Source organism: Neoarius graeffei, chromosome 20, assembly GCF_027579695.1.
Source record: "Neoarius graeffei isolate fNeoGra1 chromosome 20, fNeoGra1.pri, whole genome shotgun sequence".
In the NCBI taxonomy this organism is placed as follows: Eukaryota; Metazoa; Chordata; class Actinopteri; order Siluriformes; family Ariidae; genus Neoarius; species Neoarius graeffei.
Window position 1 is genome coordinate 15,880,952 of NC_083588.1, and position 72,089 is coordinate 15,953,040.

At 43.4% G+C, this 72,089-nt stretch overlaps 2 protein-coding genes across 3 annotated transcripts; one reads left to right on the forward strand and one right to left on the reverse strand.

The window, feature by feature from the left end:
- The first annotated feature begins 1,272 nt into the window (after positions 1-1,272).
- Positions 1,273-21,983, forward strand: aldh3b1 (aldehyde dehydrogenase 3 family, member B1). 2 transcript variants are annotated; one of them, XM_060901324.1, is made up of 10 exons: positions 1,273-1,379; positions 7,415-7,587; positions 7,661-7,771; positions 7,986-8,106; positions 8,390-8,475; positions 12,630-12,711; positions 12,816-13,208; positions 15,221-15,387; positions 21,126-21,225; positions 21,507-21,983. In XM_060901324.1, exons 2-10 carry the CDS (start codon positions 7,426-7,428, stop codon positions 21,704-21,706), a joined length of 1,422 nt encoding a protein of 473 aa, XP_060757307.1. In that variant the 5' UTR covers positions 1,273-1,379; positions 7,415-7,425; the 3' UTR covers positions 21,707-21,983. The 2 variants fall into 2 exon arrangements, with proteins under 2 accessions (XP_060757307.1, XP_060757308.1); XM_060901325.1 differs by having other exon boundaries at positions 1,308-1,408.
- clpp (caseinolytic mitochondrial matrix peptidase proteolytic subunit) lies at positions 21,980-48,386 on the reverse strand. Its single transcript, XM_060901326.1, has 7 exons — positions 48,278-48,386; positions 42,692-42,793; positions 30,270-30,341; positions 30,067-30,163; positions 27,956-28,143; positions 27,774-27,879; positions 21,980-22,453 (listed from the first exon to the last, which is right to left on the reverse strand). The coding sequence occupies exons 1-7, from the start codon at positions 48,287-48,289 to the stop codon at positions 22,233-22,235; spliced, it is 798 nt and encodes a 265-aa protein (XP_060757309.1). The 5' UTR covers positions 48,290-48,386; the 3' UTR covers positions 21,980-22,232.
- Between the last annotated feature and the right edge of the window lie 23,703 nt (positions 48,387-72,089).

Sequence of the window (72,089 nt, forward strand, 5' to 3'; positions counted from 1 at the left end):
GCTCCAGCTTGCCTGCGACCCTGTAGAACAGGATAAAGCGGCTAGATGAGATGAGATGTTCAAAATTTCAGCGACAAAGGAGTGACATTTTGTGACTCATGCGAGGAAATTGAGAAGCCCCGCGAATGTTTCAAGACACTTTTGAAACTGTCGCGAACGATGTTTGCAAGCTGTTGCAGCCCAGTGAGATACTAGCTTTAGGCTAATTGGTGGCTCTAAATTGACCGTAGGTGCGAATGTGAGTGTGAATGTGTCAGCCCTGCGATGACTTGGCGACTTGTCCAGGGTGTACCCCGGCTCTCACCTGTAGTCAGCTGGGATAGGCTCCAGCTTGCCTGCGACCCTGTAGAACAGGATAAAGCGGCTAGAGATGATGAGATGAAATGTTCAAAATTTCAGCGACGAAGGACTGACACTTTGCGACTCATCTCATCTGATTATCTCTAGCCGCTTTATCCTGTTCTACAGGGTCGCAGGCAAGCTGGAGCCTATCCCAGCTGACTACGGGTGAAAGGCGGGGTACACCCTGGACAAGTCGCCAGGTCATCACAGGGCTGACACACAGACACAGACAACCATTCACACTCACATTCACGGTCAATTTAGAGTCACCACTTAACCTAACCTGCATGTCTTTGGACTGTGGGGGAAACCGGAGCACCCGGAGGAAACCCACGGGGAGAACATTCAAACTCCGCACAGAAAGGCCCTCGCCGGCCACGGGGCTCGAACCCGGACCTTCTCGCTGTGAGGCGACAGCACTAACCACTACACCACCGTACTTTGCGACTCATCGCCCATAGTCAGCTGGGATAGGCTCCAGCTTGCCCGTGACCCTGTAGAACAGGATAAAGCAGCTACAGATAATGAGATGGATGGATGTATGATTTATTTGGTTTATTGATAATTTTTTCCACAGAAAACTGCTATTTTAACAGGGGTTCAATGTGTCGACTTTTTAATATTCATTTTACCTCACAACTTTACAAACAAACCAAAAATTTTGTAAAAAAAAAAAAAAATCCAAAATGCTACTGAATCCTGAAACAATTTTCCAGATGCTGCTGGAACTGCAAGGCTGGTACATACATAAAAATATCTTGACTTCCGGTTTATTATCATGACTCTGCACCTTTTTTCCTGTTTGTTTTTATGGGAGAAAGGAAATGTTTTGACTTTTTTTTTTTTTTTATGCTGTGGGCGGAAAAAAAGCAGCCTTTACTCAGTACTTGGAGAACAAACTCGAACAACTTGTTCTGCTTCTCTTTTCTTCTTCTTCTCCCCTCATGCACCGACACCCGGAAACGACTCAGCACCGAACCCGGAGGCTTCACACTGACACACCACTGATTTCACGAAGGCTTCGGATCCGAGACTCGGTGAGATTTTAGATTAAATGTCATTAAATGTAAGTACGAAGACTTTTTAAACCTTATTACGTCTGTTTCCGGTTGATGTTTGACGTGAAACGTTAAGTTTTTACAGTGTAACTCCAGTGAGCTGTGAGAAGAGGGTTTGATGAAGATGGTTACAAACTAGAAATATACACTGTAGAGTGTGAGCCTCTACTCAGATCCATATCAACATCAACATCACTTGAACCTGGGATAATACTAAAGCTGTATACCAAATTTCATCCAAATCTCTTCACTACTTTTTGAGTTGGATTGGGGGAAAAAAAAAATCCTGGTTCCACATACATCCTGGATTTACATACATATCCAGATTTGCATCAATATCTAATCAATTGTTCCTTGGCCCAGCTTTCCTCCTAATTTCATCAAGATCCGTTCACTACTTTTTGAGTTACGTTGGGCGGCACTATCCTGGGTTCGAGCCCAGCGGCCGGCGAAGGCCTTTCTGTGTGGAGTTTGCATGTTCTCTCCGTGTCTGCGTGGGTTTCCTTTACAGTCCAAAGGCATGCAGGTTAGGCTAATTGGTGACTCTAAATTGACCGTGAGTGTGAACGGTTGTCTGTGTTAGCCCTGTGATGACCTGGCGACTTGTCCAGCTTGCCTGCGACCCTGTAGAACAGGATAAAGCGGCTAGAGATAATGGATGGATGGATGTGAACAACCAAGGCGGCATGGTGGTGTAGTGGTTAGCACTGTTGCCTCACAGCAAGAAGGTCCTGGGTTCCCGGCGAAGGCCTTTCTGTGTGGAGTTTGCATGTGTTTCCTCCGGGTGATCCGGTTTCCCCCACAGTCCAAAGACATGCAGGTTAGGCTAATTGGTGACTCTTAATTGACCGTGAGTGTGAATGGTTGTCTGTGACAGCCCTGCGATGACCTGGCGACTTGTCCAGGGTGTACCCTGCCTCTCGCCCATAGTCAGCTGGGATAGGCTCCAGCTTGCCTGCGACCCTGTAGAACAGGATAAAGCGGCTAGAGATAATGGATGGATGGATGTGAACCACCAAGGCGGCATGGTGGTGTAGTGGTTAGTGCTGTTGCCTCACAGCAAGAAGGTCCTGGGTTCCCGGCAAAGGCCTTTCTGTGTGGAGTTTGCATGTTCTTTCCGTGTCTGCATGGGTTTCCTCCGGGTGATCCGGTTTCCCCCACAGTCCGAAGACATGCAGGTTAGGCTAATTGGTGACTCTTAATTGACCGTGAGTGTGAATGGTTGTCTGTGTCAGCCCTGCGATGACCTGGTGACTTGTCCAGGGTGTACCCTGCCTCTCGCCCATAGTCAGCTGGGATAGGCTCCAGTTTGCCTGCGACCCTGTAGGACAGGTAAGCGGCTACAGATAATGGATGGATGGATGCAAACAACCAAGGCGGCATGGTGGTGTAGTGGTTAGCGCTGTCGCCTCACAGCAAGAAGGTCCTGGGTTCCCGGCGAAGGCCTTTCTGTGTGGAGTTTGCATGTTCTTTCCGTGTTTGCATGGGTTTTCTCCGGGTGCTCCGGTTTCCCCTACAGTCCAAAGACATGCAGGTGGCTCTAAATTGACCGTAGGTGTGAATGGTTTATTTGTCTCTGTGTCAGCCCTGCGACGATCTGGCGACTTGTCCAGGGTGTATTCCGCCTCTCGCCCATAGTCAGCTGGGATAGGCTCCAGCTTGCCTGCGACCCTGTAGAACAGGATAAGTGGCTACAGATAATGCATGGATGGATGGGAACAACCACACAAACAAACAGAAATGACAGAGTTGGTGGAGGTAATGAAAATGGTTGGCTCCGAATGGGATGATGATAATGATGATGATGATGGCGTCAACTGTCAAATGCAAGCCTTGATACATGCCTCCCTCCCTCCCTCCCTGGCTGGCTAAGTCTTAATTTCAGAGGTGGACAGTAATGAAGTACATTTACTTGAGTTTTTTTTGTTTTTTTTTTAAACTTATGACTTTTAATTCACTACATTTGAAAGGCAAATAATGTACTTTTTGCTCCACTCCACTCCATTTCTGTCAAGGTCTTCGTTACTACGAAGCAGCTTTGAAAGTAGATGTTTTTTTTCTTTTCTTTTCAAAAACGTGATTTTTTTTTTTTTGCAGGCGACACTGAGACAGCCTGTCAGTAATCACTGGGGTCACGTCACATCCATAGACTGTATAAAATCAAGTTCAATGATTTCTCAACAGCATCATTTGAACACGATCAGTTGATGGCAGAACGAAAGGAGGCGGTCCTTCTGGGGAGTGCACGCACACCCATGGCCCATGAACCCATGTTTCAGTTTTCAGAAAGGATTAAAGATGCATTTCGTTTTAAGTGTTCGCTTTGTCTGCTGCAAACGAACCCCATCACGGCCTACAAAAACTCGCCGTCCGACCTGCGGAAGCATATTGAGGTGTATATACTGTATATGTTTTATTCCAAAAGAAAGCTTGCAACGAAGTTGTCTGTGCTTTTAGAGCTAGCAATAACGTTGCAAACGTAGCTATGCAGTCTGGTTAGTCAAATGACTTTCTATGGATTTGCCCGCCAAGTTGCCGTAGCCTTGTCCACGGCTAACGTTAACACATAGCTAGTTAACGTGGACGCTGTTAGTTAGCATGCAAAAATGGAGTTACGCTAACATGAATAACGTTAACTTATCTGAAGTCCTTTCAGAAATATGTTTTAGCATAATCTTGCCAAATAAACATTATGTAGAAATGTTTATTTATGATTTCGAGTTTGAAGAGTTCGCTAGCATGTCAGGTGGAGTTTCACTGACTAGCTAGCTTAACGTTAAACCACCATGATGGCACAGCATGCGTTCATTTTGTGAATTCACATTTCTGTCCTTGGTAGCGGCATTAGGTTTTGTAATCGTTGTGGCAATAATACAACGATGCGTTGACAGAAAATGTCCTTAAGTATTTTTAAAAGCAAGTACTTCGGTATGTAAGTAAAAATTTGACTGGACAACTTTCACTTGTATCGGAGTAACATTTGACCAGTGGGATCTGTACTTTGACTGAAGTAATGAAGTTGGGTACTCTGTCCACCTCTGCTTAATTTCTCTAAAAATGGGGAAAACATTATAGCACTGTGTTTGTGAAGGCTTTCTTGAACTTGCTGGTCAGACACGTCAACAGGTTAGTGCATGAAAGTTGCAGCCACAATCGGGTAATGCTTGACCAGCTGATATTTTCTTTAATTACAAAAGGAATTACAAATAATTTCTGAAGTCATGTTTCCAGTTCACTTTCTGAAAAGGTCTCCCTGGACCTGAATATCTGTGGCCAAACATCCCCAAAGGTCATGCAGTGTGTTAGGTTGGACAGTACAGGTAGTCGTCGACTTACAACTGCGTTTGGTTACGACTGACCGGTCGTAAACCGATCTGGTCGTAAGTCAGCCTCTGTTAAATGAACGTAAGTATATTGTGATGTGTAATGATATTGTAATCATCTTAAAGTCTTATTTTATCAACATTTTCTTATTTCATTACCTTGGCTCATTATTTGGTTTAAGTCAAACACTGCATACTACACTGCGTACAGTACAATTCATTTAATATGTGCAAAACAGGGCGGCACGGTGGTGTAGTGGTTAGCGCTGTCGCCTCACAGCAAGAAGGTCCTGGGTTCGAGCCCCGGGGTCGGCGAGGGCCTTTCTGTGTGGAGTTTGCATGTTCTCCCTGTGTCCGCGTGGGTTTCCTCTGGGTGCTCCGGTTTCCCCCACAGTCCAAAGACATGCAGGTTAGGTTAACTGGTGACTCTAAATTGACCGTAGGTGTGAATGTGAGTGTGAATGGTTGTCTGTGTCTATGTGTCAGCCCTGTGATGACCTGGCGACTTGTCCAGGGTGTACCCCGCCTTTCGCCCGTAGTCAGCTGGGATAGGCTCCAGCTTGCCTGCAACCCTGTAGAAGGATAAAGCGGCATGAGATGAGATGAGATGTGCAAAACAAAAAAATACAGGTGTGAAAAATAGAAAACATTTTAGTTTGAAACATACCAAAATACAAATGTAAAACATAGCAAAATACAAAATTTAGTGACCGCTGGCATCACTGGCGCTTGGCTGCGGGTCGTCTACGTCATCATTAGCTGTTGCAGCGCTCGGGCTGGCGGGAGCATTTGCTCGTTTCATAAACCAGGAACTGGGGCAGAAACTGTATGACGGAGAGCCCGAGAGAGACTGCGCATGTGCCTGGAGCTGGGGCGGAAACTGTTGTACGCGGTGAGAGGTGCTGCCGGGAGCTGGGGCGGAAACTGTCGTACGCTCAGCTAGCTCAGCTGGGAAACACTTACCAGTCATAACCAGACGGTCGTAAAGTCGATCGGTCGTAAGTCGCATAGGTCGTAAGTCGACGACTACCTGTATATTGTTACCAGTCTTGTAGTACTCGAGTCCAGGATTTGGACTCAAATCCGACTCGTGGCTTGACTTGGACTTGAGCACTGATGACTCGGACTTGGACCAGTGTTCAAGTCTAAGTCATTAAAGAAAATTTTGAGTCGAGTCCGAGAACAAGACCCCAATCGCACCATTTGACGGAGGCTGTTGCTGCCTTTGTGAAAGCGTCTCTGCTGCTGTGTTGGACTAACGTTCCTGCTCGACTGCCCCATTTTAGTTAGTAGGCTCCAGATAAAAAGCTTGTTCATCGCTCAGCAAGCCCCGCCCACTATCAACAGGGCAAATAACATGAGAGAGGGTTAACACTAGCTAGTTCATCGCTCAGCAAGCAAGCCCTGCTATCAACAGAGCAATGAACATCGCGTGTCACTTCCTTCTCTGGGTGGAGTCTCGCCAAATGATGACTGAAGTTCGAGGTCGTCCCTGTTGTCTCCTCGACAGTTCTTCTACATATGGAACACATAGCGGTGCGTTTTTTTCCCACTGCACGAGAAGTCCGTATAAGCAAAGCGGACAGTCCTAGGGGCGTTCTCTCCAGGCATTTTAGCGCCATTAATGTTAGTTTGTTCCTGAACATGACGTATGAACAGGTGAATGTGCATTCTCTTTGTCAGGGACTGCGAAGTATTCTGTCGGAGATGGTTAGAAGACGGATGTAAGCGCAGAAGGTGAAGACGGGTAAATGATGCAGAACGGCAGGCAAAATCGTGAAAGCGAGGCACAAACAGGCTATCATAGACTCGGCAGAATCAAAGATGAGAAACAGGAAACCGATAAGGCTTGGTAATGTGTCAGCAACGCAACTCAATACTTTACAAAGTAAGTGGGTTTTCACAGTTGTTATGTAGGCGTGCTGATTGCGCCTTAATCCTGTGCAGGTGTGAGTTGTTTGCGGCCAAGGCGCGCAGGTGCGACACTTGCACGAAATTGGTATAAAAATTAATGTAGATGTAAATATCTTATGCCAAATTATGGCATTTAGGAAAAAATAAAGAAAAAATTCGAGTCCTCGTCAGTGCTCAAGTCCAAGTCAAGTCACGAGTCGGACTCGAGTACTACAAGCCTGTCTGGGACGTTTAAAATAAAAGAATGACCTTACTTGAAAATTTGACATGTTCATGCTCGTGTCGGCAGTGTTGACTGTCTCTAGCTGTAAGCTATACATTACTGTACATCATGGTATGGATAACAAGTGGATAATAGTTCAGGGCTTTGTTCTTCCACTCCAACCTTCACAAAACATGTTTTCTTTGTTTGCTTTATGCACAGGGGCATTGTAATTCTGGAACATGTTAGGGCCCCTTGGTTCCAGTGAAGTGAAACTGGAATGCTACACTTGTTTCAATTGTTTTAAACTTTGTGGCAAAAATTTGGGGAAGAACCACATATGGGTAGGATGGTCAGGTGTCGACAGCCTTTTGGCCATATGCTGGAGGTAGTGCGAGCTAACATCGACGTAATCAAGGCTGAAGTGTCGTGGTGTAGCAGTAAGTTCTTGGTGTTATATTAAAAAAAGATGGAGCATTCACATTTCACAGATTCTGAGATCTGGTCATAACATAAGTTTGTTTGTTGAGAAAGTTCGACCTCACTTTGTCTTTCACCGGTTTTCTTTTTCCAAGGTGCGCTTGAAATGGAAAGTCAGAAGCAGGTGATCGAGAGACTTCGGGCCGCGTTCCGGTCCAACATGACACTTCCGCTCCATTTTCGTGCCGCTCAGCTGGAGGCTCTGCTGTCTTTACTCGAGGATAACGAGGCACAGATCTTAGAGGCACTGCATAAAGACCTCATGAAGGTACACGCACACCATGCCTGCGCTTTCTAATGGCTGCCCTGGTCTACCGTAATCACCTCTGTTGTTTCTGCAGCCCAAGTTCGAGGCAGTGTTATCAGAAATCGACATGGTGGGCAATGAGCTTCGTTATGCCATCTCTAACTTGGAATCCTGGTTGCAGCCGAGCTACGTGGCCAAAAACTTGGTAATTTATGTGCAGGGTGTAACTTTTTTTTTTTAAATAGACAGATTTTGCTTCTCTTTTTTTTTTTTTGCATTCAAACAAGTACCAAAACCACAGAATCAAGGAAATTGTGACATGCTTCCCTCATGACCAAGTTGGATATATTCCAAGTGCTATTACACAGCATTAGCGACACTTATGTTTCTCTGTCATATTTTCTTTACTTGTATTTTAGGCAACAAAACTAGATGATTGCTTTGTACGCAGAGAACCTTTAGGGGTTGTTTTGATAATCGGAGCATGGAACTATCCTCTCCAGCTCATTTTCGCACCGCTGATCGGTGCTATCGCTGCAGGTAGATGCACACAGACATTAATGACCCCTTTCTCAGGATAACAAATGACAAAAATTGTGTTTCTGTTTTCTAGAAGTTGTCTAGATTTTCAATTTTTTTTTAATTTTTTTCCCAGGGGTAATTTACATGTATTAATTTGTACAGAAAGTGATCAAGGATTAAAATCCTTGCGAAAAGCCTCGAGTGATTTTTTTTTTTTTTTTTGGTCTCGAGCTCAGAACCTTAACTACTGAGTCACCAAGGCTTTTCTTCTGCGTTTAATAATTTGTATGTTATTGTGTAGGAAACTGTGCCGTTCTGAAGCCCTCAGAAATCAGTCAAGCGACCGAGCGACTCCTTTCAGAGCTAATACCGAAGTACCTGTCTCAGGTAACGTTGTTTTCTGTTTAATTGTCTTACACTAAAGTGCTATCAAAATTTACTGAGTCGTTCCCACAGATGCAGTTTACTCCCAGAGATGACGGAGTCAACGCACAGAATGTTAGATTAGCCAGGACACGTTTATTTATGCAATAAAACCTGTATTAACCTCATTTAATTCAGGGGTTCTCAACCTTTTCTGCTCTAAGGCCCACCTATTCATACTTGTAACGGGTCAAATCCCATTAAAAAAAAAAGATCCCCAATTATTTTGGCTCGTCTATTCTGTGAGAATCTAATAATCTACTGTAAAGTGTATTAATGGTATGCGACATCACTCTGTGGCAGCGGGGGCGTGGTCAAGCGCCGGTCTGTGACAGGAGGGCGGAGTCAGGGAAGGTAAGTGGCAGAATCACTACACCTGACGGCAATTAACCTGTGTTTGTGTGTCTTCCCAGTGGCCGCGCCCTACTTAAGGAGGGAGAGCGAGAGCAGAGGAGCTCATCTCCGGACTAGACGCTGACTGTGTGTGTGTGTGTCTAGCCCATATAGACTTGTTCGAATAACGTGATGAACGCCTCGGGGTCGTCCTGCGGACCCATCTTGGTAACGGTGAGGGGAGACGGGCCCGCGGCCGGAGCGCTGGTGGACCCCGCCGACGCGAGGAGGTGCCGGAACGCCTCGCGGTCTTCCTGCTGGGCCAGCACCAGGGCTTCGAAGCGTCGCTCCTGTTCCTTCCGGAGGGTGACGAGCGCCTGGTGCTGGCTTTGCTGGGCCGTGGCGAGGGCGTGGACCAGGTCGGCGAACGGGGAGGACTCCATGGGGCTGATCTGCTGGTGCTCCACTCTGGTCCCGGGTTTCGGCACCACTGTAACGGTTCACGACGTGTGGGTGGAGCACAGAGGACGGCAGGACAGAGATCAGGTTTTCAAAAGGCTTTATTGCCACACTTTTCAGTGAACAAGTCTATATGGGCTAGACACACACAGTCAGCGTCTAGCCCGGAGATGAGCTCCTCTGCTCTCGCTCTCCCTCCTTAAGTAGGGCACGGTCACTGGGAAGACACACAAACACAGGTTAATTGCCGTCAGGTGTAGTGATTCTGCCACTTACCTTCCCTGACTCCGCCCTCCTGTCACAGACCGCCGCTTGACCACGCCCCCGCTGCCACACACTCCCTATTACAGATGGGAGGCCGGGAATTAAGTACGTGTAAATGCAATAAAAACAAACTGCAGGTATTGTATTTAAAACTGTACGGACGTGCCAGAAGACAAACCACGCATGCAGGGCATTCTCAGTCAAAAGGGATTAATGATCCAAAAGTGGAGTCTGGTTGACGAACACAAGAACTTATTGCCACGTTTGTGTACAGCAAACAAGCAAGTTATTAAAACCAAGAAGTGGATATAGAAACCAGTCAATGGGATTAGATCCTTACACGCTAACAAAGAAGGATTTTTCCTACGAGTTGGAAAATTCTCCATCCATCGAGTTCCCCGACATCTCAAACTACCTGGTGCTGCAGACATCGTTCTACACGGACACACAGATGAAAACCTGGAAGAGCACGGAGGAGAACAACTTATTATTTTATATGTGGCTGGGTTAAAGATCTGGCGATCAGGACGTGACAAGGTAGACGGATCTAAGTGCAGGAAGTGTGTTTTTATTAGCAGGCGTGATATTTCCGGAAGCAAAACGGGTTTTCCAGGTTTTCGCTGTTTTTCACTGTTTTGTCACTGCTATAGCAAGTTATGAGTGTTTCTGAAATACGCTCTGTAATATATCAGTCTGTATGTCAAAGCAATGGCCGTAAACGAGATTCGTCGAGACCTCTGCGAGACGTTGTAGGACGGAAGTAAAACGTACAGCGGAAATCAAAGTGACCGATATCTGCCAACCTGGGTTTTCCCAGGTTTTCGTCTGTGTGTCCGTGTAGAACGATGTCTGCAGCACCAGGTAGTTTGAGATATCGGGGAACTCAATGGATGGAGAATTTTCCAACTCGTAGGAAAAATCTTTCTTTGTTAGCGTGTAAGGCTCTAATCCCATTGACTGGTTTCTATATCCACTTCTTGGTTTTAATAACTTGCTTGTTTGCATAAAGCAGAGTATTTAAACAGAATTTAAACGTGACCGTGATGACGATGATGCTTCGCAAAGCCGCTCGTGTGTATAGCTGCCAAAATGACTCCTTTTCATCGATAACCCATCGCAAAGCACCGCAAGCTGTAGTGTGACCGTAGCTTAAAGGAGAACTGAAGGCAATTTTTTAAATGATCAAAATTCTGTTTCTCATTTTATTAAATATAGGAACGCATTTTTGATCACTGTTTTGTCACTGCTATAGCAAGTTATGAGTGTTTCTGAAATACGCTATGTAATATATCAGTCCGTATGTCAAAGCAATGGCCGTAAACGAGATTCGTCGAGACCTCTGCGAGACGTTGTAGGACGGAAGTAAAACGTACAGCGGAAATCAAAGTGACCGACGTCTGCCAACGTTGTCAAAAGACGTGCGCGGCCTCTTTCGAATGCTGACGTGATCAAGCCGGAAGTTTTGTTTGTTTTGATAGCGATCAGGAAAGTTTGAAGAAAGTAGGCAGTAATCGTCATTTAAACTCGTTTTGGTGTGATATTTCGTTTAGAAAACAGTTTTCAAAATGGTGGCACTGACGCGTCACGTTTTGAAGTCTTGCACAAGTCTCATGAAGATTGTGCAGATAAGATTGCACGACGCCTGCCGTGGACCAAACGCACTACGTTCAACATGGCTAAAAACCGAATAGGCCGATAAGTATAACATTTAGGGCGTATTCACACCTACGTTGTTTGGTCCGGACCAAACGAACCAAATTTCCCTTGGGCCGGACCTTTTGGGTTGGTCTGAATACAAACCACCGAACTCTGGTCCGGACCAAACAAGCGGACCGAGACCGAGCTGCAAGGTCAGACTCGGTCTGGACCAAAGGAACCCTGGTGCGGATCTTTTGGAGGTGTGAAAACAGACCGGACCTAATCCGACAGTTTTGCTTTTTAGTACCTCGGGAGCTTCCGTCGTTTGTCGAGCATTATGGAAAACAGAGTCTTGACACTCCACCGCAAAGTGCAAACACTGTTTCGGTTGTCAAGGGTCGTTCAGTCACCAGTGGTAGGCGAGTACAAAAAATGAGTAGGGGGCAAACGTGGGCCGAGGAAGAAACGCGTACCCTTGTGGATATATGGGCAGATGTCCACATATCTGAGCTTTTGGAGAGAACACACAAAAATGCCGACGTGTTTGCTGTATTCAGTGAGAAAATGAAGGAGAAGGGGTTCACGCGCTCCCCAGAACAATGTCGGCTAAAACTCCGTCAGACCTACATTAAAATCAGGGACATTCTTTCAAAAAGTGGCGGTACTAGCGACGCAAAAAAGAAATTCATCTATTGCGTGAAGAGCCAGAACTGTCACAACAATGATGTGCGCTCATCAGCGCTATCCTCCGTAGCCGCCTTGCCCTTTGTCGTCGTCGTTGATAAATTACTTGTACAACAGCATAGTAATCGCACAATCGTGAAAACAGTAAAAACTGGAAAAAACATATAGCTTTGATGACATTAAAAAGAATAACAGCACGGAAAGCCTCCATGACTACTTTTGAACTTGACGCTTTGTGCGCGTGTCGTCTCTGACCAATAGCTGAACGGCCTCAGGGCGTGTGGCTTTGTTGACAGATTTTGGTCCGCTTACTAAAATGTACAGTGTGAAAGCGAACCGCACCAAAATGAAAAAATAAAAAACACATTTGGTTCGGACCAAAGCAAGTGAACTATCGAACTGTCCTGGTCTGAATACACCCTGAATTGCGATTAGTTGCCAAGACGAGTCACGATAAAAGGTTACTAAAACCGAAAACATAATTGAATAACACGTTAATTAAGAAATAAAGCAAGTTTAAAAATGACTCCGGTTCTCCTTTAACAAGGCGGATGTGACGTCAGATGCAACCCAGGAATTGTACTCTACTACAGGTGGTATAATAAAAATTCCCGGCCCACTGGTTGAGAAACACTGATTTTAATTGATGTTTAAGCAACATTTAATTGAGTACATGCTTTAAGTCTCTGGACAACATTCTCGTGTTTGTGACTCTGGACTTTTTCCAAATAATCGGACAGGATTGCTTCGCTGTTATTTGCGGAGGAGCAGAGGAAACCAAATTATTGTTGCAGAACAGATTTGATCACATTTTCTACACAGGTAGGTGTAAGACAGAGTGGTGTTTTTGTATTTTTATTTTCCTAAACTGTTAGTCTGATGGCCTTGTCATTGACTCCTTTTTCCTTCCCTTGATTTTTGATCAGGCTCTCAGGCAGTGGCACGGAACATCCTGCAGGCAGCCGCAGTGCACCTCACCCCCGTCACTCTGGAGCTGGGTGGAAAATGCCCATGCCTCATTTATGGCCACGTAGACGTCAAGGCTGCTGCAAAGAGGCTCGTTTGGGCCAAGTTTTTCAACGCGGGGCAGAGTTGTGTGGCCCCAGATTATGTCCTGTGCACAGCAGAGATGCGAGATGCACTAATTCCCATGATTGTGGAAGCGTTGGAGAGCTTCTATGGGCCTCAGATCCCGAAGAGCCCAGACTATGGCCGAATTGTCACAGACAGACACTGGAACAGACTCACGGAGCTCCTGAAAAAGTCTCAAGGAAAGGTGGTTATAGGAGGAGAAGGCATCAAAGAGGATAAATACCTTGGTGAGAGAATATGAGATGAGGAGTGTGGGACTAATCATTTATCTCATTTCTACCTTGAACAGTCATTGTTGGTTGAAATTTTTTTTTTAAAAATTATTTACACTACCATTCAAAAGTTTGGGGTCACTTTGAAATGTCCTTATTTTTGAAAGAAAAGCACTGTTCTTTTCAATGAAGATCACTTTAAACTAATCAGAAATTAGAGGTCTGCGCGGGTCGGATTTTTCAGTCCCGCCCGCGCCTGCATTGTGCAGTCCCACTCCCGCCCGCGCCCGCAAAGAATTATGATTTTCAGTCCCGCTCCCGCCCGCGCCTGCCATATTTTGTCCCGCTCCCGCCCGCAAATCCCGCATGATGCAGACGTTCGCGTTATTTCTCAGGAAAGTTCTTGTCTTGACACAGCGTGATGGTGCCCCACCCCCTACTTTGAGTGGATTTGAGCATAAATATCTACAGCTCACGTTTGTTATTGTTTACCTTGTTTCTGAATTCAGCATGTAGTATCTCTAATAATAATAATTAGTGCTGTCAAACGATTAAAATATTTAATCGCAAATCGCACATTTTTATCACATGAGAAACCATTGTAATTCTCTGATCAGCATAAAAAAGTGAATGGGCTTGCTTTGTACCAATTTTTTTATTTTTTATTGCAAAGCAGAGCTAGTAAAAAGTGAATTGATTTACTGCTTGCGTTAGTCTACAACTTTAATCAGAGAGACATGTTACACAGTGACGGTAGGCTTGACTCAATGCTATCCCAGAAATCCTTCCTGTAATATGCAAATTTGGCCGCCTCTGATTGGACAGCCAAATTTGCATATGACAGGAAGGATTTCTGGGATAGCATTGAGTCAAGCCTACCGTCACTGTGTAACATGTCTCTCTGATTAAAGTTGTAGACTAACGCAACAAGTAAATCAATTCACTCATGGTTTTCATGCTAGCTGGGTATGAACTGCAAGTCATTAGCGTGATCAAAGAATTTCCCCTTAGGGTGATCAATGGCAAGTTTAAGATGCCATTTCTCACTCAATCTGACTTTCTCTGCAAATTTAGGCATCTTAAAATGTTTTTATTAATGCCAAATAAAATATCCAGCACAAATTATATATGATGGACATAAACTAATGATTTATAAATTTTATTTCAAGCACGTTTTTAGTTAGCGGGACTGCAGCTTATCACCACTCCCACCCGCGCCGCATATGTGCGCTCCCGCCCGCATATGTGCACTTCCGGTCGCGCCCGCAATGAGCTTTCAAAATTTGTCCCGCGCTGCACTGCTTTGCGGCGAGTCCCGCGGGACTCCCGCGGGAGTGCAGGGCTCTATCAGAAATACAGTCTATACATTGCTAATGTGGTAAATGACTATTCTAGCTGCAAATGTCTGGTTTTTGGTGCAATATCTGCATAGGTGTATAGAGGCCCATTTCCAGGAACTCTCACTCCAGTGTTCTAATGGTACAATGTGTTTGCTCATTGCCTCAGAAGGCTAATGGATGATTAGAAAACCCTTGTACAATCATGTTAGCACAGCTGAAAACAGTTGAGCTCTTTAGAGAAGCTATAAAACTGACCTTCCTTTGAGCAGATTGAGTTTCTGGAGCATCACATTTGTGGGGTCGATTAAATGCTCAAAATGGCCAGAAAAATGTCTTGACTATATTTTCTATTCCTTTTACAGCTTATGGTGGTAAATAAAAGTGTGACTTTTCATGGAAAACACAAAATTGTCTGGGTGACCCTAAACTTTTGAACGGTAGTGTATATAAATTGACCGAGGCAGATCCTTATTTCCTGAGGTCAGTTATAAAGTCAACAACAGCAACGGAATCATAAAATGTAGAAACGTCACGTGAAATACTTGAGCCACAGTTAGATCTGTACAGGCCCAGTGTGTTAGAACAATCTTGTTTCAAGCTGTTTGACAGTTTTAAGTAAGGATACAAAGTTCTTTTTTTTCCTCCCGAGCCTAACTTTTTATTGCTGTTTTGTCTTCCTGTTTCCAGCTCCCACAGTGATTGTGGATTTGACCGAATCGGACGCTCTAATGCAGGAGGAAATTTTTGGCCCCCTTCTTCCTATCCTCACTGTGGAGTCTTTAGAGCAAGGCATCAGTTTCATCAACGGGAGAGAGAAGCCACTGGCGCTCTATGTTTTTTCGGATCAGTCTCCGGTAGGAAGCCAGGAAATGTCAAGACCCTGTAACTGAATAGAAAAGCTGAAAAAGAAAGGAAATTCACCTTATTACACGGATATACACCCAGCTATACGTACAGTGGTGCTTGAAAGTTTGTGAATCCTTTTAGAATTTTCTATATTTCTGCATAAATATGATCTAAAACAACATCAGATTTTCATACAAGTCCTCAAAGTAGATAAAGAGAACCCAGTTAAACAAATGAGACAAAATATTATACTTGGTTATTTATTTATTGAGGAAAATGATCCAATATTACGTATCTGTGAGTGGCAAAAGTATGTGAATGGCTAGGATTAGCAGCTAATTTGAAGGTGAAATTTGAGTCAGGTGTGAGTGGGCACCCTGTTTTATTTAAAGAACAGGGATCTATCCAAGTCTGATCTTCACAACACGTGTTTGTGGAAGTGTATCATGGCACGAACAAAGGAGATTTCTGAGGACCTCAGAAAAAGCGTTGTCGATGCTCATCAGGCTGGAAAAGGTTAGGTTACAAAACCATCTCTAAAGAGTTTGGACTCCACCAATCCACAGTCAGGAAGGTTGTGTACAAATGGAGGAAATTCAAGACCATTGTTACCCTCCCCAGGAGTGGTCGACCAACAAAGATCAGTCCGAGCGCAGGGTGTGTAATAGTCGACGAGGTCACAAAGGACCCCAGGGTAACTTCTAAACAACTGAAGGCCTCTCTCATGTTGGCTAATGTTCATGAGTCCACCATCAGGAGCACACTGAACAATAATGGTGTGCATGGCAGGGTTGCAAGGAGAAAGCCACCGCTGTCCAAAAATAACATTGCTGCTCATCTGCAGTTTGCTAAAGATCACGTGGACTAGCCAGAATGCTACTGGAAAAATGTTCTGTGGACGGATGAGACCAAAATATAACTTTTTGGTTTAAATGAGAAGCGTTATGTTTGGAGAAAGGAAAACACTGCATTCCAGCATAAGAACCTTATCCCATCTGTGAAACATGGTGGTGGTAGTATCATGGTTTGGGCCCGTTCTGCTGCATCTGGGCCAGGACAGCTTGCCATTGTTGATGGAACAATGAATTCTGAATTATACCAGCGAATTCTAAAGGAAAATGTCAGGACATCTGTCCATGAACTGAATCTCAAGAGAAGGTGAGTCATGCAGCAAGACAATGACCCTAAGCACACAAGTCGTTCTACCAAAGAATGGTTAAAGAAGAATAAAGTTAATGTTTTGGAATGGCCAAGTCAAAGTCCTGACCTTAATCCAATCGAAATGTTGTGGAAGGACCTGAAGCGAGAAGTTCATGTGAGGAAACCCACCAGCATCCCAGAGTTGAAGCTGTTCTGTACGGAGGAATGGGCTAAAACTCCTCCAAGCCGGTGTGCAGGACTGATCAACAGTTACCGGAAACGTTTAGTTGCAGTTATTGCTGCACAAGGGGGTCACACCAGATACTGAAAGCAAAGGTTCACATACTTTTGCCACACACAGATATGTAATATTGGATCATTTTCCTCAATAAATAAATGACCAAGTATAATATTTTTGTCTCATTTGTTTAACTGGGTTCTCTTTATCTACTTTTAGGACTTGTGTGAAAATCTGATGATGTTTTAGGTCATATTTATGCAGAAATATATAGAAAATTCTAAAGGGTTCACAAACTTTCAAGCACCACTGTATGTACAGTGGGGCAAAAAAGTATTTAGTCAGTCACCAATTGTGCAAGTTCTCCCACTTAAAAAGATGAGAGACGCCTGTAATTTTCATCATAGGTATACCTCAACTATGAGAGACAAAATGAGGAAAAAAAAATCCAGAAAATCACATTGTCTGATTTTTAAAGAATTTATTTGCAAATTATGGTGGAAAATAAGTATTTGATCAATAACAAACGTTCATCTCAATACTTTGTTATATACCCTTTGTTGGCAATGACAGAGGTCAAACGTTTTCTGTAAGTCTTCACAAGGTTTTCACACACTGTTGCTGGTATTTTGGCCCATTCCTCCATGCAGATCTCCTCTAGAGCAGTGATGTTTTGGGGCTGTCGCTGGGCAACACAGACTTTCAACTCCCTCCAAAGATTTTCTATGGGGTTGAGATCTGGAGACTGGCTAGGCCACTCCAGGACCTTGAAATGCTTCTTACGAAGCCACTCTTCGTTGCCCAGGCGGTGTGTTTGGGATCATTGTCGTGCTGAAAGACCCAGCCACGTTTCATCTTCAATGCCCTTGCTGATGGAAGGAGGTTTTCACTCAAAATCTCACGGTACATGGCCCCATTCATTCTTTCCTTTACACGGATCAGTCGTCCTGGTCCCTTTGCAGAAAAACAGCCCCAAAGCATGATGTTTCCACCCCCATGCTTCACAGTAGGTATGGTGTTCTTTGGATGCAACTCAGCATTCTTTCTCCTCCAAACACAACAAGTTGAGTTTTTACCAAAAAGTTCTATTTTGGTTTCATCTGACCATATGACATTCTCCCAATCCTCTTCTGGATCATCCAAATGCTCTCTAGCAAACCTCAGACGGGCCTGGACATGTACTGGCTTAAGCAGGGGGACACGTCTGGCACTGCAGGATTTGAGTCCCTGGCGGCGTAGTGTGTTACTGATGGTAGCCTTTGTTACTTTGGTCCCAGCTCTCTGCAGGTCATTCACTAGGTTCCCCCCGTGGGGTTCTGGGATTTTTGCTCACCGTTCTTGTGATCATTTTGACCCCACGGGGTGAGATCTTGCATGGAGCCCCAGATCGAGGGAGATCATCAGTGGTCTTGTATGTCTTCCATTTTCTAATAATTGCTCTCACAGTTGATTTCTTCACACCAAACTGCTTACCTATTGCAGATTCAGTCTTCCCAACCTGGTGCAGGTCTACAGTTTTGTTTCTGGTGTCCTTTGACAGCTCTTTGGTCTTGGCCATAGTGGAGTTTGGAGTGTGACTGTTTGAGGTTGTGGACAGGTGTCTTTTATACTGATAACGAGTTCAAACAGGTGCCATTAATACAGGTAACGAGTGGAGGACAGAGGAGCCTCTTAAAGAAGAAGTTACAGGTCTGTGAGAGCCAGAAATCTTGCTTGTTTGTAGGTGACCAAATACTTATTTTACTGAGGAATTTACCAATTAATTCATTAAAAATCCTACAATGTGATTTCCTGGATTCTTTCCCCCCATTCTGTCTCTCGTAGTTGAAGTGTACCTATGATGAAAATTACAGGCCTCTCTCATCTTTTTAAGTGGGAGAACTTGCACAATTGGTGGCTGACTAAATACTTTTTTGCCCCACTGTAGCTGTAGCAACTTGGATGGGTGGGTGGAGCACAGAAGGACGGCAGGCCAGAACTGAGTTCACAAAACCGTTTATTTTCAGCTTTTCAGCTTCTACACGTTTATTCATGTATCTTTATATACACACACACACACACACACACACGTGTTCCGGTCGGGAGAGAGCCCGCTCTGCTCTCGCTCTCTTCCTTAAATAGGGCGCAGCTGCTGGGAAGACACACGAACAGGTTAATTCACATCAGGTGTAGTGATTCTGCCACTTACCTTCCCTGACTCCGCCCTTGACCACGCCCCCACTGCCACAGTAGCATGTATGAAAAATACGGGTGGGCATATGTGCTACATCCGGGACATGGAGAACCAAAACTGACATAAATCTCTGTATGGAGGAAATTGATGAATTGTTTGACTAAATTTGGGTACTTGCTGTTCGTGAATGTGTCGATATCATAAAAAGACCATCGCATGTTGGCTTGAGGATATGAAGTTTCTCTTCTCGTGTTGAAAAACTTGCATTTTTCATTCAAAATACATCGCGGATCCGAGTGACACGTTTAAATAATAATGGCTGGCGTTGAGTGGTCTATCAATGTAATCCCAAGTTTATATGAATATGCTTGTTCTAATGCGTTATTGTTGTACATGTTGTTATTATTTCTATACTAACTGGCACAGGGACTTGTGTGGTGTACCCTCCACATCATCTAACCATAAACCTGAGCAAACGCACATTATAACTGAAATTTTCATGACTGAGACGTTTAATGTTTATGGAAGGAGTCTCCAGTGTCAGCACTTTCTCATAGTACTCGAGTCCGACTCGTGCCCTAATTTTAAGGACTCGTGACTTGAGCACTGATGACTCAGACTTGTGCATTAACTGCATTCGGACTCGTATGTTGGAGACGAGGACTCTGATTTTTTTTTTCTAACATCCTATTATAATTTGGCACAAGATATTTGTCTATATTTCGTACAAGAGTTTCACACCTGCGCTCTTTGGCACGTGCATCAAGTAGACTCTTGGGCACGCTCCGGACCGCGCGCACGCTGTAAACGACTCTTACCTGCACAGGATTAAGGCGCAATCAGCGGGCCTATATAAAAACTCTGAAAACGCACGCACTTTACGAAGTATTGAGTCGCGTTGCTGACACATTACCGAGCCGTATTTCCTTGTTTGGCTTTCCTGATCCCGTTTCTCGTCTTTGATTCTGCCGAGTCTGCGATCGCCTGTTTCACGATTTTGCCTGTCGTTCTGGATTGTTTACCTGTCTTCATTTTTGTATTAATAAACGCACCTTCTGCGCTTACATCCATCTCCCGACCATCTCTGACGGAATACTTCGCACTCCCTGACAAAGAGAATGCACATTCACCTGTTCAGGAACAAACTAATGTTCATGGCGCCAAAACAGCCACCGTCAAATGGTTGGATTCGGATCGACTCTCTAATTTTTTTTTCACCACTCGGACTTGAACACTGGAGACTCGAGACTGGACGATAACACTGCTTTCTCAGAGTTTGGTGTTTCTTGGTAACATGAAAAGTGGCACTTCGTGTGAGAAGAAAGAAAGGAAGTGACATTAAGTTGTTTTGAGGTAGTTCCACAACCTTAAAGTGCATATCACGGGTAACTTCAGGAGCAAGATCAATGTAATTCTATTTTATATTAAACTTTGGTCAAATATCTGTAACATTCTGCATTCTCTGCAATTTTTTTTTACCTTGCGCATTACCAGAAAAGTTCAGTTGAAATCAAGCGAATTGGTCCGCCTCTGAAAAAACTTGCCATTTGGATTTCCCGGCAAACATTGATTTTCGTGACGTCACGTGTGGGACGCCTCCTTCTGAATCCTACGTCAGCGCTGGTTTGTTTATGAGAAAACGACCTGGTGGTTTTCTGCAAATTTCTTCAACGTTATGGCGTAATTATTAAAATAGCTAACAGATGTAGCGTAGGAGGGTGTAGCAACACCAATCTTGATGGGATTAGTACCTCATTGTTTCCCAAAAGACCGGACAATGAGAGAGAAATGGGAGCGCTTGGTCTACACAGGCTGTGCACTGAAACCGTGCAAAGCTCGCGCAGCCTGCTGGCGCTTCCGCAGGTAACGTCACGAATCTGGCTCCAGACTCCCTTGGGATTTTTCCAGACGCGTTTTATCTTATTTTTTTTCTGCTGTAGACAGATGGCCTTGTGCAAAATTACCCTTCTGGATGAGTGTGTCAAGGGACATACTTTCATATTAAAAAAAAAACAAAACTGAAATTGGTTCAGAATATGCACTAAGTTGCTTTGAGGTAGTTCCACAACCTTAAATGTACATTCATTGATTAAAAGAGAAAAAAAAATTTGTGTGATGTACAAGGAATTAAACAATTTGGGTATGATGTTACTGGAAAGTACTGAATTTCACTGTAATCACCATTTTATTCCCAGATAGTGAATACAGTATTGGAGCAAACCACCAGTGGAGGGTTTTGTGCAAATGATGGAATCGTTCACATGACACTTCCTGGTTTGCCTTTTGGAGGAGTAGGTAAGTGTGCACCCGTGTCCTAGACCACAATCTGATCAATTGTGTTTTATGTTTTGGATTCTCTGAGGCCCAAGCCATATCAACATGTGTGTTAAAATATTCAGTATATCTGTTAAAATGATTATAAATTGAGCTATGTCAAACTTGTTTGCTGAATAATTTCTAGCATGCTTCCTCTTAAAAAAAAAAAAAGATTTTAGACTCCGACAGGACATGAAGGTTACGTATGCAAGATGTACTAAAGCTTTTTAACAAAAGTTGATCCTGTCTGACACGTTCAGGTGCAAGCGGGATGGGCAATTATCACGGCCGCTGGGGCTTCGAGACGTTCAGTCACAGACGGGCGTGTATGCTGCGAGGCTGGGGACTCGAGCGCATCAGCGCGTTACGTTATCCACCATACCAAGAGAAGAACCTGGGCTGGCTGCGCTGGGCCACACAAGTCAAAAAGAAGGGCTGGGGAGGATGCAGCGTCATGTGAGACTTTCGTCCTGTTCGCTAAACGTATGGCTTTTTAACAGTAATTCACTTCCGTTTGCTTGGTTTCCTTTCATTGACCAAGAAAGAAAGCTATGCACTGTTTGTGTGCTGAACACTGTGGAAGTCAAATAACACACTTTCTTGCTTCTCTTAATTAAAACATTTACTAGATAAGTCTTTGGTACATTTGCATTATGTAAATAAAGTTTGCATTGGTCACCTTGTGTGTTCCTGTGAACTGAAACTTATCCTTAAAAATAAAAACACTATACACTTCAGGTTGTGTTTTTATTAGTAAGATCACATGATTTAGACAGAGTCCTATATTGTTGTATACTTGTCCAGAACGTTGACTTCATGTCAGTCTTTCCTGTCCCGGGATGAGGCTTGCTCAGTACGATGCGATACACACGACACAGGCTCACGTTTCGATAAATCAGAGAGGAACAAGGGTACCCTCAGATATCCTATCCCGTCGTAAGAGGCAGTACCAGTGGCTGAGGATGACCACTGAGCGGTCTTTCAGGTCACGGTTCAGGTTTGTAAGAAGAAGGAGGGGGACTGGCCCCAGCCTGGGCCAATTCCGAGACTGAGGCTTCAGAGGGACTGGCTGAGGCGGTTGGTTCCTTTTGGATCAGCTCTGGCTCGTCCTGCCCGGCCTGGGGAGGATGGACCAGGACCCTGTCAATAATTCCAAAGTCTTGTGCCTCCATGGGACTCATGTATCGGTCTCTCTCCATCACGCTCTCTGTGGGGAGAAACAAAGAACCGAGGCAAAGCTATGAGATAAACATGTCTGCAAGTTCTCGTTCAAGATGTTATGAAAGGACAAGTACATCATGGTGTCAAGATTTTCAATAGAATTGATGCTTAGTGCATCTTGAAGAATTTGGCCTTTCACTATAACATGTCTACTCAACTTACTAATGAATAAAACAAAGTGCCTTGCATCAGTATCCACCCCCTTGACCTTTTCCACTTTTTGTAGTAATGGAACAACCTGGAACTGAAATGAACAAGAAAGATATTCCATGGGGGTGGGGGACGTCCCCTGTTGGAAACTCAAACCTGTGGACAAAAGTTCTTTGGTCTGATGAGACCAACATTTTCACTTTTGGCCTTGGCACAAAGTGCTAGGTTTGCTTGAATGATCTTCACCCTAAGCCGAGCATCCCTACAGTGAAGTATGGTGATAGCAGCATCGTATTATGGTAAGAGTTTGCAAAACAGTTGAGATCGTGGCGGTGGTTCACCTTACAACAGGACTTCAACACATATTGCCAAAGCTACACTAATGGCCCTTTTCCACTACCCTTTTTCAGCTCACTTCAGCCCGACACGGCTCGCGTTTCGACTACCAAAAAACAGCACGACTCAGCTCGCTTCAGCCCTGCTTAGCCCCTAAAACTCGCACCGTTTTGGAGTGGGGCTGAGGCGAGCCAAAGCGAGCCGAGTGAGGCTGGGGGCGTGAGCAGACACTCCCCTGTGCACTGATTGGTGAGGAGGAGTGTCCTCACATGCCCACACACACCCCGCGAGCACGCTGGGATCTGTAAACACTGCAAACCCGGAAGGAGAATAATTACGAATTACGAGAATTTCTGAAGCCTTATGCGCCTCGCCTCATCTATACGCTCTTGCCAGTATCTGTTCGCGTTGTCGGTGACAACAAGCCACAGCACCAAGACCAGCAACACTAACGACTTCATGTTTATTGTTTACTATTCGGGTCGTGAGACTACCGCTTAAAAGATCACTGATGTCACTGTTTGCGCTGCTTAACGACATCACCTGACGTTCACCCACTGTGTCCACCCACTTCCAGCCAGCACGGTTCAGCGCGGTTGTAGTCGAAATGCAACTCCAACAGCCCCACTCAGCTCGACTCAGCACGGCACGGCTCAGCCACGTTTGTAGTGGAAAAGCGGCATATATGTTAGTGGTCCAGTTAAAGCCCAGGCCTTGACCCCCTGCTCTGGGTGTGTGTGTATGCTCACGTGTGCATGTATTCACTGCTTCAAATGGGTTAAATGCAGAGGGGGAATTTCACTGTGCTTGAGTGTACATGTGACAAAAATAAAGGTGGCTTCTTCTTCATTAAGAATATGTGGAAAGACTTAATCACTGTTCACCAACAGTCTCCATTTAATTCGTCTTGGGTATGACTTTAAACTACAACCGGTGGTGAGTCTCAGGTCTGGGAGGACTTGAGTATTGGGGAAAGTAGAATCACCATTGCTCCCAGGTCCGCTCTGACCCAGAGTGGTAGCACCTGCCTGGGTTCCGGCTATGGGTTAAATAGTACATCAGCAATAAGGTGCTGGCAGCAGGGTGCTTTTTGGTGCAATGTGGCAGATGAACCCAACAGGGTCAATGGCGCACCAACGGATGGCGTAAGTTGTCATGGCGGGGCAACTTCCATACCCGTCAGGTCTGTGGCACTTTTGTGCACCACTTGGCATCAGGTCTGGAGGTCCAGAGAGACAATACGATGGGGGCACGACATCGCTTGTCTTTCATTCAAAAAGAGAAAGCGATAAGAGATTACCGTCTCCTTGGGCCTTTGTCTTGAACTTGACTTGGGGATTTCTTTAGAAAAGAAATATCTCTGGGCTGAGAGTAGGAGATTTTTTTTTTCCACAGTACTAAGAACCACCTAGTACACTTTATCTGTAACGGTCAGTGAATCCCTTTGTTTCACTCCAGATTCGGGCCCACAACAGCAATGCTCTGTGGGAACGGCTCTCTCCCAGGCCTGCCATACAGTCGCAGTGTGCGGCCACAACCTTACCATTTTTTTCACTGACGATCCCTGGAGTTAAAGGTTTTTCAGTCAGAATATAGGTTGTATTCAGTCACGTGACTTTTGCTTGCGAGTTTATTTCTGATGAATGAACTGGTGGTCAGGCAAACCAATTTGGCCGCCATTATGCAAAGAGCTTGTGACACTCTCTCTGACTATTTTTGCAGTTTAGAAGCCAAACTATGGTCAAGATACAGTCAGAAAGTTCCTCTTTGCAATGGGATAGATCCTTATACGTTAACAAAGAAGGATTTTTCTGATGATTTCAAAAATTATCCATCTGTTGAGTTCCCCGACATCTCAAACTACCTGGTGCTGCAGACATCGTTCTACACAGGGACACAGATGAAAACCTGGAAGAGCACAACTTTTTTTATATGCGGCTGGTTAAAGATCTGGGGATCAGGACACAAGATAAATCTTGCATCGTTTTTGCCTGAGTGGTTGGCATTTTTGGGCTTTATGTATGGGTCTTTGCGATGGTTGCTCAGACGCTACAAGTTTTAGTAACAAGTGTAAACAAACCACAGCCACTCAATTCTCAATCCTCTTCTCTTCCAGCAAATGATAAGTTTTTTGTTTTTGTTTTTAAACAGAGAAAATGCAGTGAGAAACTACATTCCAACATCTACGTAGGTAACACTAGGTCACAAATCTACATCACTCCCATCATTTTGAGGAATTTTGTATGGATCATAACCAGGCTTGTAGTACTCAAGTCCGACTCGTGACTTGACTTGGACTTGAACACTGATGGCTCTGGCTTGTAAATTAGAGACGAGGAGTCCGATTTTTTTCTTTATTTTTTCTAAACATGCCATAATTGGCATAAGATATTTCTATCTACATTAATTTTGTGCAAGAGTGTCACACCTGCACGCCTTGGTGCGTGCATCAGATAGACTCTCAGGCGCGCTCCAGACAGCACACGCGCCGTAAACGACTCTCACCTGCACAGGATTAAGGTGCAATCAGCGCACCTATATAAAAAAATGTGAAAACGCACTTACTTTGCGAAGTATTGAGTTGCTTTGCTGATACGTTACAGAGCCTTGTTTGATTTCCTGTTTCTCAGCTTTAGTCCTGCCGCACCTACGTTAGCCTGTTTCGCCATTCTGGATCGTTTACCGGTCTTCACTTGTATTAATAAACGCACCTTCTGCACTTACATCCGTCTCCCAACCATCTCTGACAGAATACTTCACACTCCCTGACAAAAAGAAGGCACATTCACCTGTTCATACGTCATGTTCAGGAACAAACTAATGCTAATGGCGCTGAACCACCGTCACACGGTGTGGTTGGAGTCTTGTTCTCGGACTCGACTCAATTTTCTTTAATGACTTGGACTTGAAATTGAGCACTGGGGACTCGAGGTTGATTGACTCGACTACAACACTGATCATAACCACCGATAAACTAATTTCCGCGTAGATTATCCTTTGCTTCTTTCTGACTTAAATTATCCAATAATCCGGTAGTAAAGCTTTTTAGCTGTAGCTTTCTTCGAACTACAGCTGTCAGACATCTTCAGTACGCAAACAAAGTTCGCTTGTCTCCCAGGGCAAGGGTTGTTAACCCAAGTGTGCCGTCAGTGTAAGGGGTCTATATACAGTGGGGCAAAAAAGTATTTAGTCACCAATTGTGCAAGTTCTCCCACTTAAAAAGATGAGAGAGGCCTGTAATTTTCATCATATGTATACCTCAACTATGAGAGACAAAATGAGAAAAAAAAATCCAGAAAATCACATTGCCTGATTTTTAAAGAATTTATTTGCAAATTATGGTGGAAAATAAGTATTTGGTCAATAACAAAAGTTCATCTCAATACTTTGTTATATACCCTTTGTTGGCAATGACAGAGGTCAAACGTTTTCTGTAAGTCTTCACAAGGTTTTCACACACTGTTGCTGGTATTTTGGCCCATTCCTCCATGCAGATCTCCTCTAGAGCAGTGATGTTTTGGGGCTGTCGCTGGGCAACACGAACTTTCAACTCCCTCCAAAGATTTTCTATGGGGTTGAGATCTGGAGACTGGCTAGGCTGCTCCAGGACCTTGAAATGCTTCTTATGAAGCCACTCCTTCGTTGCCCAGGCGGTGTGTTTGGGATCATTGTCATGCTGAAAGACCCAGCCACGTTTCATCTTCAATGCCCTTGCTGATGGAAGGAGGTTTTCACTCAAAATCTCACGATACATGGCCCCATTCATTCTTTCCTTTACACGGATCAGTCGTCCTGGTCCCTTTGCAGAAAAACAGCCCCAAAGCATGATGTTTCCACCCCCATGCTTCACAGTAGGTATGGTGTCCTTTGGATGCAACTCAGCATTCTTTCTCCTCCAAACACGACAAGTTGAGTTTTTACCAAAAAGTTCTATTTTGGTTTCATCTGACCATATGACATTCTCCCAATCCTCTTCTGGATCATCCAAATGCTCTCTAGCAAACTTCAGACGGGCCTGGACATGTACTGGCTTAAGTAGGGAGACACGTCTGGCACTGCAGGATTTGAGTCCCTGGCGGCGTAGTGTGTTACTGATGGTAGCCTTTGTTACTTTGGTCCCAGCTCTCTGCAGGTCATTCACTAGGTCCCCCCGTGTGGTTCTGGGATTTTTGCTCACCGTTCTTGTGATCATTTTGACCCCACGGGGTGAGATATTGCGTGGAGCCCCAGATCGAGGGAGATTATCAGTGGTCTTGTATGTCTTCCATTTTCTAATAATTGCTCCCACAGTTGATTTCTTCACACCAAGCTGCTTACCTATTGCAGATTCAGTCTTCCCAGCCTGGTGCAGGTCTACAATTTTGTTTCTGGTGTCCTTTGACAGCTCTTTGGTCTTGGCCATAGTGGAGTTTGGAGTGTGACTGTTTGAGGTTGTGGACAGGTGTCTTTTATACTGATAACCAGTTCAAACAGGTGCCATTAATACAGGTAACGAGTGGAGGACAGAGGAGCCTCTTAAAGAAGAAGTTACAGGTCTGTGAGAGCCAGAAATCTTGCTTGTTTGTAGGTGACCAAATACTTATTTTACCGAGGAATTTACCAATTAATTCATTAAAAATCCTACAATGTGATTTCCTGGATTCTTTCCCCCTATTCTGTCTCTCTTAGTTGATGTGTACATATGATGAAAATTACAGGCCTCTCTCATCTTTTTAAGTGGGAGAACTTGCACAATTGGTGGCTGACCAAATACTTTTTTGCCCCACTGTAGTATAGTCCTAAGCTTGATGTGCTATAAGCCTGCTTCACAAAAACCGTACCTAGGGTTTCCAGAGGCTGTCCTGTATGTTTACAGTAGATGTTGTTAATCTGTCTCTTCAGCTTGAGAATCTCCTCAGCCTGGATGGCGATGTCTGTTGCTTGACCCTGAAATCATTAAATCAGATGTTTAAGATGCTCCCCAAAACTAAAAATAACATACAAAGCCCACTGTTTTTCTTACCCTAGCACCTCCAGAAGGCTGGTGCACCATTATGCGAGCGTTGGGCAGCGAGTGCCTCATGCCCGCAGTGCCCGCAGCCAGCAGTAAGCTGCCCATGCTAGCAGCCTGGCCTACGCACCACGTCGAGATCGGATTGAGGATGTATTGCATAGTGTCATAGATTGCCAGCCCTGCTGTAATCACACCACCTAGATGCAAAGAAGATAAACAAGTCGAACACAAAGTTAACAACAGTGTCTTGCAAAAGTATTCATCCCTCTTAGTGTTTTGTCGCATTACAAGCTAAAATTAAAATGGATTTTTAGGGAGTTAGTACCATTTGATTTACACACTTTAGAGGTGCAAATTGTTGTTTTATTGGGACACAAACAATAATTAAGATGAAAAACAGAAAGCTGGAGTGTGCACAGGTATTCACCCCCAAGTCAATACTCTGAATTGAAGATTCTCTGGTCAAATGAGACTAAAACTAAACTTTTTGGCCATGGATGCAGAACAATATACTTTTTACGGAATTAAAATATGTTTCTCCGTTCTTGAGCGATTACAAATCAAAGATTGAAGAAACGGCTTAATTTTTAGAAAACTGCCGTAAGATTCTGTATGAGGATCACATGGTCCAAAGCGGGCCTCATTAACAAATAAGATCAAATGTTTTTTTTCTTCATAACATTTCTATTTTTCAAGATGTTTACATGGAAATTGGCACGCACGTAGATGGTTGTATACTGAATACAAAGTTTGAAAAATTAGTATTTAATTAGTCTTAATTTTGCTAATTAGATTAAATTAAATCTGTACACAGTAAAAAAGTAATAAAAGATTATTTCTAATCCCCTCTTTGTGTTCTGTCGGCTTTTGTATTTCTCAAAAGTAGGGCCTACTAGTGTTGATATGAAAAAATATAAATGATGATTTCGATTAATATTCACAGCTTTCAAGGCAAACCTCGAAAAAACTGAGATCCAAAAACAATCAGTTAACTGAATTGAAATTGACACTCGTGTTTCTGACTTCCGTTTTTTAAAAATATCATTCCGACCACTAAGATCTCAATACTTTTCCTCAAAACAACTACAGTTCTACTCTAAAATAGTTTATTTAATTTTATATATATAAAATTTGGGGCGGCACGGTGGTGTAGTGGTTAGCGCTGTCGCCTCACAGCAAGAAGGTCCGGGTTCAAGCCCCGTGGCCGGCGAGGGCCTTTCTGTGCGGAGTTTGCATGTTCTCCCCGTGTCCGCGTGGGTTTCCTCCGGGTGCTCCGGTTTCCCCCACAGTCCAAAGACATGCAGGTTAGGTTAACTGGTGACTCTAAATTGACCGTAGGTGTGAATGTGGGTGTGAATGGTTGTCTGTGTCTATGTGTCAGCCCTGTGATGACCTGGCGACTTGTCCAGGGTGTACCCCGCCTTTCGCCCGTAGTCAGCCGGGATAGGCTCCAGCTTGCCTGCGACCCTGTAGAACAGGATAAAGCGGCTAGAGATAATGAGATGAGATTGATTTGAAAAAAATAAGTAGGTAAAGCTGTGAAAACTCACTTCAAAGTCTCCCGTGAAGCATAACATCAAAACTAGCAGACGGAAAATTTTAATGAAACGGTGAGAGCGAGAGAGCGTCCTTATAAAAGTTATCTGAATGATCTTGATGAGTAATCCAGTCAGAAACCGATCAGGAGAGAGAGAGAACCTGAGCGCTTTCCCGTGACTCAAAAAGAAAAGCACTGGCAGTTTCCCAATGTCACGTGAGCAGAGAGTGAACTCTGTTGAACCGACTTCAACTTGCTGTTACTCCCAAAGTACTGAACAGATCTTAACGAGAATCTTTTTAATGATAGAAAATATTCAAGAGTTGAGCAATGACAGATTTGGAAACTTAGATGAGCGTCTGCAGGGACGATTTTCACAGAACGGCCAGCGAACGTCTGATACGCCTAATAAGCGTGTTGTGTTTTTTTTCACTAATGATATTTTAACATGCACTATTTAGCCGTTATGTTGCATATGACGAAAGAATATCTCTGGGATGAATTATTTTCTTTGGTTTGTTGTAAGGGTATGCAAACTTTTGCACTCGACTGCACACATACTGACAGCCAAAGCGTCTCTCACCAGGACTGTTGATGTACATGTGAATTGGCTTGTTGTTGCTCTCCGACTGAAGGAAAAGCAGCTGTGCGATCACCAGACTTGCCACGGAGTCATCAATCTAAAAGCAGCGACAGAGGGGAGAGAGGACGAATGGGATAAGGAGAGAAATTTTTTTTTTTTTTTAAAAACAGACTCATGTAATCATCTTTGGAGGAGATACTTACTGGACCCATTACGCAGATTATTCTCTCCCTCAGAAGGCGCGAATAGATATCGTAGGCACGCTCCCCTCGACCCTAAGGAAAAAACAAAAATAGCTGTGATGGAAAGAGATGATGCTTGAACTAAAAGAAATCTGACTGATCTAAAGCAAATACTTGGTAGAATTTGGAGGAACTCCGAGCTGACAAGGCCATCCCGGTTTCCTGAGTTGAAGGGACGCTTCCTTTGGTTTTTCCTGGACGGAGGTCAGGATTTACGAGCCGCCAAAGGCAGCATTATTCCTCACTACACCTCTCGTCTGAAGACAGTGACTACGTTTACATGCACATCCAAATCGAGCTGCTGTCGGTAATCGAGCTGAAGGTCCCAGCAGGGTGCCAGAGAAATCCAATCCTACATGCACACAATGAAATCGGGCTATTGTGTGAGGTGCATTGTGCACCCGAGCCACAGGTGGCGCTACACGCCCCATCGTGTTGGTACACTTCCGGTTGTCGTCATGAAGAACAGCTATTCAAGAGTGTAAACAAACGCTACGTTCACACTGCAAGGCTTAATGCTCAATTCCGATTTTTTTGTGAAATCCGATTTTTTTGTGAGGTCGTTCACATTAACAAATATATGCGACTTGTATGTGATCCTCAGTATGAACGAAAAGCGACCTAAAAGTGTTCCGCATGCGCATTGCAGGATACGACGACGTCACACGCAGTGAGCATGGCCAGTGTTTACGGAAGTAAAACCGCCCGGTTGCGGTATGACCCATCCAATCTAGCTTGAATAGCTGCATCCCCCCAAATGGAAATCAGCTCCCTAACCTCTGCGTCCTTCCATTGAGAAGATTCAGAACCTTCACAGCCCGAAGCGTCCCTCGCATTGATGTCATGCGCAGGGGCGCAGATACGTTTTTTGAACTTGGGGGGGGGGGGGGACAAAAAACTGGGGGGGACAAAGCTGCCAGCAAACCAACCCCAACCCCGATATGCCTGTCAAAATTGTTGTTAGTAACCATAGCAACCAAGCTCGAGCTCGCAACCTGTGCAGTCTGCGCAGCTCAACCAACCGAATATCAGTCTTTGTTTTATGTGAGTTGTTGCAACTATGTATACACTGCTGTGCACCTCAATAAACCGAATGGTAATTAGTCTTTTGATTTTTCCGTGAGGTTTGCCTTATGCAAAGAAAGACAGCATAGACGTTTTTTCCTCCCTATAAGTGGGGGGGACCGAGCGAGGTGAATTTAAATCTGGGTGGGACGAGTCCCCCCCCCTATCTGCGCCCGTGATTATGCACCATGTTGTTGTAACTTTTTTTGAGAGACCCGCCGCCTACTTCAGCGCAGAATAGTGACGTTTGCGGCTTGTTGATGACGTGCAAGGCGGATGAATGCGACCTGGCGGTTCAGACTGAAGTCGCATATGAAAAGAGCGGATAGGAATCGGAATTAGGACCACATATCCAAACGGCCTGGGTCGGATTTGAAAAAATCAGATCTGTGTCGTTCATATTGTCAATAAAAGATCGGATACAGGTCACATATGGGCGAAAAGATCGGATTTGAGTCACTTCAGCCTGCAGTGTGAACGTAGCCAAAGTTATCAGTTCCGTGTTCTCCATTGCGCGTTTTTCTCCCGTCCATGAATTTTAATATATTCAACTCCTTAAGCTGAATGAGCATGAACTCTGTCTCCTCATTGCTCCAGAAGTGCACGTTTCTGCTTTCCTGTGGCAGTGGGGGCGTGGTCAAGCGCCGGTCTGTGACAGGAGGGCGGAGCCAGGGAAGGTGAGTGGCAGAATCACTACACCTGACGGTAATTAACCTGTGTTTGTGTGTCTTCCCAGTAACCGCGCCCTATTTAAGGAGGCAGAGGGGAAAGCTCATCCCGGGACTAGAACACAGCGCGCGCGCTTCTCTCAAGAATAAAAGTAGGCTGTTAAACTGAAAAGTCTGACAATAAAAAGCCTATTAGTACCAGAAGCTTTGTCCTGCCGTCCTCTGTGCTCCAGCCACACTTCAGAGAGCTCTACATCGCCATTTTCTCTTCTTCGTTTGTTCCTCCTGACCTCTTCTGCTGCTCGCTACTACTGTTGTCATACCGACCGAGGCTGTTGTGTTTCCCGCTTGTGGTCTCGTCACTCGTCACTTCCGGAAGGGGCAGTAAGTAGCTCGACTACTAGCTCGATAGGGTTTACATGCACTAAGTAGCTCGGCAGAAATCGCATAATCTAGGTCGTGTAGCTCGATTCCGAGAAATCAAGTTCGGTTCAATTTCAGCCGAATTAAGGTGTATACATGGCATTTTGAACTTCGATTTCAGTCGAGCAACGGCAGAAATTCGATTCTCTCTATGTGCATGTAAACGCACTGACTGATGCAGCAGTGCTTTAATCTTTTTCTGAACACCTCTCTCACCTCGTCATCTGGACACTCTGCTCAAACCGTTCCAAAAGCATCTTTCACGCTAATACTACCGACACCGTTGCACTGATCGTCTTGTAGATCACTAACAAGGTGAGTTAAGATCGTTGGAAAACACTAACTTATCACAAGAATCAGAAAACATACAGCACCAACCAACACTTCAGAACCGGTATCGTTAAGCACAACACAAATATTTCAGCATGACTATATTCAATGTATTTCAGGATGAGGTTTGTCTTTAAAGTGAGCTTTACAACGCATTTGGAAAACGGGGCACGTTTGAAATGTCTAGTACTCGAGCGGCGGCTACAGTTAGACACCTTTTCGGATTTAACAATACTTTTTATTTACAAAGGTGACTTTCAGTTACAACAGTTATTGGTTAATCAATCAACCAATCGCTCTTTGATCTTGTCTGATGACGCAGCTCGTTACCCGAGATGGAATTTTTTTTTAACGCAATCAGCAGTTTGAGGAAAACCCGGACGTTATCAATCATCGCAGGTAAGCATGGTGGTGGAAAGATCACGGACATGTTTTTACTGATCAAATTCACCCATATTTCACGATCTCCTTGTCGAAACCTACTTTGTTTCTTTCTCTTTCATTTATCAGCCGCCATTTTGTATCTAAACACGTGTTTAAGAAGTCACGTGAGGTGTCGATAATAGTGATCACTTTCACCGGTGTCCACCATTATCGACACGCTGTGGAATTAAGTGACGTTTACAACTGTTACGGATCGATCTTTGTGTAACGTTGTTGAAGTACTTTAAAAAAAAAAAAAAGTGCTGTGATTTTATAATTTTTTTTCTGATTCATAACAGAATGGAATGTTTATAGAGTATTTAGCATCCGATTGCAATAAATAGAATTAGACCAGAATTAAATTTCTAGCGTATAAAAAAAATTACATGCTTGAAATATTCAGATTTTTCAGTTCCATTCAGTTTTTTTTTTTTTTTTGCAGTTTGTTGTAAATATCTACCATTTATTTTTTTTGCGGTCCGGTTTCCATCAAATCCTGCGCTCTGATTGGCTGGCGAGCGGGTCCGTATCCTACAGTACGGACCCCAGATACGGACCTCTGGCAACTCGCTTGTTCACAACAACAACAAACAGTTCATTTTTTCTCAACATTTATCTTTTTTTTTTTTAATTGTTTATTGATTAAGATTTTCTCAATGATCAAACAAACAAAACATTTCTGAAAGGATACCTGTTACCTACGGTTACAAACAAAACAATTCAAAGACAAACAGAACAAAACAAAAACTGGAGACAAAAATAAACAGACAAGCAAAAGTGCATTCACTGTTCATACATAGAATAGGATAGATCAGGATTTTCAAAGGTCACAAGGTCATTTCAAAGGTCCAGGCAAGGCAATGAGTTCACATATGGCCCTTTTCCACTACCCTTTTTCAGCTCACTTCAGCTCGCTTCAGCCCGACACGGCTCGCGTTTCGACTACCAAAAACCAGCACGATTCAGCTCGCTTCAGCCCTGCTTAGCCCCTAAAACTCGCACCGTTTTGGAGTGGGGCTGAAGCGAGCCAAGCCGTGCCGAGTGAGGTTGGGGGCGTGAGCAGACACTCCCCTGTGCACTGATTGGTGAGGAGGAGTGTCCTCACATGCCCACACACGCCCTGCGAGCGCGCTGGGATCTGTAAACACCGCAAACCCGGAAGGAGAATAATTACGAATTACGAGAATTTCTGAAGCCTTATGCGCCTCGCCTCATCTATACGCTCTTGCCAGTATCTGTCCGCGTTGTCGGTGACAACAAGCCACAGCACCAAGACCAGCAACACTAACGACTCCATGTCCTCCATGTTTATTGTTTACTCTCCGGGTCGTGAGACTACCGCTTAAAAGATCACTGAATCAGTGACATACAGAGCATCGTGGACAAGTTCGCGGAGCGCAAGGCTCGTCGTATGCCCTTCAAATAATGCGCGCAGTAGGCTATTGATGTTTTATTATGACCCATGTACAGTATGTCGCCTAATGTTTTTTTTGTTTCTGAGTTACATGTTCGTTTGAAGGACTTAATGTACAAAATAACATAGTTGCACCCCGTAGTGTTGAAATTGGTAAACACAGTGCATTCAGTGAGGTTTGCACCGCCCTCCTTTTATTTCTGACTCTTCCTGTCACCGTTGCAACCTCTGAGCGCTCATTCGTATGCCCTTCAAATAATGTGCGCAGTATAGGCTATTGATGTTTTATTATGAGCCATGTACAGTATCCTAATGTTTTTTTGTTTCTGAGTTACATGTTCGTTTGAAGGACTTAATGTACAAAATAACATAGTTGCACCCCGTAGTGTTGAAATTGGTAAACACAGTGCATTCAGTGAGGTTTGCACCGCCCTCCTTTTATTTCTGACTCTTCCTGTCACCGTTGCAACCTCTGAGCGCTCATTCGTATGCCCTTCAAATAATGTGCGCAGTATAGGCTATTGATGTTTTATTATGAGCCATGTACAGTATCCTAATGTTTTTTGTTTCTGAGTTACATGTTCGTTTGAAGAACTTGATGTACTAAACAACATAGTTGCACCCGGTAGTGTTGAAATTGGTAAACACCGCAGCTGCGGACATTTTGTAGCCTAAAATGATGTTATGATAAGCTTTAATAAAGGGCCCGGTCATTTGCCCCGCCCCCGGCCCGGCTCTGACTTGTTCCGCCACTGTCACTGATGTCACTGTTTGCGCTGCTTAACGACATCACGTGACGTCCACCCACTTTCGCTAACTCCACCCAATGTGTCCACCCACTTCCAGCCAGCACGGTTCAGCGTGGTTGTAGTCGAAATGCAACTCCAACAGCCCCGCTCAGCTCGACTCGGTACGGCACGGCTCAGCCGCGTTTGTAGTGGAAAAGCGGCAATAGCTTATGAAGGGGTCCCAGGTTTTATAGAAAGTCTGAAGGGAGCCATTTAGCGTGCATCTCATTTTCTCAAGTTTTATATTCTGCATCATATCTCTGATCCAGTGGCTATAAGTTGAAGTTGTGTCCTTCCATTTAAATAGAATTAACCGTCTCGCCAGTAAAGAGGAAAAGGCAAACGCCTTCTGAAGGTAGGTTGGGAAACTACATTGGTCTGAGTCAGGAATTATGCCAAAAATTGCAACACAGGGAGAAGGCTGAATATCAAAACCATATATTTGAGACATGGTATCAAAAAAAGATGACCAAAAAGGGGTAAGTTTTGAACAAGACCAAAACATATGATATAAGGTTGCAGTTGTTTGTTTGCATTTGTCACAGATGGGACTTGTGTTAGGGAATATTCTTGCAAGCTTAGCTTTAGAGAAGTGTAGTCGATGTAAATCCTTAAACTGTATTAGGGCATGTCTGGAACATATGGAGGAAGAATGGACCCTTGTGAGGGCCAATTCCCATTCCTCATCAGAAAGTGAGATCCCCATATCATTTTCCCATTGTTCTCGGATATGTGAAATAGTAGGGCTATATCTAGCCATTATGTGTGCGTAAAACATAGAAACCCTACCCTTGCTTAGAAAATTGCCTTTCAATAAAGAATCTAGGCATGACAGGGGAGGGCTACTGGGAAAGATAGTCATTTTTTATGTACAAAATCCCTAATTTGTACATATCGAAAGAAATGAGTATTGTTCAGATGAAATTTCTGCGATAGTTGTTCGAAGCTGGCAAATGTATTATCAATGTACAAGTCCCCAATGCAATGTATACCCCTTTCATACCAGGCTTGAAAGCCCTTGTCTAATAAAGATGGCAGAAAGAGATGGTTATTCACTATAGGTGAATGTATGGAGATCTGCTGAATGCCCAAGCATGTCTTAAATTGTTTCAGAATACGTAGAGACTGAGTAACAATTATGTTTCCTTTGATATTTTTCACAAGTGGTGGCAAGGATGAACAAAGTAGGGCGGGGAGTGAATATGGATTGCTTGTCGACCGTTCAATCTGGAGCCATGCTGGAGCAGTGTCATTCCAATCCCTTAGCCATAGGGAGATGGCATTGAGATTGGCGGCCCAGTAGTATGAGCGGAGGTTTGGAAGGAAGGGAGAGCCCACCTTCCATTTTTGGTCGTTCAGTGAATTCGTTTCTGATGCGGGCGGTTTTATTATTCCAAATAAAGGAAGAAATCATCTGGTTAAATGCCTTAAAAAATGACTGTGGTATGAATAGAGGTATAGCTTGAAACAGATATTTAGGCACCATATTCATCTTCACAGAATTTACTCTCCCAGTAAAGGATAAAGGCAAGTTTGACCACCGCTTGATGTCTTTTTTTGATTGTTCTAACAAAGGAGTGAAATTGTTCTTAAATAAGTCATGGAATGATTTGGTTACCTTAACCCCTAAATAGGTGATTGAATCTAATAAAGGCTTAAATGGTAGATTGGGGATTGTCCTGGCATTGGCGGTGATAGGAAAGTACTCACTTTTTTCATAATTGAGTTTGTATCCTGATATGTTACCAAAGTCTGCTAGGACATTAAGAACTTCTGGTATGGTAGAAATGGCGTTGGTTATATATAATAATAAATCATCTGCGAACAGTGAGACAGTGTGTGTTAAGCCGCCACGTATTATACCTTCAATGCCAGAGCTGCTTCGTAAAGCAATAGAGAGGAGCTCTATGGCAAGAACAAAGAGTAATGGACTGAGTGGGTCCCCCTGTTTGGTCCCTCTTTGGAGAGGAAAATATTGAGATGAGATTGAGTTTGTACGCACTGAGGCTATTGAGTTGGTATATATTAGTTTAATTAATTTTATGAATTGAGGACCAAATCCAAATTGCTCCAGGGTATAAAAAAGGTATTCTAAGTGGATTCTGTCGAACGCCTTCTCCGCGTCGAGTGATATGACTGCTTCTGGAGATAAGGTATTAGATTTTGTGTAGATTATATTGAACAGTCGTCTCAGATTGAGATAAGACTGTCTGCCTTGGACGAATCCAGTTTGATCATCTGAAATGACATAGGGAAGAATACGCTCAAGGCGAAATGCAAGGGCTTTTGAAAATATTTTCCCATCACAGTTTATCAGACTGATAGGTCTATAGGATGAAGCATCAAGTGGGTCTTTATTTTTCTTTAATAGTAGTGTAATTGTTGGAGTGTTGGGGGAAGAATGTTATTTTCCAGAGCTTCCTCATAAACTGATAGGAGAATAATCTTTTTTTTTTTAAATAATGTTTATAAGATTTTTTTAAAATCAAAAATCTTATAAATTTTTGCCAACATTTCTCAGGAGAACAGCATTAATTTTACAGCATGAATAGCGATAACAATGGTCTTCAGAGCGAAAGCGAGTTTTACTACCCTGAGGATGAAGAAATAAAAGAAAACATTTCAGGAGAAAGCTAAAAACCTCTAACTGTTGCTAACACCGAGCAAAAACATGGCTGAATCCTGAATGACTCAATTTTGTATAAATAGGGGGCTACATAGGCGGCAAACTGTAGTTTGTTTCCTGCCATGGAAGTGCACTTGTATACCGAGGAGGAAGCAATTTGCATTACAGGCGTGAATGAGGATTCAAATTGGCGGCTCGGCTCGGTTTTCCCTTTCGGGCGCTCTCGTTTTCTGTTAGAATTTGGTAAAGAAAAAAATAAATATATTATTTACCAGCTTAAGGTCGTTCCGTATGGTGAAATACCGTGACCTCGGCCTTGAATACTACTTTCAAGACCTCGGTCACGTTATTTCACAATACGGACCTCCCAGCTGGTAAATAACATGTATATCATCTGTAAAAATTTTATATTTTGGTTCAAGAAATGATATGCGACCTTTGACCTGGACTTTCATGTGTTTACAATGTCAATTGCCTGTTGACATTTATTGGTAAACTACAAAACTAGAAATTAATACAAACAATGAATGAACAAAACATGATCTACGAAAATACTTAGAAAGTGGAACAAAAAGATTTGACACCAGTTAAACATCCAGTTCATTTGCTGACAAACATTAGAAATACTTCATTTGCATAAACACCGTCAATATATTTTTATATAAAATATTTTGTACTCAATACAAGTCCATGTAAAACAAATTTTCAATAACTTTTGTTAATACCACAAGGATGATTTTTTATAAATAATCATCTGGATGTTTAATTGTGGAACGGTGTCATGTGATCTGATACGCCAAGTAATCTGGAATCAACTCATTTTTCCCCCAGCGGAAGTTTGAGTAATTATTCATGCACTATTTATGTATTGAAAGTCTTTTCTACTTTTGCAACGGCCAAAAGATGGTTAAGATGTCGATAATTGTAGCCGCCACTGTAGTACTACTAAAGAATAATCAGAGTCCTGGGGAGGCGGCACGGTGGTGTAGTGGTTAGCGCTGTCGCCTCACAGCAAGAAGGTCCGGGTTCGAGCCCCGTGGCTGGCGAGGGCCTTTCTGTGCGGAGTTTGCATGTTCTCCCCGTGTCCGCGTGGGTTTCCTCCGGGTGCTCCGGTTTCCCCCACAGTCCAAAGACATGCAGGTTAGGTTAACTGGTGACTCTAAATTGAGCGTAGGTGTGAATGTGAGTGTGAATGGTTGTCTGTGTCTATGTGTCAGCCCTGTGATGACCTGGCGACTTGTCCAGGGTGTACCCCGCCTTTCACTCGTAGTCAGCTGGGATAGGCTCCAGCTTGCCTGCGACCCTGTAGAACAGGATAAAGTGGCTACAGATAATGAGATGAGATGAGAGTCCTGGGGAAACGTCCTGGTTCCTGATGTGATTACAGTGCCAGATCCTGACACGCTTCCTCTGTTGTGGGTTCTCTGACCTCTCAGACCTGCTGGATTCATCCTGATGATCTCCATGTTTGAAGCTTTCTGCAGTTCACTTTTGGCTGTTGTGGATGATCCCATAATGGATCCCCGATAATAATGACTGTGAATAAGCTTTCTTCAGTGGCTAATGACCCTTACGCTCACACTGAACATCTCAACGCACCCAGTACCGGTGTCACCTACGACAGGAGAAGGTTCTTTCAGGGTTTTCGATCTCGTGTCTTCTCAGGGACTTGTCGTCTTCATCACTGTAACCTCTAGTTTGTTCATTAGGGGTCTACAGTTCCATCCTGGAAAGCTGCTTTGTGTCAGGGCTCGACATTAAGGACTGCCCGATTGCCCGGGGCAAGTGAAACATGCATTCGGGCAAGTTGGAATGAGCATACATTACGAACTAGCACCACAAAAATGAGGCTTTTTGATCTTTTATTTCAGTTCCTAAAAGCGTCCCTCACTACGTATCCGCCGTTATGGCTTGGCTGGTTTCTTAGTCTCAGTTTCATTTACTGCTTTGCAAGTTATTTTATATACCCCCGCTGTTGTAGTACGGTACGCGTACTGTTTATAGGCCCCGTGTGCATGACGTCACACATCACATGATAATTACAGCTGGGGTCAGACAGACACCGTCTTTCATGCAAGCAAGGCTTAATCCGTCTTCAATATGGTTGATTTTTGCGCTGTTTTTGCTTGTTCAAACACATAGATAAAAGGCATTACAGTCTCCCCGCTATCAAGAAAAACGTTAACAAATAGAAGCAAAATGCTTCAAGAACAGCGAGGAGAGGAGCTCAGCCTGAAAACTTCAGAGAAATTCATGATTGTATTTAAAATGTATTTTACAAAAACAAAGTCGGAAGTGAGTCTGGAAAAGTTTGCTGAAGAATCTTATTTTTTTCTGCTCGCATTCGAGTTAGCACAGTCCTGCGCAAAATATATATATATATATATATATATATATATATATATATATATATATATCCTTTTGTTTTGGTTATATCATCCACCTCTTTGGTTTAAAAAAAAAAACAAAAAACAAAAAAAACCCGCGCTGCATCATGACAGACCGGCTGCACTGATTCAGTTACAGGTTGCCACGTCTGTATAAAACACCTACAACCTACACACTAAACAATAATTTTAAACTCAAACATTATCCTGTCTGTCATGACGCAGCGCAAGTTTTTTTTTTTAAACCTAGAGCTGGATGATGTAACAAAAAACAAACCGATATATAAATATTCTCAAACACAGTATGGTTCAAAAGTCATGGCACCCTATTGTTTTCTTCATACAAACTTTGTTATAGATTTCTACATTATCGAGTAATGAACCTACAGTCTGAGAGTGTTCTACACAAACACACTGAACTTTACATGCATGTAAAACGGAAATAAATCGACTAAGGCAGGAAAAACTATTTTGGATAAAATTGTCATTGTCCGTTACAGGGCAATTCCACGGGTAACATTCAGAGGGTTTAAAATTAAACTGTGTGGCTATTATAGAAAGAGCAAATTCAAACAAATGGATGATGACTTAAGGCCCAAAGGCCATCTTAGACAACACAGAGTTTTTCCCAGGTATGAATCATTTATTTAGTGGCATGCAGATAACATTGGTAACTGACACAACTTGGAGAATTCGACAACTGTGAACACACATGTACAAACACCGATTTCTGTGAAACTTGTTGCAATTTTATTAACGGTTTTTCCAACTTTGCTTTTAACATGCCATAGTATACAATGAAAGGAATAAACTATGAAAAATGTTTCGAACTGACAGTTGAGATCATGGAATGCACAGTAACTGACACACTTTCCAGATTTACATATGATTTGATGTACAGAGAGAAATGAAATGTGGTAATTTTCTCTTTCTTAGTCATATCAATCAGTGAACAAAGCTACTTGTTAGAACTAAAAGGCCCCAAAGCTGTGATAATTACTCAATGGAATCCATTTTTTCATGGAAATGTAAAGAATACGGTCCATTTGATATAAAACACAGTTTAACTTACCTGGTAAGGCCTTTTGACAGCAGTTTGAGTGTCTGTTAGTTTTGGGTTTAAAGTATGCGCTTGGATCTGCCAGTTTCAAAATGGCCACCAGTCATGCGACTGGAGTTCAGTACAAAAATATTGACTGCAGTGAATGAACCAATCATTACTCATAATAACCCAATCAAATTTAACGCATTTTATATATATATGGGTACTGAAATGGGGACATGAACTTATTTTTAAAAATTCACCTAAAACCATTTCTTTTTTTACCATCAGGTCACAAAACATGTAATCTTTAATGAATGATATGTTAAAAGATAACTTGAATTTTCTGAGATGTAATAAAAACATATTTATATGCCAAAGTCAGAACGTAACAGAAGTGTTGTGGACATATAGATTCTCAATTTTAACAATGTAGAATTACTTTTTGAAACATAGGAAGGTGATGTTTTAGCAAATATAATTAATAAACATGTGTAGTAGAATAAACATACATGTTCTTTCAATAAGATTAACATGGTATATAGCTAGATTGTAATTAATTTGTAACAGACGCGAGATGGACAATCGTAACAGAAGTAATGTAACAGACATCATTTTGGAACTCATAGGCTTGACTTTGGCATATAAATATGTTTTTATTACATCTCAGAAAATTAAAGTTATCTTTTAACATATCATTCATTAAAGATTACATGTTTTGTGACCTGATGGTAAAAAAAGAAATGGTTTTAGGTGAATTTTTAAAAATAAGTTCATGTCCCCATTTCAGTACCCATAAGCGTGGAATCACTCATATATATACACACACACACAAAATGAATTTTCACCCCGTGGGTTGACCATTTTGTGGATTGCCCTACAAATAAAAAGTAACCAAGAACCAAATTTAATAATAAACTTAATAACCAAACTTCAACTCAATGTGTGATCTTCATTTTATGTCGCAATTCACAACTATTCTATAGTTTTCAAAAAAAAAAAAAAGGTAGTACTCGCAAAATAGGGGGCGAGTGATAATATTGGGGGCCAAGTGGAAATTTCCCCCCACTTTCCCCCCAGGGCAAGTGGGTTTACAAGTTAACGTCGAGCCCTGTGTGTCAATGACAAACAGCTATAGAAATAAAACTGTTAAGAGGCTTAAGCAGACATTTGAAGCTCAGCTCATGTGAGGAGTTATGAGACTGAAACTGACTTACTGTCTGTTCTACAACGATGGGGATGAGTGGGTATCTCCACGGTGCACTGGAATGAAATGACCGCTTGCTCTTCATTGCAGATACACTGCACTGCAACACCCTCTGAAAAACACACACGGAGGTTTCAGGACTCGGTTTTGATAGTGATGCCTGTATAAAATGTATTTGTTTCGAGTTACGATCTTGAGCTGCTTTTAGCGACGCGCCCACTCGAACTGATTGGAATCCGATCAGGATTGGAACTACTAGTTCACATGTGACCAAGCATCCACACACATTAAATACGAGTTTTTGTTTGAAATTAAATTTTATTTCTTTTTCAATAATAAACTTATAAATGTCATGATAAACTTCTTTATGTAAAAGTAAATTTTTAATATTAATTTCTAATTGTTTCTCATTTTTTGAATAACTTTACGATGAAAATTTGGATATTTGATACAGTCTAGAAGCAGGTGTTTGACATTTTCTTTTACACCACAAATTGTACATTGATGGGAGGTTATTTTTTTTAAAAAGGAGACATTTTCCAAATCTGAGTCTCGTAATTATCCTTTGTTTGTTTCTGTTGGTGGTATATGTGGTATGTGTTGTAATATTTGGTTCAAGTTGGAAGAAGAATCTACCAGTTTGGGAATTTTCCCATTTGTCTTGCCATATTGTAAAAATAACATCTTTGATATGTTTTGTGATATCAGTGGTAATATATCACAAGATAGGCCTATGTATAATAACATACATTATATCATGACATATAATGATAATGTATGAATGAATATATTCTAGTAGTAAGTTAACGTGACCAGACGTCCCGGTTTGACCGGGACAGTCCCGATTTTGAGTCACGTGTCCCCAGTCCCGACAAAGGTCCGTCGGGACGCTGAAATGTCCCGGTTTACACCAAACACTAACAAACTGTCCCGGTTACAGCGATCATATATAGCCGACGAGATGTCAATAAAGCTTCTAGCAATTCAGCATCAATGAGCGTGTGTGCGCAGTCAACCTTACAGTGTATCTATTTGTACAGTGTTGCAGTATAGAGGCCGCGTTGAAACTTTTTTTGCGCTAGTGGCTGCGCGACAATGCCGCACGGATGAGCGCTGGGCGGAGATGTTCGTGCACTTCAAAAGTAGGGAGATTCCTTACAGCAATGTTAGCCAGCTTTGCCAGTTTGCCATGTGCCTATCTGGCGCCAATGCTCCAGTTGAGCGAATATTTTCACTCGTGAGTAACACCTGACTGATGAGAGGAATCACATGACCGTGCCTACTCTCGAAGCCTTGCTCATTGCCCGGGCCAATTTCAATGATACTTGCTCGCAGTTTCCCAGCAGGCTCTCGGGCAATAAAGCGCTACTGGAGCAAATTCACTCATCATGTAAATATATGCAATAAAATGGCATCTTCTTTAGGGTGGGTGGGTTGTGTTTCTGAAACATTTTTTGTTGTCTTTCATCTGTCTTTAATCTGTATCACAGATTGTCTTGACTTGTTTGATGCTGTTGTCAACTCAGGGCTCACGTTTTCAAAATAGTTAATAGCCGACACTGGTTAAGATTAAACAGAGGCATTTTGGGTAAAGGTTCAGAGGTGACAACGATTAGGCTCATGCGCTCGTTGCTGTTAGGCAGATTCTACCGTAACTGGATCCATTAACCACTTGCCCACAAAATAAGAAATTTTTCTTGTCCGTTTTTCAGTGAGGTAATATTTTCAAGATTGAAAATATGGTATTTGGTCTTCTAAAACAGCACGTCATTTAAAAATACACTGAGTATATCTATAAAAGATTTTTAAAGAATAAAGTTATTTCTTTGACATATCTGACAGACATAACTCCCATTTTTAAAATCACTTTCATTCTCCCTGTTGCTATCGTCAGTGAATTTCTGTCAGATGACCTGACGATAGACTCGGCCATTATGGATCTTTGGTAGTTATCGTGTGGAAGCAGGCTTTATCATTTTTGCGTGTCAACAGATAGAGTTGAAATAGATTAACAGCGAAAAAACTATTTCGTTCACGAGAGAAGCCCACAGTTATTTTTTAAAAATGCTATCGTCAGTCCGTCAGTCAAATGCACCTGACGATAGCAAAACTCAAGCCCTCACCACGCACATGTTGACTGACGCAAAGAGGAAATTCCACTGCGCGTGATTTTTGTGACCGCAGACATTTACTTCCGGGCAAGACTTGGAGTTCTGACAGCTAGATTTCATCAAATAAATCAAGGTAAGATTTTCAGTCAGCTATCCTGACGATAGAAATTTTTGACGACAGAAACATTGAGAATATATTTGTGCATTCATATTAAAATTTTCTGGAGGAAAACTATCGTAAGTTGAGATAAATCAGAGCCACTTGCGAGCCTTTCAGCCGACAGGCCATTTCAATGTGTTATTTCCCCGCGAAAGTGACACAGTCGTGTCTATCGTCACTGTTCTGACAATTATTGTTTATTTCAATTTTGAAAATAAATTTTATCTTTATTTCAATATTTTATTATTTGGTTCTAGTGATGAGGTATTTAATATTATTACTAAATTTGTCAGATTAATAATGTAAGAAACAGTTTTGTTGCTATTGTCATCTCGAGTGTCTGTCAGAATATGATGGTAGACGTTAGTTTGTCTGTCAGGTTTTGATGATAGAAACCGATGTGTTTCTATTGTCATTTAGCATGTCTGTCATGTCAGGCTTTTATTAATTAGTTACCAGGACTACTGTCCTAAAATTTACTGTGAATGTCCAAGACCCCAAATGCTACTAGAAAAACTTAATAGAATGATCAAAATAATCAATTCAGCAATTTAAAGTGCCATTCCACCATTGGATGTACTTTTTTGGCATAAAATACAATATATTTTATGACAACATGACTAGACGGAGAAATCTTTTAGCTTCAAAATGATATAAACAATTTGACAACGACAAGTATATTAATTTTGCGACCAAAATCACCTACCCTTTTAATTTCCGCGCGGTAGTGAAACGTGATGTCATCGGCAGGTTCCCCTTCTTGTGTACCACGTCACGTGTGACGTGGCACAGATTATCAGCAATGGCGGATAGAACGCGATTTCCACTTGTCGACTGCTGTGCCGATATTCACCATCGACCATCTCCTTTGGGCATCACTTGCTATTTTCCTTCGCTTCTTTTCCGAAGCTGACAATCGCGTTCTATCCGCCATTGCTGATAATCTGTGCCGTACACAAGGAGTTTTATCGCACCGCTCCTGTGAAGGACGGCCCCATGAGGACAGTTGAGGGTTATACCTGGAGGACGCTCTGGACTCTTACAGTAATGCTTTTATGGCTGAGGACTACAGTTGTCTTGCTAACTTTAGGACTGCAGTTATCATGAACAGTTTTGCACTCAATTTTCCATCAATGAAGAGTTTATAGCATCAACGAAACTGTCCTCATGTTAAAACTGTTAATGTTATAGTCATGCTGTCTGTTGTTGCCCAAACGAGGATGGGTTCCCTTTTGAGTCTGGTTCCTCTTGAGGTTTCTTCCTCATGTCGTCTGAGGGAGTTTTTCCTTGCCACCGTCGCCACAGGCTTGCTCATTGGGGATAGATTAGAGATAAAATTAGCTCATGTTTTAAGTCGTTCAAATTCTGTAAAGCGGGGCGGCATGGTGGTGTAGTGGTTAGCGCTGTCGCCTCACAGCAAGAAGGTCCTGGGTTCGAGCCCCGGGGCCGGCGAGGGCCTTTCTGTGTGGAGTTTGCATGTTCTCCCCGTGGGTTTCCTCCGGGTGCTCCGGTTTCCCCCACAGTCCAAAGACATGCAGGTTAGGTTAACTGGTGACTCTAAATTGACCGTAGGTGTGAATGTGAGTGTGAATGGTTGTCTGTGTGTGTGTGTCAGCCCTGTGATGACCTGGCGACTTGTCCAGGGTGTACCCCGCCTTTCGCCCGTAGTCAGCTGGGATAGGCTCCAGCTTGCCTGCGACCCTGTAGAACAGGATAAAGCGGCTAGAGATAATGAGATGAGATGAAATTCTGTAAAGCTGCTTTGCGACAATGTTTATTGTTAAAAGCGCTATACAAATAAACTTGACTTGCCGATGACATCACGTTTCACTACCGCGCGGAAATTAAAAGGGTAGGTGACTTTGGTCGCAAAATTAATATACTTGTTGTTAAAAAATTATGTTTGATATATCATTTTGAAGCTAAAAGATTTCTCTGTCTAGTCATGTTGTCATAAAATATATTGTATTTTATGCCAAAGAATACATCCAATGGTGGAATGGCACTTTAAGGAGATAGGATTTAACTGGCCTCTGTTATGGTAGAATCTGCCGTTACAATGCATAGCTTATTGTTTAAAAAAAAAAAAGTTCATCGCATAAAATGTTGATGTTAATATGCAAGCAATGCATTTTCTTGGCGTTTTCACAAAGGTGAAATAAATCAGTTGAAATTTAGGCTATTGGCCTGTTCCCTACCATCACATCTGTCGTCTGATTTTCTTACTTTCACTGAATTGTGATAGACGTACATGTAGATAACAAGAAAATACTTCATTATTCTCTGAAATGTTGATAAAAGTGAGCTTCTATAAAATGATAAAAGCACCTGTCTGAGCCATGGTTTGAGCCGGCACATCACACATCACATTATCTCTAGCCGCTTTATCCTGTTCTACAGGGTCGCAGGCAAGCTGGAGCCTATCCCAGCTAACTACGGGCGAAAGGCGGGGTACACCCTGGACAAGTCGCCAGGTCATCACAGGGCTGACACATAGACACAGACAACCATTCACACTCACATTCACACCTACGGTCAATTTAGAGTCACCAGTTAACCTAACCTGCATGTCTTTGGACTGTGGGGGAAACCGGAGCACCCGGAGGAAACCCACGCGGACACGGGGAGAACATGCAAACTCCACACAGAAAGGCCCTCGCCGGCCACGGGGCTCGAACCCAGGACCTTCTTGCTGTGAGGCGACAGCGCTAACCACTACACCACCGGAGCCGGCACATGTTTACATCAAAACGCGTGTGCGTGCACGAGTATCACGGTCACGCGCAAAGTGTCCCGGTTTTAGACTCGGGGAAATCTGGTCACCTTATAGTAAATATAATATATTTAGAAGGTGGTAAAAGAGTAATGAATGTCATAATAGGTTTTCTTTACAGATCTTTTGGCCAGTTTATCAGCCATTTCATTTCCTTTAATACCCACATGAGCTGGACTCCAACAATAAACAACCTCACACCCAGAAGAGATCAGAAATCTCAAGTCATTATCTTCCTTTTGAATTTTTTCAAAGACAGACAAGGAATCAGAAAATATTACACATTGAAAATGAGGTTTATCAATAAGAAGTTCCAAAGCCTTTATAATTGCTAGTGACTCAGCTCTAAAAAAAAAAAAATCCTACCATTTGAGATGTTATCATCTTTTTGAATGTTTAGACTTGGAAAACACATGTCTCTTTATACTGCTAGCATTGCTGCTACATGACAACCCAAACACATCATATTACGCTTTAAACAAATTAAATATTTGAATATCGGATTATCTGGACTGGAATGTACTTATAAGAAGTTTATTTAACTTTACTTACTCGTAAGAACATGATGTTTATAAAGTGCAAAGCCTCTCTGGTTGACCTTCTTCTTCTTTTTTAATGGCAGATTATCACAATCTGTGTATACCGCCACCTACTGTACAGGAGTGTGTGAAGGGACTGGACAGATTCTATGTCAGATTACTAGGCTACAAAAAATATATATATATATTCTTTTCATTAGACCTGTATCATTAAGATAAATGATTAGTGCTTTAATTCTATTTCGCTGTATTCCTTCTTCCTTTAGTATGTTGTGAATGTCTGAACCTGCTTCAAGCTCCAACCATTTCTGTCTTTGATAACTGTATTTACTACAATGAAATAAAACATGCTCAACATCTTCCTTCTGTTTGACCTAAACTCCTGCCCCGGATGTAATTCTTTTTGACCTGAACGTCACGTGATGATGCAAGGTGAACTTCTGACCGCTAGATGTCACTGTGGGAAGGATTTTAGCTCTCAAAATGATTATAAATCGAGCTTGTTTGCTGAATAATTTCTAGCATGCTTCCTCTTAAAAAAAAATTAAGCCTCAGACAGGACATGAAGGTTATCTCAGACCCTCCAGGATGTTGCGATTTGCAACTTCAACGCAAATTCAGCCAATCCCCGCCGCGAATTCAGGGCGATGTTGCAATTATATCCAATCACCGCAACTTTCCCGCAAATTTGACCAATCGTTGGCGTCGTCTTGAGGTGACGTCGACAAACTACCTTCCGCCGTGTTTCCGTTCAAGAGCAGCAGCATGTGCGAGTCAGTGTTTATGTAGGCTTAAATTCTGTTACTGAAAGTGTGTCCTGTTTACAGTGAAGGACTGTGTGCACTTTACATTATTTTTTACTTAATACAAGAAATTAATGGATGCCAACATTTTTGCCAAAATGATATTTTATTTTCCATTGTTTACCCTGGTGAAAAATAAATGTGCTCAGTGTACTAAAATTTAGCATACGCTACCGCTCAAAAGTTTGGGGTCACCCAGACAATTTTGTGTTTTCCATGAAAAGTCACACTTTTATTTACCACCATAAGTTGTAAAATGAATAGAAAATATAGTCGAGACATTTTTCTGGCCATTTTGAGCATTTAATCGACCCCACAAATGTGATGCTCCAGAAACTCAATCTGCTCAAAGGAAGGTCAGTTTTATAGCTTCTCTAAAGAGCTCAACTGTTTTCAGCTGTGCTAACATGATTGTACAAGGGTTTTCTAATCATCCATTAGCCTTCTGAGGCAATGAGCAAACACATTGTACCATTAGAACACTGGAGTGAGAGTTGCTGGAAATGGGCCTCTATACACCTATGGAGATATTGCACCGAAAACCAGACATTTGCAGCTAGAATAGTCATTTACCACATTAGCAATGTATAGAGTGGATTTCTGATTAGTTTAAAGTGATCTTCATTGAAAAGAACAGTGCTTTTCTTTCAAAAATAAGGACATTTCAAAGTGACCCCAAACTTTTGAATGGTAGTGTACTTGAAGCCACACTAAATCATCAATATACTTCAAGTGTGTTTATGATTAGTAACTTGAGGCATGCTATTTTGGAAGAACTAATTTTGTACTAAATATATTTTAATTGTAATTAAATTGTAGAAAAGTGCAACTTGAAGTGTATTTAGTGTACTTTTATGTGCTAAAGTGGAACAGCTTAAAGTATATTTTGTATACTTTAAGTATATGACTTCATATGTGCTAATATATGCTTAATTAGTCAAATTAAAGTGTACTTTGTATTATAGTACACTTTAGAAATTAGTACACTAAGTACACTTTAGAAATTGCACATAACTTTCACTTAAAGTATATTTTAGTATAATATATTTCTATAAAGTGTAATATAGTATAATTATTTTAAAGTGTGTTAAAAGTGCTAGCGTGATGTTAGTATACTTTTTATATATTTACAAAAAGTACAATTTGTGTAAGTACATTTTCAATATACTCTTGAAAATATGAATGTACTTTAAATACAATAAAGTAAAAAAATTTTCGCCAGGGTAGGCAGCTTCAGCATCATACTGTGAGGTTCTGTTCAAATTGTTTTTTTTTCTTCTATGAAGCCTGAGCCATTTATTTTATTAGTTTATAATGATTGCTTAATTTAGTCTTCAGGAGAGACTGCCTGCACACAGTACTAGTATTAATAGTTTTTTTTCTTATATGAAAGCTGAGGCATTTATATTATATTTTAAGGTAACTTCATGTTGTGCTGTGAGGTTCTCTGCACTTTAACTTTTGAACCAACAGGTGCATTTGGATAAGTAAAGCCTATTTTTCTGCGTTTTTGTCGTCCTGGTAATCTTTTATATTGGTAAAGTTGTTTATAGGACCATTTCTCAGTGTCTTTGTTTTTTTAATCAATAGTTTTTCAGGAATAACTTGAATATTTAACATATCACTCAATTTTAATCACAAAAAGAGAAAATCGCAACAATTTCTCGTAACTTTCACTTCCTCCCGCAATGTAATTGCAACAAAAACCTAAAAAACACTGCAACTTTCATTGCAATTTTTTGGAACCCCCCCTGCAACATCAGACATTTTAGCCCGCAACAATCACAAAAAAGGCCCGTGAAATCCTGGGGGGACTGTTATGTATGTGAGATGTATTAAAGCTCTTTAACAAAAGTTTATCCTAACTGACACGTTCAGGTGCAAGTGGGATGGGCATTGATCACAGGCGCTGGGGCTTCGAAAGGTTCAGTCACAGACGGGCGTGTATGCTGCGAGGCTGGGGACTCGAACACATCAATGTGTTATGTTATCCACCATACCAAGAGAAGAACCTGGGCTGGCTGCTTTGGGCCACACAAGTCAAAAAGAAGGGCTGGGGAGGATGCAGGGTCATGTTTGCTTTTTAACAGGAATTCACTTTTGTTTGCTTGGTTTCCTTTCATTGAAAAAGAAAGAAAGCTATGCACTGTTTGTGTGCTGAACACTCATCTCATTATCTCTAGCCGCTTTATCCTGTTCTCCAGGGTCACAGGCAAGCTGGAGCCTATCCCAGCTGACTACGGGCGAAAGGCGGGGTACACCCTGGACAAGTCGCCAGGTCATCACAGGGCTGACACATAGACACAAACAACCATTCACACTCACATCTACGGTCAATTTAGAGTCACCAGTTAACCTAACCTGCATGTCTTTGGACTGTGGGGGAAACCGGAGCACCCGGAGGAAACCCACGTGGACACGGGGAGAACATGCAAACTCTGCACAGAAAGGCCCTCGTCGGCCATGGGGCTCGAACCCGGACCTTCTTGCTGTGAGACGACAGCGCTAACCACTACACCACCGTGCCGCCCTTGTGTGTTACTGTTAACTGAAATTTATCCTTAAAAATAAAACACTATACACTTCAGGTTGTGTTTTTATTAGTAAGATCACATATGATTTAGACAGAGTCCTATATTGTTGTATACTTGTCCAGAACGTTGACTTCATGTCAGTCTTTTCTGTCCCGGGATGAGGCTTGCTCAGTACGATGCGATACACATGACACAGGCTCACGTTTCGATAAATCAGAGAGGAACAAGGGTACCCTCAGATATCCTATCCCGTCGTAAGAGGCAGTACCAGTGGCTGAAGATGACCACTGAGCGGTCTTTCAGGTCACGGTTCAGGTTTGTAAGAAGAAGGAGGGGGACTGGCCCCAGCCTGGGCCAATTCCGAGACTGAGGCTTCAGAGGGACTGGCTGAGGCGGTTGGTTCCTTTTGGATCAGCTCTGGCTCGTCCTGCCTGGCCTGGGGAGGATGGACCAGGACCCTGTCAATAATTCCAAAGTCTTGTGCCTCCATGGGACTCATGTATCGGTCTCTCTCCATCACGCTCTCTGTGGGGAGAAACAAAGAACCGAGGCAAAGCTATGAGATAAACGTGTCTGCAAGTTCTCATTCAAGATGTTATGAAAGGACAAGTGCATAATGGCGTCAAGATTTTCAGTAGAACTGATGCTTAGTGCATCTTGAAGAGCTTGGCCTTTCACTATAACATGTCTACTCAACTTACTAATGAATAAAACAAAGTGCCTTGCATCAGTATTCACCCCCTTGACCTTTTCCACTTTTTATAGTAATGGAACAACCTGGAACTGGCTTCAGAGGGACTGGCTGAGGCGGTTGGTTCATTTTGTGTGTGTATATATATATATATATATATATATATATATATATATACACACAAACACACTGACATTTTTACAAATAAAAAAAATTGGGGATATCCTGACTGACCTAAAACAGGAAAAGTTTCCTCAATTTTACTGTCAGACATGGAAAAAAAAAAAAAAAGGTTTGCGTGTTTTTCTGAACTGTATGCAAACTTCTGGTTGCAACTGTAGGTGTGATGACCAGGTGTCCATATAGTGTAAATTATTCCAGGAACTAATTTATTTCCTGTATCCACTGGCAGATTGCTGACACAAATTTGAAAGAAACTTTTGGAGGAGTAACAGTAACTCTGTTTTGGTTGTTGAATAGTTTCCTGGAACAGAACATCCATCCATTATCTGTAGCCACTTATCCTGTGCAGAGTCGCAGGATCCTATCCCAGCTGACTATGGGTGAGAGGCAGGGTACACCATGGACAAGTCGCCAGATCATTGCAGGGCTGACACATAGAGACAAAACAATTCACACTCATCCATCCATTATCTGTAGCTGCTTATCCTGTTCTACAGGGTTGCAGGCAAGCTGGAGCCTATCCCAGCTGATGATGGGCGAGAGGCGGGATTCACCCTGGACAAGTCGCCAGGTCATTGCAGGGCTGTCACAGAGACAAACAATCATTCACATTCAGACCTACGGTCAATTTAGAGTCACCAGTTAACCTAACCTGCATGTCTTTGGACTGTGGGGGAAACCGGAGCACCCGGAGGAAACCCATGCAGGCACGGCAAGAACATGCAAACTCCGCACAGAAAGGCCCCCTGTGTGGAGTTTCACACATGCCCCTTTTCCACCAAAGCAGTTCCAGGGCTGGTTCAGGGCCATTGCTCAGTTTGGAACCGGGTTTTCTGTTTCCACTGACAAGGAACTGGCTCTGGGGCCAGAAAAACCGGTTCCAGGCTAGCACCAACTCTCTGCTGGGCCAGAGGAAAGAACCGCGTATGTCAGCAGGGGGGCAGAGTTGTTAAGACCAACAACAATAGCAAGATTGCGAAAGGTCGCCATTTTTAAGCGGCAAGAAGCAGCAGCTGTACAAACGCGAAGTGATCCATTATTATTGTTGTTGTTGCTGCTGCTGCTTCTTCTCCATGTTGTTGTTGCTACAATGTTCGCGCCAAGTGTAGCGGCCAAAGTAGAATTCATATAGACGTGAATTACAATTTATGTTAAAAGGCAAAATAATTGAGTGTGTAATTTCATACAAGTAATTTATTTCATGATTAAAATGATGAATAACATGTGGCAAGGTAGAAGAATTAGAATTAGAAGCATTAGAATTAGAATTAATATGTGAAGAATTAGAACTGTCTCACGCTTCAAGAATTAGAATTCATTCAGCTATATAAGAACGGTCTCGCGCTTCTCAGGGAGATCTCGAGAAGCCATGGAAGCGAACAGTTTTTCTTACCTGACTCTCTGACTCTCTGACTCACCGACTCTCTGTATCTTAGAACCTTTGTAATTGTTAAACGAGGATTAAAGTTCAACTTTCAAGACGTTTCAAGTGGATTTATTGCAAGGCACACGGACACTGAGAGTGGAAACAGTTACTTTGGGACAGAGACTTCGTCAGCGTAAGCTATAGCACTTTTCTCAAGGTCTCACTACGAATGAGCCTCTACACCAAGGTTTATACAAATGCAGCGACATAACTGACGTATATTGCGACATAACTGACGTATACAATGACGTAATGACGTGGCTCCGCTTAGCACCATGAGCTATGGAAAAGCAAACTGGTTCTCAGCTGGCTCGCAAGTTGAACGAGTTGTGAACCAGCACCAGCACTGGCCCCGAACCAGCCCTGGAACTGATTTGGTGGAAAAGGGGTAACAGATCCAGCCACTGGGGGTGCATAAACGGACTCTTGGGGCTGGTCCCAAGCCCGGATAAATTGGAGAGGGTTGCGTCAGGAAGGGCATCCAGCGTAAAACTGTGTCAAGTGATTGAAAAGAATACCATACCGGATTGGTCGAGGCCCGGGTTAACAATGGCTGCCTCTGGTGCTGTTGGTCAACAGGGTGCCGGTGGAAAGTATGCTACTGTTGCGTCAAAACAGAGAAGGAGAAACATGCAAACTCCACACAGAAAGGCCCTCGTCAGCTGCTGGGCTTGAACCCAGGACCTTTTTGCTGTGAGGCGACAGTGCTAACCACTACACCACTGTGGCACCCATATTCACACTCACTACGGTCAATTTAGAGTGAACAATTAGCCTAACCTGCATGTCTTTAGACTGTGTAGGAAACCCACATAGACAACATGCAGAGTCACACAGAAAGGTCCTCGTCGGCCACTGGGCTTGAACGCAGGACCTTTTTGCTGTGAGGTGACAGTGCTAACCACTATACCACTGTGCCACCCTAATTCATACTCACTACGGTCAATTTAGAGTGAACAATTATCCTAACCTGCATGTCTTTCGACTGTGCAGGAAACCTACATAAACAAACATGCAGAGTCACACTGAGCTCAAACCCATGCAGGACCTTCTTGCTGTGAAGTAACAGCACATCCATCCATTATCTGTAGCCGCTTATCCTGTCCAACAGGGTCGCAGGCAAGCTGACTATGGGCGAGAGGCAGGGTACACCCTGGACAAGTTGCCAGGTCATCGCAGGGCTAACACATTCACACCTACAGTCAATTTAGAACCACCACTTTGGACTGTGGGGGAAACTGGAGCACCCGGAGAACATGCAAATTCCACACAGAAAGGCCCTCGTCGGCCGCTGGGCTCAAACCCAGGACCTTCTTGCTGTTAGGCAACAGCGCTAACCACTACACCACCATGCCGCCCATAACAGCACATCCTGTAAGTAATTTTACTCCTTACTTATGAAAAATTTTGTTTCAAACAAAATTATTTCAGGGTGGCACGGTGGCGTAGTGGTTAGCGCTGTCGCCTCACAGCAAGAAGGTCCGGGTTCAAGCCCCGTGGCTGGTGAGGATCTTTCTGTGCGGAGTTTGCATGTTCTCCCTGTGTCCGCTTGGGTGCATCAGTTGCCCTCACTTTCATAAAATCTGATGCATTTTTGTTTGGGTGTTCCTTTTCACCAATAAAGACATCCTGTAAAATTTTTTGACCATATTCAAAAGTCTAATGGTGGCACCATGAGGTTCATTTTTTGCCAAAAAACGCTTATTTTATGTTTTCGCGTAAGGTTTGAATCACAATGTTGGACTCCATTTATTGATTTCTTGTGACCCAAAGATCATGTTAAGAACCTTTGCAAGGGATTGAGAAGCATTAATGTGATTCATAATACATTTGTATTGTTTAAAAGTAGCTGAACAATGATTCAATGAACAGCTAAAACTCAAACTGTGCTTGATAATATATTTAGAATATGTACTAAAAATGTGTATCAAAGATATTTGGTGTACTCTATAAGGTGCCATAATGTTTCATGAAAAGTGATCAAAATTTTGTCATAAAAGTCATAAAATAGCAGATTTTTCCATAACTTTGAGCTCCTGGTGCCACCATTAAACTTTTGAATTTTGTCAAAATATTTCACCCAGTGTGTTTTCTTACCAAAAGGAACATAAAAACAAAAATGCATCATGATCGGAGGAACTTTTCATTTTTAGGGGGCAACTGATGCACCCTAGTGTCCGCGTGGGTTTCCTCCGGGTGCTCCAGTTTCCCCCACAGTCCAAAGACATGCAGGTTAGGTTAACTGGTGACTCTAAATTGAGCGTAGGTGTGAATGTGAGTGTGAATAGTTGTCTGTGTCTATGTGTCAGCCCTGTGATGACCTGGCGACTTGTCCAGGGTGTACCCCGCCTTTCGCCCGTAGTCAGCTGGGATAGGCTCCAGCTTGCCTGCGACCCTGTAGAACAGGATAAAGCGGCTAGAGATAATGAGATGAGATGAGACATTCTAAATCATTACAGTTATAGTAATACAACAACTTATTTTAAGGTGGGGGGCGGCACGGTGGTGTAGTGGTTAGCACTGTCGCCTCACAGCCAGGCGCGGTTTTAAGGGGTGGCAAAAGGTGGCAGTTGCCACTGTAAAAATATGTCTTGCCACCCCAGTTGCCCCCCTATTTTAAAAATAATTATTTATTAAAACACTTTTGAAATTCAATTATCTATCTACAGACATACTAAGCCCTCATCTCATCTCTACCTACCGTTATTTACGTTATTTCACACCCCACTCCACCCCCGGAATTTTGAAATGGTTTCACCCAGTGTGCTATTCAGTTTAGTCTCATCTCATTATCTCTAGCCGCTTTATCCTTCTACAGGGTCGCAGGCAAGCTGGAGCCTATCCCAGCTGACTACGGGCGAAAGGCGGGGTACACCCTGGACAAGTCGCCAGGTCATCACAGGGCTGACACATAGACACAGACAACCATTCACACTCACATTCACACCTACGGTCAATTTAGAGTCACCAGTTAACCTAACCTGCATGTCTTTGGACTGTGGGGGAAACCGGAGCACCCGGAGGAAACCCACGCGGACACGGGGAGAACATGCAAACTCCACACAGAAAGGCCCTCGCCGGCCCCGGGGCTCGAACCCAGGACCTTCTTGCTGTGAGGCGACAGCGCTAACCACTACACCACCGTGCCGCCCTATTCAGTTTAGTGATATACTTAATTTGTTTCTTTTAGTTTTACGGAAATCGAGGATGAACACATCTGTATAAGTTTGAAGTCTTCAGTAAAGATCCACAATCTAAACCGTTCGCCATCTGTCTATTTTTTGATACACCGCTAGGGCAGAATAGTTCCATTCATTGCTTGGGAATATACTTTCAGAAAAGATGGTTTAGATGATTGAATCCGTTTTCCTTGATGGTACAATAGCTCAATACATATTTGACAATATGACTTGATTGTGAGTCTTTCTTGAGCGCAAGTAAAAATGATTTCTACGATTTGCATAAACTGCTGCATCGACAACCTATGCCCCCCTCCTGGAACCTATGCCCCTCCTTTGCCACCCTAAAGAAAAATCTCTGGAGCCGCCACTGCTCACAGCAAGAAGGTCCTGGGTTCAAGCCCCGTGGCCGGCGAGGACCTTTCTGTGCAGAGTTTGCATGTTCTCCCCGTGTCCGCGTGGGTTTCCTCCGGGTGCTCCGGTTTCCCCCACAGTCCAAAGACATGCAGGTTAGGTTAACTGGTGACTCTAAATTGACCGTAGGTGTGAATGTGAAGATGTGTGAATGGTTGTCTGTGTCTATGCGTCAGCCCTGTGATGACCTGGTGACTTGTCCAGGCAGGTTCCACGGGTGCAGATAGAGGGGGGGACGGGGGGGACTCGTCCCACCCAGATTTAAATTCACCTCGTTCGGTCCCCTCCACTTATAGGGAGGAAAAAACGTCTATGCTGTCTTTCTTTGCATAAGGCAAACCTCACAGAAAAATCAAAAGACTAATTACCATTCGGTTTATTGAGGTGCACAGCAGTACATACATAGTTGCAACTGCGCAGACTGCACAGGTTGCGAGCTCGAGCTTGGTTGCTATGGTTACCCACAAGTTTGACAGGCATATCGGGGACAGCGCCTCCTAGTTCAGGACCCCAACACGGCATGATGAAGGGTGCCAAAAGGCAGAAAACGATTGCATCGTTTAAAAAAAAAAAAAAAGACTGTAAGTAAACTGTGCCTTACTTTATCATATCACCTTGCAATTTTTTGATAGTCTGTTCAAAGTAATGTCGTAGTGGAAGTAAAATCGTATGGAGTAGAGAAGCCTTTCTGGTAGCCTCCTTCTTTCGGTGGTAGCCTGTAGATACAGTGCTCAGAAGGCAGTTTTAATGTTTAATCTGGCGTTCCCTGCCATAATTTCAGCGAGCATATTGTTTCATAAGGAAACTTTGCGAAGAGTTGTTGACTGACTGCCGCTCACGCAACACACAGGCATAGTTAGAAAGTCAGGATGCACTGGTTTACACTTTACACACACACACACACACACACACGTAGCCCAGCCTCTCGCTATGTTTAACAGTTGGAACTTAGCGGTTTTAAAACTAGTTTTGCAGTTTCTGTGCGTGATGATAATGTGTAAACTTTGGATTTCCATAGGCTATGTTAAAATGTTATCATTGTCCTGGCCTGCAGGTAGTTCCTGGTGATGGCAGTGAGGGAGGTGAAATAACATGTATACACACTACCGTTCAAAAGTTTGGGGTCACCCAGACAATTTTGTGTTTTCCATGAAAAGTCACACTTTTATTTACCACCATAAGTTGTAAAATGAATAGAAAATATAGTCAAGACATTTTTCTGGCCATTTTGAGCATTTAATCGACCCCACAAATCTGATGCTCCAGAAACTCAATCTGCTTAAAGGAAGGTCAGTTTTATAGCTTCTCTAAAGAGCTCAACTGTTTTCAGCTGTGCTAACATGATTGTACAAGGGTTTTCTAATCATCCATTAGCCTTCTGAGGCAATGAGCAAACACATTGTACCATTAGAACACTGGAGTGAGAGTTGCTGGAAATGGGCCTCTATACACCTATGGAGATATTGCACCAAAAACCAGACATTTGCAGCTAGAATAGTCATTTACCACATTAGCAATGTATAGAGTGGATTTCTGATTAGTTTAAAATGATCTTCATTGAAAAGAACAGTGCTTTTCTTTCAAAAATAAGGACATTTCAAAGTGACCCCAAACTTTTGAATGGTAGTGTGTGTATATATATATATATATATATACACACACACACACACACCATATATATATATATATATATATATATATATATATATATATATATATATTACACACACAAAATGGAATCATTTGCTGACAGCTCAGTCCCCCCCAGTTCAAAAATCCTATCTGCGCCCCTGCAGGTTGTACCCTGCCTTTCGCCCGTAGTCAGCTGGGATAGGCTCCAGCTTGCCTGCGACCCTGTAGAACAGGATAAAGCGGCTACAGATAATGAGATGAGACATTCTAAATCATTACAGTTATAGTAATACAGCAACTTATTTTAAGGTGGGGGGCGGCATGGTGGTGTAGTGGTTAGCGCTGTCGCCTCACAGCAAGAAGGTCCGGGTTCGAGCCCCGTGGCCGGCGAGGGCCCCTCTGTGCGGTGTTTGCATGTTCTCCCCGTGTCCGCATGGGTTTCTTCTGGGTGCTCCGGTTTCCCCCACAGTCCAAAGACATGCAGGTTAGGTTAACTGGTGACTCTAAATTAACCGTAGGTGCGAATGTGAAGATGTGTGAATGGTTGTCTGTGTCTATGCGTCAGCCCTGTGATGACCTGGCGACTTGTCCAGGGTGTACCCCGCCTTTCGCCCGTAGTCAGCTGGGATAGGCTCCAGCTTGCCTGCGACCCTGTAGAACAGGATAAAGCGGCTACAGATAATGAGATGAGACATTCTAAATCATTACAGTTATAGTAATACAGCAACTTATTTTAAGGTGGGGGGCGGCATGGTGGTGTAGTGGTTAGCGCTGTCGCCTCACAGCAAGAAGGTCCGGGTTCAAGCCCCGTGGCCGGCGAGGGCCTTTCTGTGCAGAGTTTGCATGTTCTCCCCGTGTCCGCATGGGTTTCTTCCGGGTGCTCCGGTTTCCCCCACAGTCCAAAGACATGCAGGTTAGGTTAACTGGTGACTCTATTGACCGTAGGTGTGAATGTGAAGATGTGTGAATGGTTGTCTGTGTCTATGCGTCAGCCCTGTGATGACCTGCTGACTTGTCCAGGCAGGTTGTACCCTGCCTTTCGCCCGTAGTCAGCTGGGATAGGCTCCAGCTTGCCTGCGACCCTGTAGAACAGGATAAAGCGGCTAGAGATAATGAGATGAGACATTCTAAATCATTACAGTTATAGTAATACAGCAACTTATTTTAAGGTGGGGGGCGGCACGGTGGTGTAGTGGTTAGCGCTGTCGCCTCACAGCAAGAAGGTCTGGGTTCGAGCCCCGTGGCTGGCGAGGGCCTTTCTGTGCGGAGTTTGCATGTTCTCCCCGTGTCCGCGTGGGTTTCCTCCGGGTGCTCCGGTTTCCCCGACAGTCCAAAGACATGCAGGTTAGGTTAACTGGTGACTCTAAATTGACCGTAGGTGTGAATGGTTGTCTGTGTCTATGCGTCAGCCCTGTGATGACCTGGCGACTTGTCCAGGGTGTACCCTGCCTTTCGCCCGTAGTCAGCTGGGATAGGCTCCAGCTTGCCTGCGACCCTGTAGAACAGGATAAAGCGGCTAGAGATAATGAGATGAGATGAGAAACAGCCCTATCACATGTTGTGCACGCGCTGTGGGATGAAGAGCAGTTACAGTGTGCTGCAGGCAGGGGTCGCTGCGGCTGCGTTTAAGACCACAGTCTGTTTCTTCACAACACCGCACTGTGTCTTCGGAGTGAAATGTCAAACAGCAGCACGAACTTGGTTCTGACCCAGAAAGCTGTGAAACAGCTCCGGTTTGAGGCGAGCATCCGGAGAATCAAGGTGGGTCTGCAAGCAAACAAACAAACCAACCTGCTGTGTAGAAGTGAGGAAGTGTTGCGGAACCGGCTGTGAGGGTGTGACTGGACAAACTTGTTGTACGATGAAGAGCCTGAAACTAATGCAAACGTGATTTTCAAGTAGCTTTGTTTGTTTTAAACTGCGCATTTATTGAAGATACAAGCGAATGTTAATTCTTTAACACATCCACCTGTGTGTCCTGCTGCTCCTTTACATCAACAAACAACTTTTCTGGTCGTGTTCAGTCCTTCACTGGCGGCTCGACACACGGTTAAACTGCCACATCACTTCAACACGAACACAAGCTACAGAAAAATGTCAGTTTGATGTTTTCAGTTTAACCCCTACACTCCAAATCAAGCACTTCTTCTTTTTATTAACAGTAACTGAGGGAGGAGAAGCAAACATCCGGGTATTTCCTCCTGTGAACACAGAAGCCCTTTGTTGATTGAATGCTTGTGACAGTGAGATGGCTGTGAGCTTCCACAAGCAACAGCAGAACCGAAAGGATTGTTTGTTTTTCTTTTTATCAAACAACACAACCTTGGTGTGTCTTCAGAACAACATGACATTTTATATAAGGGTTGTTTTACCAAGTTTGTGTCACAGGGGTCCAAAATTCAAACTGGTTCTTGTACCAGTTTTTAAGTGAAGGACAAGTTAAAGAACAGATAGGCATGTGGAATAGTTTGTATTATAACAAGATTAAGTGTAGCTTTAAGCAGGGCTGGGAGAAACAAATAAAGTGATTCTCGGAAAGGATGTTTTTTTTGACAATTCAGAATCCACTACTTCCATAGTGCTTTTAAATATAAGGCTTTGTGTTCGTTCGTTCGTTGTCTCTAATATTTATGTCCCAATATCTTGACCACATTTTAGGATGAAAAAAATCATTTTATATCTCATCTCATCTCATTATCTGTAGCCGCTTTATCCTGTTCTACAGGGTCGCAGGCGAGCTGGAGCCTATCCCAGCTGACTACAGGCGAAAGGCGGGGTACACCCTGGACAAGTCGCCAGGTCATCACAGGGCTGACACATAGACACAGACAACCATTCACACTCACATTCACACCTACGGTCAATTTAGAGTCACCAGTTAACCTAACCTGCATGTCTTTGGACTGTGGGGGAAACCGGAGCACCCGGAGGAAACCCACGCGGACATGGGGAGAACATGCAAACTCCGCACAGAAAGGCCCTCGCCGACCACGGGGTTCGAACCCAGGACCTTCTTGCTGTGAGGCGACTAACCACTACACCACCGTGCCGCCCCATCATTTTATATATATATATATATATATATATATATATATATATATATATATATATATATATATATATATATATGTGTGTGTATATGTATGTGTATATGTTATTTTATATTGAAAAATTTGCTGTCTCGGACGGAGAGGACTTTTTTTTTTTTGACACAATAGAGTGCTCCGAGATGATGCTAAAAATAGTAACACTGCGGTCTGCGAGGCCATCTTGGAAGTCACTCGTTCCAGAGCGCTGTTATGGCCCTTTTCCACTACCCTTTTTCAGCTCACTTCAGCCCGACACGGCTTGCGTTTCGACTACCTCAGAGCAGCACGACTCAGCTCACTTCAGCCTTACTCAGCACCCAAAACTCGCACGGTTTTGGAGTGGGGCTGAAGCGAGCCAAGCAGACACTCCCCTGTGCACTGATTGGTGAGGAGTGTCCTCACACGCCCACACACGCCCCGCGAGCACGCTGGGATCTGTAAACCCAGAAGAAGAAGAATTACGAGAATTTCTGAAGCCTTATGCGCCTCGCCTCATCTATACGCTCTTGCCAGTATCTGTTGGCGTTGTCGGTGACAACAAGCCACAGCACCAAGACCAGCAACACTAACGACTCCATGTCCTCCATGTTTATTGTTTACTATCCGGGTCGTGAGACTACCGCTTAAAAGCTCACTGATGTCACTGTTTGCGCCGCCTAACGACATCACGTGACATCCACCCACTTTCGCTAACTCCACCCAATGTGTCCACCCACTTCCAGCCAGCACGGTTCAGCGCGGTTGTAGTCAAAATGCAACCCCAACAGCCCCACTCAGCCCAACTCAGCACGGCACGGCTCAGCCCAACTCAGCCGCGTTGGTAGTGGAAAAGCGGCAATAGAGTACACATCAGCTATTTACATTCACCAATTCGTTTCCGCGTTAGAGGGCTTAGAAGCTTGGATTTTTTAAGAATTTAGACATCTGAAGTGATGGAGCACTACTGTGATAGTTTAGATAAGCAGGCACGGGAGCGTTATGCTGAGAAGTTACATTTCATTGGGAATGTAGATCCATACACTGTTAGTGAGAAGGAATGGAAAGCTGACCCCAGCTTGTTGCCGCATGTGACATACATCGATCTTGTGAACTATCTAGTGTTTCACCCAAGTCCATTTTGTGAACTAAAGGATTTCCAGAACTACAAGAGTATGGAAGCATACGATAGATTTGTCTAAATAATGTTTGAAAAACTATTATAATTATCAATTATTTTAGTCAGTGAATAAAATGTAGGCCTAGTATGTAACTTGTACTAACAGCATGTGTACATAAACATTACTAGGCCTAGATCTTATGCCGCTTTTCCACTACCAACGCGGCTGAGTGGGGCTGTTAGAGTTGCATTTCGACTCCAACCACGCTGAACCGTGCTGGCTGGAAGTGGGTGGACACATTGGGTGGAGTTAGCGAAAGTGGGTGGACGTCACGTGATGTCATTAGGCGGCGCAAACAGTGACATCAGTGAGCTTTTAAGCGGTAGTCTCACGACCCGGATAGTAAACAATAAACATGGAGGACATGGAGTCGTTAGTGTTGCTGGTCTTGGTGCTGTGGCTTGTTGTCACCGACAACGCCAACAGACACTGGCAAGAGCGTATAGATGAGGCGAGGCACATAAGGCTTCATAATTCTCTTAATTATTCTTCTTCCGGGTTTATGGTGTTTACAGATCCCAGCGTGCTCGCGGGGCGTGTGTGGGCATGTGAGGACACTCCTCCTCACCAATCGGTGCACAGGGGAGTGTCTGCTCACGCCCCTAGCCCCACTTGGCTCGGTTTGGCTTGCTTCAGCCCCACTCCAAAACCGTGCGAGTTTTGGGTGCTAAGTAAGGCTGAAGCGAGCCGAGTCGTGCTGCTCTGAGGTAGTCGAAACGCGAGCCGTGTCGGGCTGATGTGAGCTGGAAAAGGGCCATATAATGCCATTTGATGCAACAATGCACTGCAGTAGACATAAGCTACCTAATGTGACAAATATATCCATTAATCATTGCTGAAAGTACATAGAAAAGATAATAGTTTGTATCACATTTATTTTAGTAACTATGAAATTCAAGACAATATTAACCTACCTGTCACAAAGTGATCAGAACAAATCCGGATACAGTCAAGTTGTCCTAAATTTGATCGGTTGATGGCAGCCAGCCACTGTCGTCTCCTCCGCTCGCTTTTCTCCTGTGCTGCAATTCCCTGGTTAGTCACGACTTTAGGGAGTCTGTAGAAGCTTTTGCCACCCTTTTCCCCCCGGCTACTACAGCCAACAATGACACACGTATTCGGCATTGTCACCCCTTTTTGCTTCGCTGAACAACAACAATGCCTGACACAGCCTGACCCAGGCGACCTTTGACTTCCAATATGGCCGCCGCTGGGTTCGCGCTGACCTCGAAGCACTCTATTACTGTACATACTAATTTGATCAAAATAGTCTGAACTTACTGGCATTCAACGTTAAAACTTAACTGTTTCCAGTGATATGGAACCAAATATTTGTTTTATGGTATAAAGAATGATTTAAGTGCATCCCTTTTGGAGCTACCTGTGGTCAAAAAAGCACTTTTTTTTCTAAATGACACGAGTAATTTTGCTAAATATGACACACATTGCCATACATTCACCAAAAATAACGTTATCACCAATTTTTTTTTTTTTTTTTGCATGGTAAATAGAGCTATCACAGGGCTACAATAAACAACCAAGTTTATTTAGTCAAGCCTTTTGATATTGAAGATAAGTGTTAAATGTGATTTTTAGCTTGCGTACCCTGATTGTAAAACAACCCGTAATGCCAAACATAGTCATCATTCATGATTTCTTAAAGCCAGTATCTCACTGGGCTGCAACAGCCTGAGACTAGTTGGAGATACAACAATTGCGATAACACATGCGAATTAGCGACAGTTTTCACTTGGAATCGCACTGAATTGATTATTCACATATTTTACCACAATTGTTGTGTCTCCAACTTGTCGCAGCCTGGCTTTCCCTCGGCAGGCAGGGAAGTAAAGGAAGCCTCACAGAAACTGACTTGAGAAGGGTTTGCGACACTAGCGATGCTTTTGAGAGCAATTTTGTCGCATGAATTTTTTGAACATGTTCAAAATTGGCGGCACGGTGGTGTAGTGGTTAGCGCTGTCGCCTCACAGCAAGAAGGTCCTGGGTTCGAGCCCCGGGGCCGGCGAGGGCCTTTCTGTGTGGAGTTTGCATGTTCTCCCCGTGTCCGTGTGGGTTTCCTCCGGGTGCTCCGGTTTCCCCCACAGTCCAAAGACATGCAGGTTAGGTTAACTGGTGACTCTAAATTGACCGTAGGTGTGAATGTGAGTGTGAATGGTTGTCTGTGTCTATGTGTCAGCCCTGTGATGACCTGGCGACTTGTCCAGGGTGTACCCCGCCTTTCGCCCATAGTCAGCTGGGATAGGCTCCAGCTTGCCTGCGACCCTGTAGAAGGATAAAGCGGCTAGAGATGATGAGATGAGATGTTCAAAATTTCAGCGACGAAGGAGCGACACTTTGCGACTCCTGCAAGGAAATTGAGAAGCCCTGCGAATGTTTCAAGACACTTTTGAAACACTCTCATGACATTCGCAAGCTGTCGCAGCCCAGTGAGATACTAGCTTTAATGTTTGTGTGGAAAAAAACAATGTCAAGTTTATTTGTATAGCGCTTTTAACAATAAACGTTGTCGCAAAGCAGCTTTACAGAATTTGAACGACTTAAACCATGAGCTAATTTTATTCCTAATCTATCCCCAATGAGCAAGCCTGTGGCGACGGTGGCAAGGAAAAACTCCCTCAGACGACATGAAGAAACCTCAAGAGGAACCAGACTCAAAAGGGAACCCATCCTCATTTGGGCAACAACAGACAGCATGACTATAATATTAACAGTTTTAACATGAAGTCAGTTTTGTTGATGTTGTAACTCTTCACTGATGGAAACTTGAGTGTAAAACTGTTCATGACAACTGCAGTCCTAAAGTTAGCAAGTCAACTGTAGTCCTCAGCCATAAAAGCATTACTGTAAGGGTCCAGAGCGTCCTCCAAGTGTGACTTTCAACTGTCCACATGGGGCCGTCCTCGACAGGGGCGATGCGATGAGACTTAACCTTTTGTCACCTTGCCAATAAGTCATTCAAATAAAATCTGCTTTCTTTATTCTAAAGCTTGTCCAGCATTTCTGTCTTCACCAATGTTCTTTCATTTCTTCACTTCATACTGGGTTTCACGTGACGTCACATCCGCCTCATTCTTCTTTTGGCTGCTCCCGATTAGCGGATCTTTCGTCTCCGTTGCTCCCACATCCTTCTCTACCACTTTCATGTCCTCTCTCACCACTCCTCTTTGGCCTTCCTCATTTTCATGTGCCCAGCAGCTCCATCCTCAACATTCTCCTTCCAACATGCTCTGCATCTCTTCTCAGGATGTCCCCGTACCATCTCGGTCTCATCTCGCTTAGCTTAATTCCCAAGCTCTCCACATGTGCTGTTCCTTATTCTGTCCAACCTCCCATCGCAAACCTGAACATCCTCAACTCCGCCACCTCCAACTTTGCCTCCTGCCTCTTCGTTAAGGGTACGGTCTTCAATCCGTACATCACATCTTGCCTTTCACTTTTGCTGGGGCTTTCCTATCACAAATGACTCCTGAACTCCTCCAACTGCTGCACCCTGCCTGCACTTTTTTTTTTCTCTATCCCTCTCAGCTGTCGTTAGTGTTTTCCAAGTACTTTTCTTGCTGTGTCGTTATTTTACGTTACTTTTTTTTTGTCACAAAGCGCTCAAGTCCTCAGCTGTTTTTGTTTACTCCTCACTCCTTAAAAAGTCCATTTGCATGAAGGTCGCAGCAAAATTCTTACCCAGCCGTACAGTTACAATGCGCCGTGATCACTTCTCCGTCTTGTTTAACTAAGATCCAGGTCTTTAAAGGGGTTTCTGATGATCTTTGTGAATGATTTACCTGAGAGATAAGAGCCAACACAAGTGAGAATCAAGCCAACTGTTTGTTTACACTTCAGCTTGCAGCGCTTTGTTGTAAAGATGCAAACAAAAAGCTTTAAAACATACTTACACGGGCAAAAACAATACAGGATTCAATCGGCAGTGATTTGATAGTGAGGTCCTTTACCCAGCCACGTACAAAAGTCGTAAGCCTCCATACTCTTCCACACTTTCATCTGTTTTGCGGTGTAGAAGGACGTCTGCAACACCAGATAGTTCGAGATCGGGGAACTCGACTGAAGGGTAGTTTTCAAGATTGTATGACAAATCCTTCTTTCCCAGACTGTAGGGGTCAATTCCATTGCACGTAGCAATCTTCTGAATATATCTAAAGCGAGCAGTGGCTTCTAGATTATGAGCGTACTCTAAGTTATTGCTAGTTGATTGCGCTACGGCAGCCGTTTAGACCACCAGCAATTTCACTTCCGGTAAAACTGCTAAGAAAAGTCACATGACTGAAACCCAGCAATAGGAGGCTCTAAATTGACCATAGGTGTGAATGAGCGTGTGAATGGTTGTTTGTCACTGTGTCAGCCCTGCGATGATCTGGTGACTTGTCCAGGGTGTACCCTGCCTCTCGCCCATAGTCACCTGGGATAGGATCCAGCTTGCCCACGACTCTGCATAGGATAAGCGGTTACGGATGATGGATGGATCAGGAGATGACCCGTCCCCCTGGCTCCCACATGAAACCCCATTCCAAATTTTCCTAAATTCATGCATGAAAATCCCTCACCTTTCGGCGAAATTCGCTGTTTTGAAACCAAAATGGGTGACCTACGTGAATCGTGTAGATCCGATGAGAAAAAAAATGGGGGGGTTGATATTGACCCAAAGGGCAAGGAGGTTGCTTCGCACCCATAGACAGTTCGTGACGGTTTGCGCCTCCTGCTTTGATATTGACGCCATAGCGACGAGTACATCTCGCTGCGAAGGGCAAGCAGCGTCATTTCGCGCCTCTTCTCCTGCTGGCCAGAGCGTGCACGCATGAGTCAGAGTGCAGACCAGACCGCTGGAAGCTGGATTGAGTCATCGGACTGAATTTCCTACTTTTTTTCAAACTTTCCTGATTTGCCATCAAAACAAACAAAACTTCCGGCTTGATTACGTCAGCATTCGAAAGAGGGTGCGCGCGTCTTTTGACAATCCCTGTGTCCGAAATTGCTCGCTACTCACTATATAGGGCACTGTATAGTGGAGACGCCATTTTGTAGTGCTGTCCGTGCTGAAAGAAATCAAATTAAAAGTCTCAAATTTGATTTAATAAAAGACAGCAGCAAAGAAGAAAGTATTCAGCCTTGATTTAAAAAGAACTGAAAGCTGCAGGTACTTCCATATCTCGGCAAGCTGAGTGGTATGCTGGGGCACCTCTTGCCAGCAGACCAGGATGTCCAGAGGGAACTTGTGCGGTTCAGTGTTGACCTGACCATCCCCAGCTTCAAGGAGGGAGAGAGCATCGTGGAGTGGTGGGGTCATGTCTTTGACAAACCAGACAAGTGCCCCTCCCTGGGTGCACTGGTTAAGTGTTGCCTCTCCATCTTTCATGGACCTAGAGTTGAGTCCTCATTTAGTCTGATGAATGATGTAATTGATCAAAGGAGTGGCAACATGAATGTGGAAACATTTAATGCAATACAGACGGTCAAGTACACGCTGACGTCCAGGGGGAAGACAGCTATGCAGCTCTTTAGAAGGGAGGATGTGAAGTTTGGGGAAGTGGACAGAACATTGTGCAAGAACATTAACTCTGCAGCAGCCACATACAAACACCAGCAGAGGGTGAACAAGGAGGAAAAGCAGCAGAGCAAGTATGGCTCTCAAGCAACTTGCAGTGCTCAGCAGGCCAAGAAACCGACTGCTGAAGGAGAGAAGCGGGCAAGGCTGAAACGTGGCAACTCGGCAAAAGCGGGCCATGGAGACACTGGTGGTCCAGGGAAATAAAAGGAAAAAATGATCACTATTCCTTGTGTGTTCTCCACTTTCTTCATTCTATTATTCGCGTTTTTTTTCCAGGGCATAATTTCACTATAACTACATGTATTTGTACTGTATGTCCTTGTGCAAATGTCAATACAGTATACTTGGTAAGGAGGCTATAATATTTATTCTGGGGGAGGACCCCCCAAACAAAATAAAACAACACCAGAGGCCACGTCACCACTTGCGCACCCTTCTCACCTTTTTCACCCCGACCCGTTTTCATGCCTGTAAGTTGAATTGGTTGGCATGGAAATGCGGGAAAAATAAAATCGCAGAGAAATCCCAAAATGTCAAAAGGCACAACTCCTTGAGTCACTTAACCCAGCTATGAGGTTTCATGGAAAAAAAAAATCCTAATAGTTTGAGTTATGCTCCGGAAACTAAAATGTTTATAAACGGACAGAGCGATAGCTATATCCCCCTGCATTGTATGCCGGGGGGGATAATAATTCATGGAAAAGTTTACTTTCTGAAAGTGATATTCATTTTCTACATTCTCGAATAACTTGTATGCAAAACCAGAATCAAAATTTTCACTTAATTCCATGGTGAATGTGCACTACTGTATATCAGTTGCTGATGCTGTGATCAGACATTTGAAATGATTTTGTGGCCAACAAATTTCCAGTGTCGTATCAGAAACGACGAACATGCCATGTAGTGTGACATAATCGAAGAACAGCGATGTGGCGTATGGGAGGTTCCACAACACCCTGATGAAGAGTGTCAGACTTGAGACTCCTTTGACAAATGTTAACATCTTCCAGAAAGCGTTACCATATCGACAATTATACAGTATGTTTTTGTTGTCGAATAACATGTATTTCATTCTTAGATTATGTGGAGGCGTATGAGTATACAACTTTGTATAAATTATGATGTTTGTCCTTCGGGGTCAAAGGATATGAAGGCCATGACTTCAGTTTGGTGGGTGGTGGTTGTGGGTCCGGAGGTGACTGATGAGGCCAATCCGGGCTTTGAAGGTACGCCCACATGTTGGGCACCGCACCTGCTGCTTTGTCATTTGCCCATCGCCCCAGGACTTCAATTTGAAGTCATGACTTGGATTAGAGTGAGGGAGAGTTGCACGGCTGTCAGCCTCGCTCTCTCGTCCCGATCTAACTGGGACAGACTCAAGGTGGCTGGAGTTAATTTGGGATGCAGTGGATGGCCAACAGTGTTCTATGTGTTGCACTGTGCCCTGATCGCGCTCCACAAACGCTTTGCTGGGTCCATCTTCCTGCCCCTTGAACCACCAAGTGGTGGTCTTCGTGCAGTCTGCCGAGTCCAGTCTTCGGTTGTAACCCTGACCGGGGGAGCGAGAGGTTGCGAGTGCTTGCTCAAGGCACCACCCCCAGGCTAGTGGAGGGAAGGAAATGCCTTACTACTCCATTGCACGGCGGTCAAGGACAGCACATGCCCACTGCTCTAAATTCTGTAAATTACCTGTTACTGTAGAAGCGATACCAAAATCTGTCATTTTGAGCTGACATAATTGTCAGAGTTGCTGTTTATCGAAAATTTAATTAATGGCTTAATTATCTTGCCATGTTGCAGCATGCACCTGTATTGAATTTTTAACTTTTTTTCTTTCAGATAATTTGTAAAATAGAGATGTGTATTTAGGCTTTTTATTTTTTTTAAAAACTCAACGAGGGTGTAAAAGTTTGTCCCGTTGCTTTTTGATTCCATCAGGTTTCACAAGCTGCGGCTGATTTGAAGACATTCTGCTTGCAAAATGCCCATAAGGATCCTTTGCTTGTGGGGGTTCCATCCAGTGATAATCCATTCCGGCCTCCCAAATCCTGCGCACTCGTCTGAGGTACATCTCCACTGTGTTTTTATAATATCCCCTTTTTAAGGGCTCCTGAGTAGTGCAACTGAAAAGCGTTCACCCCGTCATCTGAAGTTTGACTCCTGATGATGCTACAGTCATGTGCTGGGAGCCAGTGTTTGAGTCGAGTCACTAAACCTAGAGTCTGAGTCATTAAATTTAAAGTAGAGTCCAATACTCCAACCACGTTTTAGCGCCATTAACATTAGTTTCTTCCTGAACATGACGTGTGAACAGGTGAATGTGCATTCTCTTTATCAGGGAGTGCGAAGTATTCCGTCCGAGATGGTCGGGAGACGGATGTAAGTGCAGAAGGTGTTTATTAATGCAAGTGAAGACACAAACAATCCAGAATGGCAGGCAACATCGTAAAACGGTGAAACGGGCAATAGGTCGAGCGAGACACAAACAGGCTATCGTAGACTCAGCAGAATCAAAGACGAGAAACAGGAAATCAGCGATCAGGAAACCAAACAAGGAAATAAGGCTCGGTTACGTGTCAGGAACACAACTCAATACTTCGCAAAGTGTGTTTTCATAGCTTTTTATATAGGCACGCTGATTGCGTCTTAATCCTGTGCAAGTTGTTTACGGTGCAGGTGTGACACTCTTACAAGAAATGAATACAAAACTAACGTAGATATAAATATCTTGCGCCAAATTATTATGGCATGTTACAAAAAAATAATAAAGAAAAAATCTGAGTCCGAATTCAGTTAAAGTCAAGTCACGAATCCTTAAAATTAGGGCACGAGTCGGACTCAAGTACTACAAGCCTGCGGGGAGAGCAAAATTGGCCGTGCTCTCAGGGAGGGAGGGGCAGCGGAATGCTCACTCTCCCCTCTCAATCACGAGAAACACTAGCCGATCAAGGGTGTCTGTGAGCAGAAGTTGCTGGATAGCGCTTTCTTTTGAGCATGTTTTGCTGCATCCTGACGTTACCTGAGCAGCAGTTGAAAAAAAAAAAAAAAGTGATTTGGTTGGCTTCACATGCTTTGGAAGAAGCACGTGACAGCCTTTGCCTTTCCTGGTTGTGAGCGGTCATGTGGGTGGGAATTGAGTAAA

Bases quoted from the DNA above. Each gene is read 5' to 3' on its own strand.
- aldh3b1 (XM_060901324.1), top strand. From the start codon at position 7,426: ATGGAAAGTCAGAAGCAGGTGATCGAGAGACTTCGGGCCGCGTTCCGG. The intron at 8,476-12,629 runs GTAACGTTGTTT...ATAATCGGACAG, and splicing joins TACCGAAGTACCTGTCTCAG to GATTGCTTCGCTGTTATTTG. The intron at 21,226-21,506 runs GTAAGTGTGCAC...TGACACGTTCAG, and splicing joins TTTGCCTTTTGGAGGAGTAG to GTGCAAGCGGGATGGGCAAT.
- clpp (XM_060901326.1), bottom strand. The intron at 30,342-42,691 runs GTAAGTCAGTTT...TTTTTTCCTTAG, and splicing joins CCATCGTTGTAGAACAGACA to GGTCGAGGGGAGCGTGCCTA. The intron at 30,164-30,269 runs GTAAGTATCTCC...CGCTGCTTTTAG, and splicing joins TAATCTGCGTAATGGGTCCA to ATTGATGACTCCGTGGCAAG.